Genomic DNA, 72,089 nt, shown 5'->3' with positions numbered 1-72,089 from the left:
GTATCGACGTACTCAGGAGAAATTGCACAACAACTTTTGTGGTCTAATTTCTCCTGTTACCCTTGTGAAAATAAAAATTTTGGGGCAAAAAGATCATTTTTGTAGAAAAAATGAGATTTTTTATTTTCACGGCTCTACGTTATAAACTTCTGTGAAGCACTTGGGGGTTCAAAGTGCTCACCACACATCTAGATAAGTTCCTTAAGGGGTCTAGTTTCCAAAATGGTATCACTTGTGGGGGGTTTCCACTGTTTAGGCACATCAGGGACTCTCCAAACGCGACATGGCATCCGATCTCAATTCCAGCCAATTCTGCATTGAAAAAGTCAAATGGTGCTCCTTCACTTCCAAGCTCTGCGGTGCGCCCAAACAGTGGTTTACCTCCACATATGGGGTATCGACGTACTCAGGAGAAATTGCACAACAACTTTTGTGGTCTAATTTCTCCTGTTACCCTTGTGAAAATAAGAATTTGTGGGCGAAAAAATCATTTTTGTGAAAACAAATGCGATTTTTTATTTTCACGGCTCTACGTTATAAACTTCTGTGAAGCACTTGGGGGTTCAAAGTGCTCACCACACATCTAGATAAGTTCCTTGGGGGGTCTAGTTTCCAAAATGGTGTCACTTGTGGGGGGTTTCCACTGTTTAGGCACATTAGGGGCTCTCCAAACGCGACATGGCGTCCGATCTCAATTCCAGCCAATTCTGCATTGAAACAGTCAAACGGTGCTCCTTCACTTCCAAGCTCTGCGGTGCGCCCAAACAGTGGTTTACCTCCACATATGGGGTATCGGCGTACTCAGGAAAAATTGCACAACAAAATTTGTGGTTAAATTTCTGTTTTTACACTTGTGAAAATTAAAAAAAATGGTTCTGAAGTAAAATGTTTGCAAAAAAAAGTAAAATGTTCATTTTTTTCTTCCACATTGTTTTAGTTCCTGTGAAGTACGTAAAGGGTTAATAAACTTCTTGAATGTGGTTTTGAGCAGCTTGAGGGGTGCAGTTTTTAGAATGGTGTCACACTTGGTTATTTTCTATCATATAGACCCCTCAAAATCACTTCAAAGGTGATGTGGTCCCTAAAAAAAACATGGTGTTGTAAAAATGAGAAATTGCTGGTCAACTTTTAACCCTTATAACTCCCTAACAAAAAAAAAAATTGTTTCCAAAATTGTGCTGATGTAAAGTAGACATGTGAGAAATGTTATTTATTAACTATTTTTTGTGACATATCTCTCTGATTTAAGGGCATAAAAATACAAAGTTTGAAAATTGCAAAATTTTAAAAATTTTCGCCATATTTCCATTTTTTTCAGAAATAATCGCAAGTAATATTGAAGAAATGTTACCACTAACTTGAAGTACAACATGTCACGAAAAAACAATCTCAGAATCAGCGGGATCCGATAAAGCGTTCCAGAGTTATAACCTCATAAAGTGACACTGGTCAGAATTGTAAAAATTGGCTCGGTCATTAAGTACCAAATTGGCTCTGTCACTAAGGGGTTAAAGCAGCAAAAACAGGAAAACAAACACTTAACTATTTACAGTTTCAGGTTTCCGAGGTTTATTCTCATAATTCAGGAGGCGGCCTCCACCAGGGCCTTACCGGACAAGTAGCCCTCTGCTGTTTAGGAAGACTCGCATCCAAGTCTACTCCTGGCGCCAGGTGCACTCCATGCGTCTGTTCTTTCTGCACGACCAGGTCGTGCGCGACAATAAGGGTCTGGGTGGTCCAGTGAACGATGCCAGGGACGGTAGGGGTTGTTGCGGCGGCTTCAGCGGCAAGTTCCTCCTCCAGGGTCCTGGATACCGCCAAGAGGGCTGTGCACCGCTGTATATCCCGGGCCCACCAACCGTTCCCCTTTTGGTACCGGCGGTAGGTGACAGCGTCTTCGGGTTTCAGGATGGGATCCGCACCGCCTCCGCTCAGGCAGGACTCCACTTCTTCCCGGGTGATGTGGACCCTCACCGACGACCTAATCTCCTGCATGAACCCTTTTCCTCTCTGGGGTTGGTATACGATCACGACACCCCACTTTGGCAAAGAGCCATCCAGCAACTAGCCTCGAACTTCCCGCTCCACTTCTCTCGCGTACTCAGCAATCAGGTGCCTCCGGTATTCCCCCCATGGGAAGGGCCCAAGGTCAGGCCTCCCCGGTGGTCTGGGGTCAGGTGACGGGAACGCCGGGGCCCCAGCAGTCGCGGCGACGAATGGATCAGGTGCGGAGGGAAGATGGTCCTCCTGGTAACCGTGGCACCTGGTACCCGCGCTCGAAACGGCTCCTTCAGCGCCACTCCACTCCTCTGAGGAAGGCGCCAGGGTCAGTCGCGATGCGGGCAGCGGAATCTCCGCAGGCGACTCCCAGGGGTCCAGGCCTTCCAGCGGTGGCATGTTGGAGTAGTCCTCCGGTGACGGGGGTCGGTGCGGGGCCATTCTTTTTCGGAGGTCCCCGCTGGTCTCCAGCCCCATTCCTTCTGAGTCATAGTTTTGTTTCTTCGGTCTCCGCCCGCCATAGAGAATTAGGAGGCGGACCTCGGCTGCTGACGGACACGTCCTCAGAATACAGAAATATTTAGACTGGGCGGCCATTGTTCTTCGCGCTTCTCAGTTCGTTCACGGCCACAGCTCCACGCCCTTCTTCTTCTTCTGCGCTCCTCATGGTGCTGTAATGGCGGCGGTTTTGGCGGGAATTTTGGAGGCAAATGGCAATACACAGTCTTTAAGCAAATCACAGTTCAAGCACAATTCTGGCACAGTTCTAAGGCACACATGACCTGATTCTCGGGCTTAAGTAGATCCTGTTCGTGACGCCAGGGCTTCCCTTGAAGAGTAGGTGGTAATGGTGGATGTTGTAAGGCGCGATGAATAACGAGGACACAAAGGTTGCAGTCTCTTTACCTTTTACTGAAGACTTCAGCGTCCACAGTCCAGAGCACTGCTAACAGGGCTGGCTGAGTTCGGCCGGTCCGAAGGCATATCCAGAGTTCCCTTTGCAGGTGGAAATCAGTGCCTACCTACTAGAGCCTGTGTGTTGTAGTACCTCCCTGCTGAGCACCATGGGATAGTCCTCACAACTCTCGTTTATATTTCTGATGTTCTCTCTCCGTCCCCCGGATGATATGGATAGGACGACCCGTATGACGGGGTAGGCCTGGAGCTATTTTATAGGAACCCTAGTGACGCCCCTCTCCCACAATTTGCCTCTGTTGTCTTCATTAGGTTAAAGGTTGGGCAGCCAACTTGGAATTAACTGTCCTGCCGTGTTTCGAAGTAATGCGTAGAGCCAATTACTCCCTCGGTGTTCCGGCCACTGGCTACGCGCCTCAGAAGGATGTTGCCGGTCTTAAGGCAGAACTCCTCCTGGTATTATCTCCTTGTGCTGTGATCTCGTTTCTCACTTCTCCACAATCTACTTCGCTTCGTGTCCTTCCTTAGGATGCTGCCGCAATGAAGTGCAGGCGCGGCTCCGTAACGTTCTATCTCGTGCTAGGCCGCTGTCAGGATCCCACCCCTGACAGGGACCTCTGTCTGCAGCTCAGATGTTCCTCCTTTTCTCTCCCTGTCTGCCTGACAGGTCTTCTCTGGGTCTCACCCAGTCAGCTTCTGACTAACTTCCTATCCAACCCCCAGTTTTACCCGAGTGTGAGGAGTGGCCTAATAGATAGAACCTTTTGCTCCCCCTGGTGGCCGGAGTATGAAGTGTGTGTGACTGTGATACCTGGTCAGGTGAACTCCTTTAGTACAATCAGACGTACCATCACTCCCCCTGGTGGAAGAGCGACAATACTGCAACGACCAGGACTCTGGGGCGCTGCATTCCCCCCTGTGCTATCATACAGTAGTAATGTCCCCCTCTGTACCCCATAAAGTAGTAATGTCTCATTTCATGCTGCATACAGTAGTTGGGTCCCTTTCTATGCTCCCATTTAGTAATAATTTCCCCCTCTGTGCTCCCATACAGTAGTAATGATCTTCCTTGACACCATACAGTAGTAATGTCGCCTTCTGTGCCCCCTATAGTATTGTCTCCCTCTGTGCTCCCATACAGTAGTAATGTCCCTCTCTGTGCCCCTGTAGAGGACATGGTATAATGTTCTAGTCCCTTTTTGCCTTTCTTGTATATATGTTTCTTTGACACAGGTGATACTGCTACACTCACTGGTGTATTATCACTACTTATTACTGGTACTGCTACACAGTCAAGTGTATTACCGTTTTCTGCTAAATTTATACCATGTTTTGCCATTATATGCACATGATAATGTAGGGAAAGTGAATTACCCCGGGCCGGTCATTAGGTATAGTGCTAGGGGAGTAGTACCCCAAGTTGGCCATTAGATGGGGGCACTATAAGTAGGATAGCAAATAGTTAACAATAGGAGGGGCTGCTGCTTGGTAAGCCAGGGAATTGTTCCTGGAATAGTTCAGTACGGTAGGAGCACCCAAAGGGTCCACATGGGCTATAGGCCCAGGACACAGCAGCAGCTACGCACCATTAAGAGTGGGGCCCAGCATCTAGCATCCATGGGGCCAGAGCACAGAAGAGAGTACAGCCGCAGCAGTGCTAACGGTGCAGTATTAGTGGGACTGCAGTTGCTGGAGGAAGAAGGCTAAGCAGAATGGGAGCAGGTTATCCAACATGTGGCAGATTTTTGCGTGGGCCGAAATTCTTAGGACCAGGGCGAGATGGCAGAGAATACCCCCACAAAAAGCAGAAGTTCTGGGTATTGAGGACAGAGAGAAGAGGCAAAGGAAAGAGAAAGTATTGCCTATTGCAGTAATTGAATGTGCCCTGGATGAAATCGTGCTGAGTAAAAGAGTTGATGTTAGGCCAGCGTCACACTCAGCGTAAGACAATACGGTCCGTTTTTTACGGCCGTAATACGGCCGTAATACGGAGAAATGTTCCCAAAATAGTGATCCGTATGTCATCCGTAGGCAGGGTGTGGCAGCGTATTTTGTGCATGGCATTCTCCGTATGTAATCCGTATGGCATCCGTACTGCGATATTTTCTCGCAGGCTTGCAAAACCGACATCTAATGGATTTATGTGCTCAAATGTTCGTTAAAACATATATACAGTGTATATATATATATATATATATGTCAGTGAGACACATATATTCTGTATTTATATTTAACTCAGCGCGATATATGTGAAAAGCCGGTAATTCAATTGTCGGCTTTTCATTTCTCCTGCCTAAACCCGACAGGATATGAGACATCGTTACATACAGTAAACCATCTCATATCCCCCTTTTTTTTTGCATATTCCACACTACTAATGTTAGTAGTGTGTATGTGCAAAATGTGGGCGCTGTAGCTGCTAAAATAAAGGGTTAAATGGCGGAAAAAATTGGCGTGGGCTCCCGCGCAATTTTCTCCGCCAGAGTGGTAAAGCCAGTGACTGAGGGCAGATATTAATAGCCAGGAGAGGGTCCATGGTTATTGCCCCCCCCCCCTGGCTACAAACATCTGCCCCCAGCCACCCCAGAAAAGGCACATCTGTAAGATGCGCCTATTCTGGCACTTGGCCACTCTCTTCCCACTCCCGTGTAGCGGTGGGATATGGGGTAATGAAGGGTTAATGCCACCTTGCTATTGTAAGGTGACATTAAGCCAGATTAATAATGGAGAGGCGTCATTTATGTCACCTATCCATTATTAATCCAATTGTATGAAAGGGTTAAAAAACACACACATTATTAAAAAGTATTTTAATGAAATAAACACACAGGTTGTTTTAATATTTTATTGCTCTCTCAATCCACCTGAAGACCCTCGCTTGACAAAATAATAAACCAACAATATACATACCCTCTGATGAACTGTCACGTCCCACGAAGTAAATCCATCTGAAGGGGTTAAATCATTTTACAGACAGGAGCTGCGCTAAAGCACTCGCTCGTGCCTGTAACCCCGGGTGCTGAAAGGAAAGCTGGGTGATCTGTACTTACATTGAGTCGCGGTGAGGCGCCCTCTGCTGGATGAACTCATGAACTGGAGCCTTGGAAAAGTTCCCACGCTCGAGTTCATGAGTTCATCCAGCAGAGGGCGCCTCACCGCGACTCAATGTAAGTACAGATCACCCAGCTTTCCTTTCAGCACCCGGGGTTTACAGGCACGAGCGAGTGCTTTAGCACAGCTCCTGGCTGTAAAATGATTTAACCTCTTCAGATGGATTTACTTCGTGGGATGTGACAGATCATCTGAAGGTATGTATATTGTTGGTTTATTATTTTGCCAAGCGAGGGTCTTCAGGTGGATTGAGAGAGCAATAAAATATTAAAACAACCGCTGTGTTTATTTCATTAAAATACTTTTTAATAATGTGTGTGTGTGTTTTTTAACCCTTTCATACAATTGGATTAATAATGGATAGGTGTCATAATTGACGCCTCCCCATTATTAATCTGGCTTAATGTCACCTTACAATAGCAAGGTGACATTAACCCTTCATTACCCCATATCCCACCGCTACAGGGAGTGGGAAGAGAGTGGCCAAGTGCCAGAATAGGCGCATCTTACAGATGTGCCTTTTCTGGGGTGGCTGGGGGCAGATGTTTGAGGCCAGGGGGGGGGCAATAACCATGGACCCTCTCCAGGCTATTAATATCTGCCCTCAGTCACTGGCTTTACCACTCTGGCGGAGAAAATTGCGCAGGAGCCCACGCCAATTTTTTCCGCCATTTAACCCTTTATTTTAGCAGCTACAGCACCCAAATTTTGCACATACACACTACTAACATTTATAGTGTGGAATATGCAAAAAAAAAAAGGATATGAGATGGTTTACTGTATGTAATCATGTCTCATATCCTGTCGGGTTTGTGAAGGAGAAATGAAAAGCCGGCAATTGAATTACCGGCTTTTCACTAACACCGCTGCGTATTTCTCGCAAGTCACACTGCTGGTCCGTGTGGAATCCGTATTTTTCTCGCCCCCATAGACTTTCATTGGCGATTTTTTTGCACAATACGGTGACAAACGCAGCATGCTGCGATTTTCTACGGCCGTACAAGACCGTATATTACGGATGCGTAATATACGGCAGATATGAGCTGGGCCATAGAGATTCATTGGGCCGTGTGTAATGCGAATTTTACGGACGTATTTTATGCGCTCTTACGTCCGTAAAACTCGCTAGTGTGACGGCGGCCTTAAAGTGAAGCCGGACTGTGACTCTTTCATTGCGGGACCGTCTGCAGGGAATACACCCCCGTACCGGGAGAACCCAGAGCAGCACCGAGGTACACAGAGAAGGAAATGCAGCGCCCCAGGGTCAAGTGCAGTAATATCATTCTCCTCCAGGGGGAGTGATGTTACATTTGAAGGGAATAAAGGAGATCTCTTTACCAGGTATCATAAACCACACAACACACTTCACACTCCAGCCCACCAGGGGGAGCTACGCTCCTATTTATTAGGGCACTCTTCACAATTAGGTAAAACTGGTGGCCTGGATAGGAAGTTGTCAGTTCCTGTCAGGCAGACAGAGAGGAAGGAGGAACATCGAGTAGTTTCTGACAGATTTTTTCAACAGCAGAAAAAAAAGGCAGCAACACTTACCTGCCCAGATCTTGGAACAAATGCACTGCAGGGTGCAGCCAGCCCATAAAGCAAGATGTTAGCAACACAGGTGCAAAATACCAGATCAACAGCCACTCACCACATACCTGTGTTGCTAACATTTTGCTTTATGGGCTGGCTGCACCCTGCAGTGCATTTGTTCCAAGATCTGGGCAGGTAAGTGTTGCTGCCTTTTTTTTTCTGCTGTTGAAAATTGAATTTTTGTAGACCTTGAGTCTTTAGTGGCTTTGCTATTTAGTTTAGTGATAGGACTCGTAAGCGTGGGGACCCTTGGCGCGGGTTACGAGCTTCCGTATTTTGGCCAAAATATCAACCAATACCTCACTATTTTTGTATATTTTTGCACTATATTTTTCGGGGTGCAGCCAAGCCCAAACACGTTTGGTTTCGCATGAGGGGTGTTCACACGGAGATGCATTGAGAGTGTGCTGGCCAGCCCGCCTAATCGAAAAGTAGGGGCGTGACTGATAGGCTGTGAAACAGACACTATGCAGTACCATTGCGTGAACAACGCCCTATGTGGGGCTTTATTGTGCACTTGTATACTGGGCAGTCACCCCCTCCAGGAGTGGGTATGTGGTGAGTGGCTGTTGATCTGGTATTTTGCACCTGTGTTGCTAACATCTTGCTTTATGGGCTGGCTGCACCCTGCAGTGCATTTGTTCCAAGATCTGGGCAGGTAAGTGTTGCTGCCTTTTTTTCTGCTGTTGAAAATTGAATTTTTGTAGACCTTGAGTCTTTAGTGGCTTTGCTATTTAGTTTAGTTTCTGACAGAGTTGGTCCCTGACAGGGGTGGGAGCCTGTCAGAGGCCTAGACAGAAGGCCACGGAGCTGCGCCTGCCCCACGTGCGGCAGCATCCTAAGAAAGAGACACGAACAGAGAACTGTATTGTAGAGGGTGAGAAATGAAGTCATAGCAAAAGGAGAGGAAACCAGAAGGAGTTCTGCCCTGTACAGGCTGCCTCCTTCTGAGGCGCAGGATCCGGTAGCCGGAACACCGAGGGAGCAACAGTCCTTTATGCCTTGCTCCAGAGACCGGCAGGACAGCTAATTCCAAGTTACTGATCCGCCCTATACCCAGGAGGCACGGTGGAAACTTGTGGGGGCCGGGGCGTGATAGAATCCCTGTAAAAAGCCTCAGGCCATCAGTCATACAGGTTGTTTCTATCCATCTGTGGGACAGAGAGAGACATAACATCTAGAACATCTACAACAGTTGTGAGGACCTTACGAGAAGCTCAGCAGTAAGGTACTACAACACCCAGGTGCTAGAGGAAGGCTACTGATTTCCACCTGGATAAGGGGACTCTGGATTTGCCTCCAAACCGGCCGGAGTCTGCCTGCCCTGTGATCTGGTGCTCTGGACTGTGGATGCTGAAGCCTTCAGTAAAGGTAAAGAGACTGCAACCTTGTGTCCTCGTTCTTCACTGCGCCTCTCACCATTCACCATCTACACTCTGGGAAGCCCTGGGGATACACTCACCTGTGGGAAGGTATACCATCTAGCTGCCATAACATGACCCCTAAGCAGCGTCGGTCACCCTGACCGAATACCACAGATGGCGTCATGAACATTTCCCCTTTAAAGACCTTTCCCTTTTACAACGGACCTCCCGAGGACCACGGACCGGGTCAGCCACCATGACATCCCCCTTGAGAACCATTGTTGGTGAGAGAGTTGGAATGGAAGCAGAAGAGATGGAGAATTACCGGATTCCGGTAGTACGCGATGGCCTGTTCTATGAATATGGACTTGGGTTTTACTGTGTTTTATTGTATAATGTTAAGTGTGTAAAATGTAAATAAAAATGCATAGAGTGTTATAGGTACTGATGATGCTGCGTGGGTGCTGTATTAGTAATGCTTAAGGTAACCGGGTACACTCAGCTCAGTGGTAGGGAAACTATAGAACATAGTTTAGTAGTTTAGGGCTTAGTTAGTGATTGATAGGAACATCAGGGCAGATAGGCAGTGGTGGGCCTATTAGTGTGTAAGATATAGAAATAGGTTAGGATACAGTTAAATGTTTGGGACCAGCCCAACATGGGACGAGACAAGGTCAAGCAAAAAGGGGAAACATTTCCTGGTTTAGTCAGTCTGAGTTAGTGTGTGAGGTTCATGTCAAGTTCGAGTTCATTTGGCAGTGGGCTGGAGGCACAAGGAGTACATAGCGTAGCGGCCATATGAGGTCATACCGAATTTCCAGCGGACATTTTTAAATGCCCAGGGCCTATGGCCCGAACTAGGCACTGGAAAGTGTGTCTTATTCCCTTACATAAAGAGGAAGCCGGATGGGGAACCACGAGAGGAAGATGTAACAGATCTCGGGAGTGCTAAGGGGCTGGACGGGAAATCCCTGGTGCTGTCAGGAGGATTAAGCATAGGAATAGTCCGAGCTGAATATAACAAAGAGCTTGAAATGCACTGTGCTGATTAAGTGGTCAAAAATGATGTTGAGAAGGCTGAATGTTTAAATTCCTGTTTTGCATCTGTGTTCTTCAAGAAAGCAATTGTAACATCAACTGATCTTCATGGTGCCATCAAAGGAATAAAATAATCCACACTATCCATAAGCAGAGAGATGGTGAGGAAACACTTAGCTAATTTAAGTGAATTTAAATCTCCTGGTTCAGATGAATTACATCCTGGGACACTGAAGGAGATAGTAGAGGAAATTGCAGAACCACTAGCCAGAATCTTTGAAAAATCCTGGAGAACAGGAGAATTCCCAGAAGATTGGAGAAGGGCAAATGTTGTCTCTATCATCAAAAAAAGAAAGAAGATGGAGCCATGAAATTACAGGTCAGTGAGCCTTACTTCTATACCAGGAAAGATCTTTGAACAAATTATTAAACAGCATGTATGTAAGTACTTGGATAAGAATACTGTAATTAACCAGAGCCAGCATGGGCTTGTAACAAACACGTCATGCCAGACTAATCTAATTTCCTTCTATGACAGAATCACTGACTGGGTGGATCAGGGAAGTGCGGTAGATATAGTATATCTCGACTTCAGCAAAACATTTGATAAAGGATCTCATACTATCCTTATTGAAAAAATGACCAAGTATGGGATTGACATGTCTATGGTTAGGTGGATTTATAACTGGCTCAGTGATCATACTCAATGAGTGGTAATAAATGGTCAATAAATCCAATTGTAAGAGTGTTTCAAGTGGGGTACCACAAGGCTCTGCCCTGGCTGCAGTGTTGATCAACATTTTTATAAATGATCTAGATAAGGGAGCTGAAGGTAAACTAATCAAACTTGCAAAGGATGCAAAGCTAGGAAGGATAACTAACACTAGAGAAGACAGAGAAAGGATTCAGAAGGATTTAGATAAGCTTGAACAATTAGCAGCGACTAATAGAATGGTATTTAACAGGGAGAAATGCAAGATTCTACATCTGGGCAAGAAAAAAAAATTAAATCTACAAAATGGGAAGAATAAAACTGAGAAATAGCACGTGTGAAAAAGACTTGGATATACTAATAAATCACAGACTGCACATGAGTCAACAGAGTGATGCAGCAGCAAAAAAAGGCAAATGCAGTTCATGGGTAAATTAAGAGAAGCATAGAGTCTAGATCACATGAAGTAATTATCCCCCTCTACTCCTCCTTGGTCAGGCCTCATTTGGATACTGTGTCCAGTTCTGGGCACCACATTTTTAAAAAGACATTGAAAAACTGGAGCAAGTTCAGAAAAGAGCTACCAGGATGGTGAGCGGACTGCAAAGTATGTCCTATGAGGAACGGTTAAAGGATCTGAGAATGTTTAGCTTGCAAAAAAGAAGGCATAGAGGAGACTTAATAGCTGTCTACAAATATCTGAAGGGCTGTCACAGTGTAGAGGGATCATCTTTATTCTCATTTCCACTTGGAAACACGAGAAGCAATGAGATGAAATTGAAAGGGAGAAGATACAGATTAGAGATTAGAAAACATCTTTCTGGCAGTGGGGGTGACCAATGAGTAGAACAGGCGGCCATGAGAGGTGGTGAGTTATTCTTCAATGGAAGTCTTAAAACAGAGGCTGGACAGACAGACTGAGATGGTTTAGTGAATCCTGCGCTGCATTGAGAAGAGGGTTCAACACCATGAACCTTGTAGTCCATTCCAATGCTAACATTCTATGAAAATGGAACTGAAGGGTGTCGTGCTCGATTCTGCGTGTTAAAGACTGATGTACTTGAACTATCCAGTAAAGTTGAACTTGATGTAACGAACTGTGTCCTAAGATGTGTATGCGGCTGGTCCCGGAACTGAGGACGTGGTTGCAACAAAGGCCTACTGCGTGCAAGTGAGTGCAAAGCAATGTACTGTGGGAATGCTACTCACTTGGGTGCGTGGTAAGGTAACACAGGGCAAAACAAAGTAAACAGTTCCAACAAAGTCATTTTGGAAATAGTCAAGGACACACAAGCTGTTTGCTGTGTTGTGCTCTTCCTTCAGATTAATGGTGCCATCCCCTTCCGGGTCCAAGCAAGTCTCATCCCACTTTTAATGCTGAGGGGTTACTAGTACCAAAGGATTGCTTTCTCTCTCCATGTTACCGATGATTGGGGAAAGCTGCCTTGGCTGCGCTATGCGACCATTTCCTTCAGGCCGATCCTGCGGTAACCCAGCACTATCTTCTTCCTTTAAATCTGCTACTTTGTTTAAGTTTCTCAATGTTCAGACATCCATATTGTTCTGTCTTCCAGACACAGGCACGAGTCTCATACTGTCTCCACTTTCAGATCAGACACTTCCTGCTTCTAAAGGTACCGTCACACTAGGCGATATCGCCAGCGATATGTGACGTTGCAGCGACCTGGATAGCGATATCGCTGTATTTGACACGCAGCAGCGATCTGGATCCCGCTGTGAAATTGCTGGTCGCTGCTAGAAGGTCTGCACTTTATTTGGTCGCTAGGTCGCCGTGTATCGCCGTGTTTGACAGCAAAAGCAAGGATACCAGCGATATTTTACACTGGTAACCAGGGTAAACATCGGGTTACTAAGCGCAGGGCCGCGCTTAGTAACCCGATGTTTACCCTGGTTACCAGCGTAAACGTTAAAAAAAACAAACAGTACATGCTCACCTGCGCGTCCCCCAGCCTCTGCTTCCTGACACTGACTGAGCGCCGGCCCTAAACTGAAAGTGAAAGCACAGCGGTGACGTCACCGCTGTGCTGTTAGGGCCGGAGCTCAGTCAGTGTCAGGAAGCAGAGGCTGGGGGACGCGCTGGTGAGTATGTGCTGTTTGTTTTTTTAACTTTTACGCTGGTAACCAGGGTAAACATCGGGTTACTAAGCGCGGCCCTGCGCTTAGCAACCCGATGCTTACCCTGGTTACCCAGGGACCTCGGCATTGTTGGTCGCTGGAGAGCGGTCTGTGTGACAGCTCTCCAGCGACCAAACAGCGACGCTGCAGCGATCGGCATCGCTGTCGCTATCGCTGCAGCGTCGCTTAATGTGACGGTACCTTTACTCAAACTAACACCTAGCAAGCTGCAGAGGGAAAGGACAAGTCCAAGTGCACACAAATCAGAGGGGAGCATTGTCTCTTAAAGTCACAGTGTAATTCAGTTCTTGGCAGGCGGTGACCCCCTACACAGATAAGTAAAAAAATGACTACAAAAGTTAAACTCTGGAGTACGCAGCTATTCCCAAAATTCACAGCTACGATCTGGACCACAATTTCAAAAGACACAAGGATGAAAGTTACTTCTCCAACCTTATCACACCTGACCAGGACAGACTATTGATGTAAATAATGGACTTTCCATACACGGACAGATAGTAGATTTTATAAACAGTGAGGAATTAAAACACAAATCGCCATGTTACGCAATTTCCACTGATGCCATAGACAAAATTAGTGCAGAAATTGAGAATATACACATAGAGTAGTAACCTGGCAGATGCCAAATATTGCAATCCAGATCTGTAGTCTCAATCTGGAATTTTACACATTTTAGACCACCCGTGCTTATATGTAATTTACAGTTTGAAGACTAGGTGGCGACATATGACACTTTCTCTAAACAGAATCCAAACTAACTTTACAAAAGTTATATTTCAGTTTGCTGACAGTGAATAGAAACATTTGTTCATACAAAGGCTGAAATCCCCGATCTTGCCCATTTACGCACAGGCAGGGCTCATTATGTGACAGTGCTCCTTATACTCTTTGTGCACAATTATTAGGCAGTGGGAATTTTGACCCTTTAATTTTTATGCAGATTTTCTAACTCCGAGCTGTATAAACTATGTCTTATGCTGATTGATGATTAAGATTTCCCTTTACTGGAACTAAGGAGCTGAGGCCGAGCCCTGATAACATTCCCATAGCATTATCCTCCACCATCTGTACAGGGCACAATGTAGTCAGGGTAACGTCCTCCTGGAATCACCAAACCAGACTCCTCCATCAGAGAAGTGCGATCCGTCACTGCACAGAACACGTCTCCTCCAGAGTCCAGTGGTGGCGGCTTTACACCACGCCATCCGACGTTCTTCATTGTGCTTGGTGATGTACGGCTGCATGCAGCTGCTCGGCCATGAAGATTCAGATGCTGTTCTCACACTGATGTCACCTATAGACTTTGCACAGAGTGACAACAGGGAGGTGATTTTTACAATGCAGAACTTGTCGTCTGATGAGGTTGAGTGATCTGTCGCTTTGCGGCTTTGATGTTTTGTCTCCTAGTGCAATAGCACTTACAGGCATCCGGAGCTGATCTACCAGAATGGAAAGTTCATAAAATGTTTTGTGGCATAAATGGAATCCTGGAAGTGCCACATAAAGAGCCCCTTAAAGGATAAGAAACACATAGCATTGATATTGCTGACCAAGGGTTGTGTCTGGAGTTGGAATTTAGCCCCATTGAGTCTTTATAACTGAGCTGCAATACCACACTCAACCTATGGTCAGGGGTGGCGCTGTTTCAAAGCTAGCAGCAATGTATCACTAATCCTGGACAATCGTCATTCAGTGTGACCCATACTACCACCGATGCGTTCATGCTGAATTTCCCACAATAGCTCTGAATGTGGGGTCCACACTGGGGCAGGATCATTTATATAGCAGTAAATCTCATACTCGGCTCTGACCCTTCACATCCCCCTTGTTTTGTCCTTGGGTCGCATTAGGTGACTGCCACGTGTCTGATCTCGTCCTGGAGACTTTCCTGCCATGTGTTGTCATTCATCCGATACTTTGTGACCTTTTGTATCATCTTCCAGATCTTCCCAAAATATCCATATTATTGTTTTCATTCTTATGTTATTGTCAAAAACATGTAAAAGACAAATGAAGTTCTTGAATTAATATGGCGTCTTATCAGAGAATCTTCAAACTATGGGGCCTTTCTCCACAAAAAATGACTGTACAGCCTCTAACCGATGAAAACTAAGTATGAGACAAGTAACATAGCCTGAAATCCCCTTTATTTACTTCTCCTCATTTGTCATCACATCTATGAAAATGAGAAAATAACACTATGTACTGAATGCTACAATGTATCCTGTTATATATAATACCGCAATGTAATGCTGCAGAATCTAACTGTACATTGCACAGGTCACAACTATGATTGTTACCCAGAAATATTCTCACCCTCATTACAGGTCTGACATCTAATACATCTCCAGGTACAAAACTAAGTGTATACACACATGTACCTACACACAAGAAGACATGGACTCTGCAGAGGAACATCCCAACAAAGGACAGTGCCATTCACTGCTGAAGGCTTTAATTCATAGAGAACAGCAGTAGTACTTATATTCCTGTACATAGGAGCAGTATTATAGTAGACAAAAAGAGAAATGATCCAGCTGCCGGTGGAGGTAGTTCAGACTTTGTGAGACTTTATTAGACAACTAAAGCAATAAATAGTTCTTCAAAAAGAAAAATCTTTACATAGCAAACACCTGGCACACCAGTGAGGAGGATCAACGCGTTTCAACTATGAAGTCTTACTCATGATCTCTTTTTGAAGAACTATTTATCGCTTTAGTTGTCTAATAAAGTCTCACAAAGTCTGAACTACCTCCACCTCCAGCTGGATCATTTCTCTTTTTGTCTTCATTTGCTGTGAGTGCTCACCCCGAACCGTGCTGGGTGTTGGCAGGTGCTGGGGATTTCGTCTAAGACCGGTAAGCTGACTACATTCCTTTTTTCTTTTGTTATTCAGTATTATAGTAGTTATATTCTTATACATAGGGCAGTATTATAGTAGTTATATTCTTGTACATAGGGGGCAGTATTATAGTAGTTATATTCTTGTACATAGAGCAGTATTATAGTAGTTATATTCTTGTGCATAGGAGCAGTATTATAGTAGTTATATTCTTGTACATAGGGGGCAGTATTATAGTAAATATATTCTTGTACATAGGAGCAGTATTATAGTAGTTATATTCTTGTACACAGGGGCAGTATTATAGCAGTTATATTCTTGTACATAGCAGCAGTATTATAGTAGTTATATTCTTGTACATAGGGGCAGTATTATAGTAGTTATATTCTTGTACATGGGAGCAGTATTATAGTAGTTATATTCTTGTACAGAGGGGGGCAGTATTATAGTAGTTATATTCTTGTATATAGGAGCAGTATTATAGTAGTTATATTCTTGTACATAGGGGCAGTATTATAGCAGTTATATTCTAGTATATAGGAGCAGTATTATAGTAGTTATATTCCTGTACATAGGGGCAGTATTATAGTAGTTATATTCTTGTACATAGGAGCAGTATTATAGTTGTTATATTCTTGTACATAGGGGCAGTATTATAGTAGTTATATTCTTGCATATAGGAGCAGTATTATAGTAGTTATATTCTTGTACATAGGGGGCAGTATTATAGTAGTTATATTCTTGTACATAGGAGCAGTAATATAGTAGTTATATTCTTGTACATAGGGGCAGTATTATAGTAGTTATATTCTTGTACATAGAAGCAGTATTATAGTAGTTATATTCTTGTATATAGGAGCAGTATTATAGTAGTTATATTCTTGTACATAGGACCAGTATTATAGTAGTTATATTCTTGTACATAGGGGCAGTATTATAGTAGTTATATTCTTGTACATAGGGGCAGTGTTATAGTAGTTATATTCTTGTACATAGGGGCAGTATTATAGTAGCTATATTCTTATACATAGGAGCAGTATTATAGTAGTTATATTCTTGTACATAGGAGCAGTATTATAGTAGTTATATTCTTGTATATAAGATCAGTATTGTAGTAGTTATATTCTTGTACATAGAGGCAGTATTATTGTAGTTATATTCTTGTACATAGGGGCAGTATTATAGTAGTTATATTCCTGTACATAGGAACAGTATTATAGTAGCTATATTCTTGTACATAGGGGCAGTATTACAGTACTTATATTCCTGCACATAGGAGCAGTATTATAGTTATATTCCTGTATATAGGAGCAGTATTATAGTAGTTATATTCCTGTACATAGGGGCAATATTATAGTAGTTATATTCTTGTACATAGGGGCAGTATTATAGTAGTTATATTCTTGTACATAGGAGCAGTATTATAGTAGTAATATTCTTGTACATAGAGGGCAGTATTATAGTAGTGATATTCTTGTACATAGGAGCAGTATTATAGTAGTTATATTCCTGTATATAGGAGCAGTATTATAGTAGTTATATTCCTGTACATAGGGGCAATATTATAGTAGTGATATTCTTGTACATAGGAGCAGTATTATAGTAGTTATATTCTTGTACATAGGGGCAGTATTATAGTAGTTATATTCTTGTATATAGGAGCAGTATTATAGTAGTAATATTCTTGTACATAGAGGGCAGTATTATAGTAGTGATATTCTTGTACATAGGAGCAGTATTATAGTAGTTATATTCTTGTACATAGGGGCAGTATTATAGTAGTTATATTCTTGTACATAGGAGCAGTATTATAGTAGTTATATTCTTGTACAGAGGGGCAGTATTATAGTAGTTATATTCTTGTATATAGGAGCAGTATTATAGTAGTTATATTCTCGTACATAGGGGCAGTATTATAGTAGTTATATTCTTGTATATAGGAGCAGTATTATAGTAGTTATAGTCTTGTACATAGGGCAGTATTATAGTAGTTATATTCTTGTATATAGGGGCAGTATTATAGTAGTTATATTCCTGTACATAGGGGCAGTATTATAGTAGTTATATTCTTGTACATAGGAGCAGTATTATAGTAGTTATATTCTTGTACATAGGAGCAGTATTATAGTAGTTATATTCTTGTATATAGGAGCAGTATTATAAAAGTTATATTCTTGTACATAGGGGCAGTATTATAGTAGTTATATTCTTGTACATAGGGGCAGTATTATAGTAGTTATATTCTTATACATAGGAGCAGTATTATAGTAGTTATATTCTTGTATATAGGAGCAGTATTATAAAAGTTATATTCTTGTACATAGGGGCAGTGTTATAGTAGTTATATTCTTGTACATAGGGGCAGTGTTATAGTAGTTTGTTGTGAATTCCGCTCTTGGGCTCCCTCCGGTGGTTGTAAGTAGCACTTTTGTGAATTCTGTTCTTGGGCTCCCTCCTGTGGTTTTGAGTGGTATAGCTGCTTCTTGGATTTAGCATCAGCAGCTGCTTCCACTGATCGTCTTTCTGGCTCGGCTATTTTAGTCTGGCCTTATCCCTCAATCAATGCCAGTTGTCAATTGTTCCTGCTTGGAGTCACTGCTCTTTTGGATTTCCCTGACACTCTGACCAGTTCTGCAAAGATAAGTCCTTGCTTGTCCTTTTGCAGTCCACTTGTTGTGGACTTTATTGTCAGCACATTCTATGTTTTGCTCATTTGTCCAGCTTATCAGTATGGATCTATTCAGCTAAGCTGGAAGCTCTGGGCTGCAGATTTTGCCCTCCACACCTTTAGTCAGGTGTGGAGATTTTTGCATTTCTCTGCGGTGGACTTTTTCTAGTTTTTATTACTGACCGCACAGTGTTCTTTCCTGTACTATCTATCTAGCTAGAAGTGGCCTCCTTTGCTAAATCTTGTTTCATACTACGTATGTCATTTCCTTCTCCTCTCAGTCATTATTTGTTGGGGGCTGTCTATCCTTTGGGGATTTTCTCTGAGGCAAGATAGCTTTCCTATTTCTACCTTTAGGGGTAGCTAGTTCTCCGGCTGTGATGAGGTGTCCAGGGAGTGACAGGAACATCCCACGGCTACTTCTAGTGTTGTGTTAAGATCAGGAACTGCGGTCTGTATAGTTACCACCTGCTCAGAGCTAGTCGCATGTTGCTCCTAAATTACCAGTCCATAACAGTACAACTGGACAAAAATGAGTTTAATGCATCTCAAAAGAAGGAAAAGAAAAATAATTCTGAGCCATTTTTTTTTTCTTTAGTCTGTTTTGTCTTTTTCCTTCTTCTTAATCTCTGGGTGGATTTGGGCGCGGACATGGATGTTCAGGGTTTGTTTTCTCGTGTGGATCAGCTTGCTGCAAGAGTTCAGAGTATCCAAGATTATGTTGTTCAGACTCCAGCCTTAGAGCCTAGAATTCCTACTCCAGATTTGTTTTACGGGGATAGATCTAAGTTTTTGAACTTTAAAAATAACTGCAAATTGTTTTTTGCTCTGAAACCCCGTTCTTCTGGTGACCCCACTCAGCAAGATAAAATAGTTATTTTTCTGCTGCGTGGTGACCCCCAAGACTGGGCATTCTCCCTTGAGTCAGGGGATCTGGCATTGCTTAATGTAGATGCATTTTTTCAATCGCTCGGATTATTGTATGACGAACCTAACTCTGTGGATCATGCGGAAAAAACCTTGTTGGCCCTGTGCCAGGGTCAGGAAGCGGCAGAATTATACTGCCAGAAATTTAGAAAATGGTCTGTGCTCACTAAATGGAATGAGGACGCTCTGGCAGCAATTTTCAGAAAGGGTCTTTCTGAAGCCCTTAAAGATGTTATGGTGGGGTTCCCCACGCCTGTTGGTTTGAGCGAATCTATGTCTCTAGCCATTCAGATTGATCGGCGCCTGCGCGAGTGCAAAGTGGTTCACCATATGGCAGCATCCTTTGAACAGAGTCCTGAGCCTATGCAATGTGATAGGATTCTGACTAGAGCGGAACAGAGGGGATACAGACGTCAGAATGGGCTGTGTTTTTACTGTGGTGATTCTGCTCATACTATTTCTGATTGCCCTAAGCGTATTAAGAGGGTCGCTAGATCTGTTACCATTAGTACTGTACAGCCTAAGTTTCACCTGTCTGTGACCCTGATTTGCTCATTGTCATCTTTTTCTGTCATGGCATTTGTGGATTCAGGCGCTGCCCTGAACTTAATGGACTTAGAATTCGCCAGGCGCTGTGGTTTTTCTTTGCAGCCTTTGCAGAGCCCTATTCCTTTGAGGGGTATTGATGCTACACCGTTGGCCAAGAATAAACCTCAGTATTGGACTCAGCTGACTATGTGCATGGCTCCAGCACATCAGGAAGATTGTCGTTTTCTGGTGTTGCATAATTTACATGATGTTGTTGTACTTGGTTTTCCATGGTTACAAGTACACAATCCAGTGTTGGATTGGAAATCGATGTCTGTGACTAGTTGGGGTTGTCAAGGGGTACATAGTGACGTTCCTTTAATGTCAATTTCCTCTTCCCCTTCTTCTGATGTTCCTGAATTTTTGTCAAATTTCCAGGATGTATTCGATGAGCCCAAGTCCAGTTCCCTTCCTCCACATAGGGACTGTGATTGTGCTATTGACTTGATTCCAGGCTCTAAGTTCCCTAAGGGCCGACTTTTCAACCTGTCTGTGCCAGAACATACCGCCATGCGGAGCTATGTTAAGGAGTCCTTGGAGAAGGGGCATATTCGGCCGTCTTCATCACCATTGGGAGCGGGATTCTTTTTTGTTGCCAAGAAGGATGGCTCCTTGAGACCCTGTATTGATTATCGCCTTCTTAATAAGATCACGGTCAAATTCCAATACCCTTTACCTTTGCTTTCTGATTTGTTTGCTCGGATTAAGGGGGCTAGTTGGTTTACCAAGATTGACCTTCGAGGGGCATATAATCTTGTTCGTATTAAACAGGGTGACGAATGGAAAACTGCATTTAATACGCCCGAAGGCCATTTTGAATACCTGTTGATGCCTTTCGGGCTTTCAAATGCTCGTTCTGTATTTCAGTCCTTCATGCATGACATTTTCCGCAATTATCTTGATAAATTCTTGATTGTGTATTTGGATGATATTTTGATTTTTTCCAATGATTGGGAGTCTCATGTGAAGCAGGTCAGGATGGTATTCCAGATCCTTCGTGATAATGCTCTATTTGTGAAGGGGTCTAAGTGCCTATTTGGAGTTCAGAAGGTCTCTTTTTGGGGTTTATTTTTTCTCCTTCGTCTATAGAAATGGATCCTGTTAAGCTCCAAGCCATTCATGACTGGATTCAACCCACATCTGTGAAGAGCCTTCAGAAATTCTTGGGCTTTGCTAATTTTTCTCGCCGTTTCATTGCCAACTTCTCTAGTGTGGTTAAGCCCCTGACCGATTTGATGAAGAAAGGCGCTGATGTGACAAATTGGTCCTCTGAGGCTGTTGAGGCCTTTCAGGAGCTTAAGCGCCGATTTACTTCTGCCCCTGTCTTGCGTCAGCCGGATGTGTCTCTTCCTTTTCAGGTTGAGGTTGACGCTTCTGAGATTGGGGCAGGGGCCGTTTTGTCACAGAGGAATTCTGATGGTTCCTTGATGAAACCATGTGCCTTCTTTTCCCGAAAGTTTTCGCCTGCGGAACGCAATTATGATGTCGGCAATCGGGAGTTGTTGGCTATGAAGTGGGCATTTGAGGAGTGGCGACATTGGCTTGAGGGAGCCAAGCACCGCGTTGTGGTCTTGACCGATCATAAGAATCTGATTTACCTCGAGTCGGCCAAGCGGCTGAACCCTAGACAGGCTCGATGGTCCCTGTTTTTCTCCCGTTTCGATTTTGTGGTTTCATATCTTCCGGGATCTAAGAATGTTAAAGCGGATGCCCTCTCTAGGAGTTTTTTGCCTGATTCTCCTGGAGTTCTTGAGCCGGTTGGCATTCTTAGGGAAGGGGTGATTCTTTCTGCCATCTCTCCTGATTTACGGCGGGTGCTTCAGGAATTTCAGGCTGATAAACCTGACCGCTGTCCTGTGGGGAAGCTGTTTGTTCCTGATAGATGGACAAGTAAGGTAATTTCTGAGGTCCATTGTTCGGTGTTGGCCGGTCATCCTGGGATTTTTGGTACCAGAGATTTGGTTGCTAGGTCCTTTTGGTGGCCTTCCTTGTCGCGGGATGTGCGTTCTTTTGTGCAGTCCTGTGGGACTTGTGCCCGGGCTAAGCCTTGCTGTTCCCGCGCTAGTGGGTTGCTTTTGCCTTTGCCTGTCCCTGAGAGGCCCTGGACGCATATTTCCATGGATTTTATTTCGGATCTTCCTGTGTCCCAGAGGATGTCTGTTATCTGGGTGGTTTGTGACCGGTTCTCTAAAATGGTCCATTTGGTACCTTTGCCTAAATTGCATTCCTCCTCTGATTTGGTTCCATTGTTTTTTCAGCATGTGGTTCGTTTGCATGGCATTCCGGAGAATATTGTGTCTGACAGAGGTTCCCAGTTTGTTTCCAGGTTTTGGCGGGCCTTTTGTGCTAGGATGGGTGTTGTGAAATTGGATTTTGGGCTCCCCCGGTGGCCACTGGTGGAATTGAACTGGTGTGCATCATCCTCTCTGTTCACCTGTTTCCATCAGGATGTGGGAGTCGCTATTTAGCCTTGCTCCTCTGTCACTTCCATGCCGGTCAACATTGTAATCAGAAGCCTTTCTGTGCATGTTCCTGCTGCTAGACAACTCCCAGCTAAGTTGGACTTTTGTCCTTGTTTGTTTTTGCATTTTGTTCCAGTTCACAGCTGTAGTTTCGTTTCTGTGTCTGGAAAGCTCTTGTGATCTGAAATTGCCACTCTGATGTTATGAGTTAATACTAGAGTCTTAAAGTAATTTCAGGATGGTGTTTTGATAGGGTTTTCAGCTGACCATGAAAGTGCCCTTTCTGTCTTCCTGCTATCTAGTAAGCGGACCTCAATTTTGCTAAACCTATTTTCATACTACGTTTGTCATTTCATCTAAAATCACCGCCAATATTTGTGGGGGCCTCTGTCTGCCTTTCGGGGAAATTTCTCTAGAGGTGAGCCAGGACTATATTTTCCTCTGCCAGGATTAGTTAGTCCTCCGGCCGGCGCTGGGCGTCTAGGGATAAAAACGTAGGCTACGCTACCCGGCTACTGTTAGTTGTGCGGCAGGTTTAGTTCATGGTCAGTTTAGTTTCCATCCTTCCAAGAGCTAGTTCTTATGTTTGCTGGGCTATGTTCTCTTGCCATTGAGAACCATAACAGTTTGACCGGCCCTAAAGGGTTAAATTAATTGACAGAGAAAGGAGAGAAAAGAGAAGTCTGCTGAAGATTTTTTTTTTTTTTTTCCCTCAGTTCTGAGTGTGCTTGTAATTGAATCTCTTGCAAGTCTGCCTATATTGCAGCCTTTCTCTCTCTCTCTCCTTCTAATCCTGGAATGGCTCTGTGTTCACCTGTTTAAAATGGATATTCAGAGTTCAGCTGCAGGTTTGAATAATCTCACCACGAAAGTTCAAAATTTACAAGATTTTGTTGTTCATGTTCCTATATCTGAACCTATAATTCCTTTGCCTGAATTTTTCTCGGGGAATAGATCTTGCTTTCAAAATTTCAAAAATAATTGCAAGTTGTTTTTGTCCCTGAAATCTCGCTCTGCTGGAGATCCTGCTCAGCAGGTCAGGATTGTGATTTCCTTGCTCCGGGGCGACCCTCAGGATTGGGCTTTTGCATTGGCTCCAGGGGATCCTGCGTTGCTCAATGTGGATGCGTTTTTTCTGGCCTTGGGGTTGCTTTATGAGGAACCTCAGTTAGAACTTCAGGCGGAAAAGGCCTTGATGTCCCTATCTCAGGGGCAAGACGAAGCTGAAATATACTGCCAGAAATTCCGTAAATGGGCTGTGCTTACTCAGTGGAATGAGTGCGCCCTGGCGGCGAATTTCAGAGAGGGTCTCTCTGATGCCATTAAGGATGTTATGGTGGGGTTCCCTGTGCCTGCGGGTCTGAATGAGTCCATGACAATGGCTATCCAGATCGATAGGCGTCTGCGGGAGCGCAAACCTGTGCACCATTTGGCGGTGTCTACTGAGAAGATGCCAGAGAATATGCAATGTGATAGAATTCTGTCCAGAAGTGAACGGCAGAATTTTAGACGAAAAAATGGGTTGTGCTTCTATTGCGGTGATTCAACTCATGTTATATCAGCATGCTCTAAGCGTACTAAGAAGCTTGATAAGTCTGTTTCAATTGGCACTTTACAGTCTAAGTTTATTCTATCTGTGACCCTGATTTGTTCTTTATCATCTATTACCGCGGATGCCTATGTCGACTCTGGCGCCGCTTTGAGTCTTATGGATTGGTCCTTTGCCAAACGCTGTGGGTATGATTTGGAGCCTCTTGAAACTCCTATACCCCTGAAGGGGATTGACTCCACCCCATTGGCTAGCAATAAACCACAATACTGGACACAAGTAACTATGCGGATTAATCCGGATCACCAGGAGATTATTCGCTTTCTTGTGCTGTATAACCTACATGATGTGTTGGTGCTTGGATTGCCATGGCTGCAATCTCATAACCCAGTCCTTGACTGGAAAGCTATGTCTGTGTTAAGCTGGGGATGTCAGGGGACGCATGGGGACGTACCTGTGGTTTCCATTTCATCATCTATTCCCTCTGAGATTCCTGAATTCTTGACTGAATATCGTGACGTTTTTGAAGAACCTAAGCTTGGTTCATTACCTCCGCACCGGGAGTGCGATTGTGCCATAGATTTGATTCCGGGTAGTAAATACCCTAAGGGTCGTTTATTTAATCTGTCTGTGCCTGAACATGCTGCTATGCGAGAATATATAAAGGAGTCCTTGGAAAAGGGACATATTCGTCCTTCGTCATCTCCCTTAGGAGCCGGTTTTTTCTTTGTGGCTAAGAAAGATGGCTCTTTGAGGCCGTGCATTGATTATCGGCTTTTGAATAAAATCACGGTTAAATATCAATATCCGTTGCCACTGCTGACTGATTTGTTTGCTCGCATAAAGGGGGCCAAGTGGTTCTCTAAGATAGATCTCCGTGGGGCGTATAATTTGGTGCGAATTAAGCAGGGGGATGAGTGGAAAACCGCATTTAATACGCCCGAGGGCCACTTTGAGTATTTGGTGATGCCTTTTGGTCTTTCAAATGCCCCTTCAGTCTTCCAGTCCTTTATGCATGACATTTTCCGTGATTATTTGGATAAATTTATGATTGTGTATCTGGATGATATTTTGATTTTTTCGGATGACTGGGACTCTCATGTCCAGCAGGTCAGGAGGGTTTTTCAGGTTTTGCGGTCTAATTCCTTGTGTGTGAAGGGTTCTAAGTGCGTTTTCGGGGTTCAAAAGATTTCCTTTTTGGGATATATTTTTTCCCCCTCTTCCATCGAGATGGATCCTGTCAAGGTTCAGGCTATTTGTGATTGGACGCAACCCTCTTCTCTTAAGAGTCTTCAGAAATTTTTGGGCTTTGCTAACTTTTATCGTCGATTTATTGCTGGTTTTTCTGATGTTGTTAAACCATTGACTGATTTGACTAAGAAGGGTGCTGATGTTGCTGATTGGTCCCCTGCTGCTGTGGAGGCCTTTCGGGAGCTTAAGCGCCGCTTTTCTTCCGCCCCTGTGTTGCGTCAGCCTGATGTTGCTCTTCCTTTTCAGGTTGAGGTCGACGCTTCTGAAATCGGAGCTGGGGCGGTTTTGTCGCAGAGAAGTTCCGATTGCTCCGTGATGAGACCTTGTGCTTTTTTCTCGCGTAAATTTTCGCCCGCCGAGCGGAATTATGATGTTGGGAATCGGGAGCTTTTGGCCATGAAGTGGGCTTTTGAGGAGTGGCGTCATTGGCTTGAGGGGGCTAGACATCAGGTGGTGGTATTGACTGATCACAAAAATCTAATTTATCTTGAGTCCGCCAGACGCCTGAATCCTAGACAGGCGCGCTGGTCGTTGTTTTTCTCTCGGTTTAATTTTGTGGTGTCCTACCTGCCGGGTTCTAAGAATGTTAAGGCGGATGCCCTTTCTAGGAGTTTTGAGCCTGACTCCCCTGGTAATTCTGAACCTACAGGTATCCTTAAGGATGGAGTGATATTGTCTGCCGTTTCTCCAGACCTGCGGCGGGCCTTGCAGGAGTTTCAGGCGGATAGACCTGATCGTTGCCCACCTGGTAGACTGTTTGTTCCTGATGATTGGACCAGTAAAGTCATTTCTGAGGTTCATTCTTCTGCGTTGGCAGGTCATCCTGGAATCTTGGGTACCAGGGATTTGGTGGCAAGGTCCTTCTGGTGGCCTTCCCTGTCTCGAGATGTGCGAGGCTTCGTGCAGTCTTGTGACGTTTGTGCTCGGGCCAAGCCTTGCTGTTCTCGGGCTAGTGGATTGTTGTTGCCCTTGCCTATCCCGAAGAGGCCCTGGACGCACATCTCGATGGATTTTATTTCGGATCTTCCTGTTTCTCAGAAGATGTCTGTCATCTGGGTGGTGTGTGATCGTTTCTCTAAGATGGTCCATTTGGTTCCCCTGCCTAAGTTGCCTTCTTCTTCCGAGTTGGTTCCTCTGTTTTTTCAAAATGTGGTTCGTTTGCATGGTATTCCGGAGAATATCGTTTCTGACAGAGGTACCCAATTCGTGTCTAGATTTTGGCGGGCATTCTGTGCTAGGATGGGCATAGATTTGTCTTTCTCGTCTGCTTTCCATCCTCAGACTAATGGCCAGACCGAGCGGACGAATCAGACCTTGGAGACATATTTGAGGTGTTTTGTGACTGCAGATCAGGATGATTGGGTTGCTTTTTTGCCTTTAGCGGAGTTTGCCCTCAATAATCGGGCCAGCTCTGCCACTTTGGTGTCTCCCTTTTTCTGTAATTCGGGGTTTCATCCTCGATTTTCTTCTGGTCAGGTGGAATCTTCGGATTGTCCTGGAGTGGATGCTGTGGTGGAGAGGTTGCATCAGATTTGGGGGCAGGTAGTAGACAATTTGAAGTTGTCCCAGGAGAAGACTCAGCTTTTTGCCAACCGCCGGCGTCGGGTTGGTCCTCGGCTTTGTGTTGGGGACTTGGTGTGGTTGTCTTCTCGTTTTGTCCCTATGAGGGTTTCTTCTCCCAAGTTTAAGCCTCGGTTCATCGGCCCGTACAAGATATTGGAGATTCTTAACCCTGTGTCCTTCCGTTTGGACCTCCCTGCATCTTTTTCTATTCATAATGTTTTTCATCGGTCATTATTGCGCAGGTATGAGGTACCGGTTGTGCCTTCCGTTGAGCCTCCTGCTCCGGTGTTGGTTGAGGGCGAGTTGGAGTACGTTGTGGAAAAAATCTTGGACTCCCGTGTTTCCAGACGGAAACTCCAGTATCTGGTCAAATGGAAGGGATACGGTCAGGAGGATAATTCTTGGGTGACTGCCTCTGATGTTCATGCCTCCGATTTGGTCCGTGCCTTTCATAGGGCTCATCCTGATCGCCCTGGTGGTTCTGGTGAGGGTTCGGTGCCCCCTCCTTGAGGGGGGGTACTGTTGTGAAATTGGATTTTGGGCTCCCCCGGTGGCCACTGGTGGAATTGAACTGGTGTGCATCATCCTCTCTGTTCACCTGTTTCCATCAGGATGTGGGAGTCGCTATTTAGCCTTGCTCCTCTGTCACTTCCATGCCGGTCAACATTGTAATCAGAAGCCTTTCTGTGCATGTTCCTGCTGCTAGACAACTCCCAGCTAAGTTGGACTTTTGTCCTTGTTTGTTTTTGCATTTTGTTCCAGTTCACAGCTGTAGTTTCGTTTCTGTGTCTGGAAAGCTCTTGTGATCTGAAATTGCCACTCTGATGTTATGAGTTAATACTAGAGTCTTAAAGTAATTTCAGGATGGTGTTTTGATAGGGTTTTCAGCTGACCATGAAAGTGCCCTTTCTGTCTTCCTGCTATCTAGTAAGCGGACCTCAATTTTGCTAAACCTATTTTCATACTACGTTTGTCATTTCATCTAAAATCACCGCCAATATTTGTGGGGGCCTCTGTCTGCCTTTCGGGGAAATTTCTCTAGAGGTGAGCCAGGACTATATTTTCCTCTGCCAGGATTAGTTAGTCCTCCGGCCGGCGCTGGGCGTCTAGGGATAAAACGCAGGCTACGCTACCCGGCTACTGTTAGTTGTGCGGCAGGTTTAGTTCATGGTCAGTTTAGTTTCCATCCTTCCAAAAGCTAGTTCTTATGTTTGCTGGGCTATGTTCTCTTGCCATTGAGAACCATAACAGATGGGCATTAATTTGTCTTTTTCTTCGGCGTTCCATCCTCAGACAAATGGCCAAACTGAGCGAACTAATCAAACCTTGGAAACCTATTTGAGATGCTTTGTGTCTGCTGGTCAGGGTGATTGGGTGGCTTTCTTGCCGTTGGCCGAGTTTGCCCTTAATAATCGGGCTAGTTCGGCTACTTTGGTTTCGCCTTTTTTTTGTAATTTTGGTTTCCATCCTCGTTTTTCTTCAGGGCAGGTTGAGCCTTCTGATTGTCCTGGTGTAGATTCTGTGATGGACAGGTTACAGCAGATTTGGACTCATGTGGTAGACAATTTGACGTTGTCTCAGGAAAAGGCTCAGCGTTTTGCTAACCGCCGTCGGTGTGTTGGTCCTCGGCTTCGTGTGGGGGATTTAGTCTGGTTATCTTCTCGTCATGTTCCTATGAAGGTTTCTTCCCCTAAGTTCAAGCCTCGATTTATTGGTCCTTATAAGATTTCTGAGATTATCAATCCAGTGTCTTTTCGTTTGGCCCTTCCAGCCTCTTTTGCCATCCACAATGTTTTCCATAGATCTTTGTTGCGGAGATATGTGGTACCCGTTGTTCCCTCTGTTGATCCTCCTGCCCCGGTGTTGGTTGAGGGGGAGTTGGAATATGTGGTTGAGAAAATTTTGGATTCTCGTTTTTCGAGGCGGAGGCTTCAGTATCTTGTCAAGTGGAAGGGTTATGGCCAGGAAGATAATTCTTGGGTGGTTGCCTCCGATGTCCATGCTGCCGATTTGGTTCGTGCTTTTCACTTGGCTCGTCCTGATCGGCCTGGGGTGTTGTGGATTCTGTTTGTGGGCTCCCTCTGGTGGTTACTGCTGGTACTGGGTGACTTTGGTGGGTTGCGGCCTTTGGTTTCCACCTGTCCATCAGAGGCTGGGTGTTTCCTATTTTACCTGGCCTTTCTGTCATTCCCTTGCCGGCTATCAATGTATTCAGATGTGCTCTGTTTGGTTCCTGCCTACCTGCTCCCAGATCTTTCAGGATAAGCTAAGTGCTGATTTTCAGTTGTTGTTTTTTTTGTCCAGCTTGCTTATTATGTCTCTATGCTAGCTGGTAGCTCTAGTGGACTGAGGTTCTCCCCATGTGCCATGAGTTGGCACATGGGTTCTTGTAATCTCAGGATGGTTTTTTGATTAGGGTTTTTTGCTGACCGCTCAGACCCCTTTTGTATCGTTCTGCTTTCTAGTTTACAGCGGGCCTCAATTTGCTGAACCTATATATATCATCTCTATGTGTGTGCCTTCCTCTCATTTCACCGTCAATACATGTGGGGGGCAACTATACCTTTTGGGGTTCATTCCTCTGGAGGCAAGTGAGGTCTTTATTTTCTCTGCAGTACTAGTTAGCTCTTAGGCTCGTGCGTGGCGTCTAGAACCAACGTAGGCACGCTCCCTGGCTATCTCTAGTTGCGTTTGTCAGGCGTAGGGCAGCGGTCAGCCCAGGTTCCATCACCCTAGAGCTCGTCCGATATTTTGTATTACTTTGCTTGTCCCTTGCTATCCCTAGCCATTGGGATTCATGACAGTATAGCCGGCCCACAAAGTGTTAATTGTTTGGGCTGAAGCAGGAGAAAAAGAAGTGTTTAAGGGAAATTTATTTATTTATTTATTTATTTTTTCCTTCAGAGTTTTGCTGCCTAGCCCTTAATTGCTGTCTAGCTGCTTCTTACCTCCTCTTAACCCTTGAATGGCTCTGATATTAGCTGTTTAACATGGATGTCCAGAGTTTGGCTTCCAGCCTGAGTAATCTCGCGGCAAAAGTTCAAAACATACAGGATTTTGTTGTTCACACTCCCATGTCTGAACCTAGAATTCCTATTCCAGAGTTCTTTTCTGGAGATAGATCTACCTTCCTGAATTTCAGGAACAATTGTAAATTGTTTCTTTCTTTAAAATCTCGCTCCTCTGGAGACCCTGCTCAACAGGTCAAGATTGTAATATCTTTCCTGCGAGGCGACCCTCAGAATTGGGCATTTGCATTGGCACCAGGGGATCCTGCATTGCTCAATGTGGATGCGTTTTTTCTGGCATTGGGATTGCTCTATGAGGAACCCAACCTGGAGATTCAGGCTGAAAAGGCTTTATTAGCCCTCTCTCAGGGGTATGATGAAGCGGAAATATATTGTCAAAAATTTCGGAAATGGTCGGTGCTTATAAGCTCAGTGGAATGAGTGCGCCCTGGCTGCAAACTTCAGAAATGGTCTTTCCGAGGCCATTAAGGATATTATGGTGGGGTTCCCTACGCCTACAGGTCTGAATGAGTCGATGGCTATGGCCATTCAGATTGATCAGCGTTTACGGGAGCGCAAACCCGTGCACCAGTTGGCGGTGTCTTTTGAACAGGCACCTGAGACTATGCAATGTGATAGAATTCAGTCCAGAAGTGAACGGCAAAATTATAGGCGGAAAAATGGATTGTGTTTTTATTGTGGTGATTCAGCTCATGTTATATCAGCATGCTCTAAACGCACAAAAAGGGTTGATAAATCTTTTGCCATTGGTACTCTGCAGCCTAAGTTCATTTTGTCTGTGACTCTGATTTTTTCACTGTCTTCCATTTCCGTCGATGCCTATGTGGATTCGGGCGCTGCCCTGAGTCTTATGGATTGGTCATTTGCTAAACGCTGCGGTTTTAGTCTGGAACCTCTGGAAGTTCCTATTCCTCTGAAGGGAATTGACTCTACACCATTGGCTATGAATAAACCGCAGTATTGGACACAAGTGACCATGCGCATGACTCCCGTTCATCAGGAGGTGATTCGCTTCCTTGTACTGTATAATTTACATGATGTACTAGTGCTTGGTCTGCTATGGTTACAAACTCATAATCCTGTCCTGGACTGGAAAACAATGTCTGTGTTAAGCTGGGGATGTCAGGGGGTTCATGATTATGCACCTCCGATTTCAATCGCTTCATCTACTCCTTCTGAGATCCCTGTGTTTTTGTCTGACTATAGGGATGTTTTTGAGGAGCCTAAGCTCAATTCGCTCCCTCCGCATAGAGATTGTGACTGTGCTATAGAATTGATTCCTGGCAGTAAGTTCCCTAAGGGTCGTTTATTTAATCTGTCACTGCCAGAGCATACTGCTATGCGGAATTATATTAAGGAGTCCTTGGAAAAGGGACATATTCGTCCATCTTCGTCCCCTCTGGGAGCAGGTTTTTTTTTCGTGGCAAAAAAAGATGGTTCCCTGAGGCCTTGTATAGATTATCGCCTTCTGAATAAGATTACAGTCAAGTATCAGTATCCATTGCCATTATTGACTGATTTGTTTGCTCGCATTAAGGGGGCTAGGTGGTTCACTAAGATAGATCTTCGCGGTGCGTATAATCTGGTGCGGATAAAACAGGGTGATGAGTGGAAAACCGCATTTAATACGCCTGAGGGCCATTTTGAGTATTTGGTAATGCCTTTTGGACTCTCCAATGCTCCGTCAGTCTTTCAGTCCTTTATGCACAATATTTTCCGTGAATATCTGGATAAGTTTATGATTGTGTATTTGGATGATATTTTGGTGTTTTCTGATGACTGGGAGTCTCATGTTCTACAGGTCAGGAAGGTGTTTCAGGTTCTGCGGGCCAATTCTCTGTTTGTGAAGGGCTCAAAGTGTCTCTTCGGAGTCCAGAAGATTTCTTTTTTGGGGTACATTTTTTCTCCTTCTACTATTGAGATGGATCCCGTCAAGGTTCAGGCGATTTGTGACTGGACACAACCTATATCTGTTAAGAGCCTTCAGAAGTTCTTGGGGTTTGCTAATTTTTATCGTCGGTTCATTGCTAATTTTTCCGGTGTTGTTAAACCTTTGACTGATTTGACTAAAAAGGGTGCTGATGTTGCTGATTGGTCTCCTGCGGCCGTGGAGGCCTTTCAGGAACTTAAGCGCCGGTTTTCTTCTGCTCCTGTGTTGTGTCAGCCAGATGTTTCACTTCCTTTTCAGGTTGAGGTTGATGCTTCCGAGATTGGAGCGGGGGCGGTTTTGTCACAGAGAAGTTCTAATGGCTCGGTGATGAAGCCATGTGCATTCTTCTCTAGAAAATTCTCGCCCGCCGAGCGCAATTATGATGTGGGTAATCGGGAGCTTTTGGCCATGAAGTGGGCATTTGAGGAGTGGCGTCATTGGCTTGAGGGTGCTAAACATCGTGTGGTGGTCTTGACTGATCACAAGAATCTCATTTACCTTGAGTCTGCCAGGCGTTTGAATCCTAGACAGGCTCGTTGGTCGTTGTTTTTTTCTCGTTTCAATTTCGTGGTTTCATACCTGCCAGGTTCAAAGAATGTGAAGGCAGATGCTCTTTCCAGGAGTTTTGTGCCTGACTCTCCTGGAGACTCTGGGCCTACTGGTATCCTTAGGGATGGGGTAATATTGTCCGCCGTATCCCCAGACTTGCGACGTGCATTGCAGGAGTTTCAGGTGGATAAACCGGATCGTTGTCCACCAGAAAGACTGTTTGTTCCGGATGATTGGACCAGTAGAGTCATCTCCGAGGTCCATTCTTCTGTGTTGGCTGGTCATCCTGGAATATTTGGTACTAGAGACTTGGTGGCCAGGTCTTTTTGGTGGCCTTCCTTGTCTAGGGATGTGCGTACCTTTGTGCAGTCTTGTGAAGTGTGTGCTCGAGCTAAGCCTTGCTGTTCTCGGGCCAGTGGGTTGTTGTTATCCTTGCCCATCCCGAAGAGGCCTTGGACGCACATTTCCATGGATTTTATTTCTGATCTCCCGGTTTCACAGAAAATGTCCGTTATCTGGGTTGTGTGTGACCGCTTTTCTAAGATGGTTCATTTGGTGCCCTTGCCTAAGTTGCCTTCCTCCTCTGAGTTGGTCCCTTTATTTTTTCAGAACGTGGTTCGTTTGCATGGGATTCCGGAGAATATCGTTTCTGACAGGGGATCCCAGTTTGTGTCTAGATTTTGGCGGACGTTTTGTGCCAAGATGGGCATTGATTTGTCTTTCTCGTCTGCATTCCATCCTAAGACGAATGGCCAGACGGAGCGAACTAATCAGACCTTGGAAACTTATTTGAGGTGTTTTGTTTCTGCTGATCAAGATGACTGGGTTGCTTTTTTGCCACTGGCCGAATTTGCTCTTAATAATCGGGCTAGTTCTGCCACGTTGGTCTCTCCTTTTTTTTGTAATTCGGGGTTTCATCCTCGTTTTTCCTCTGGTCAGGTGGAGTCTTCGGATTGTCCTGGAGTGGACGTGGTGGTGGACAGGCTGCATCAGATTTGGAACCAGGTGGTGGACAATTTGAAGTTATCTCAGGAGAAGACTCAGCAGTTTGCTAATCGCCGTCGCCGCATGGGTCCCCGACTTCTTGTTGGGGATTTGGTGTGGTTGTCTTCTCGTTTTGTCCCTATGAAGGTCTCTTCTCCTAAGTTCAAGCCTCGGTTCATCGGTCCTTATAGGATCTCGGAGATTCTTAACCCTGTATCTTTTCGTTTGGATCTCCCAGCATCGTTTGCTATTCATAATGTGTTCCATCGGTCGTTGTTGCGGAGGTATGAGGTGCCCGTTGTTCCTTCGGTTGAGCCTCCTGCTCCGGTGCTGGTGGAGGGAGAATTGGAGTATGTTGTTGAGAAGATCTTGGATTCTCGTGTTTCCAGACGCAAACTCCAGTATTTGGTTAAGTGGAAGGGTTATGGTCAGGAGGATAATTCCTGGTTGGTCGCCTCCGATGTTCATGCGACTGATTTGGTCCGCGCCTTCCATAGAGCTCACCCTGATCGCCCTGGGGGTTCTCGTGAGGGTTCGGTGACCCCTCCTCAAGGGGGGGGTACTGTTGTGGATTCTGTTTGTGGGCTCCCTCTGGTGGTTACTGCTGGTACTGGGTGACTTTGGTGGGTTGCGGCCTTTGGTTTCCACCTGTCCATCAGAGGCTGGGTGTTTCCTATTTTACCTGGCCTTTCTGTCATTCCCTTGCCGGCTATCAATGTATTCAGATGTGCTCTGTTTGGTTCCTGCTTACCTGCTCCCAGATCTTTCAGGATAAGCTAAGTGCTGATTTTCAGTTGTTGGTTTTTTTGTCCAGCTTGCTTATTATGTCTCTATGCTAGCTGGTAGCTCTAATGGACTGAGGTTCTCCCCATGTGCCATGAGTTGGCACATGGGTTCTTGTAATCTCAGGATGGTTTTTTGATTAGGGTTTTTTGCTGACCGCTCAGACCCCTTTTGTATCGTTCTGCTTTCTAGTTTACAGCGGGCCTCAATTTGCTGAACCTATATATATCATCTCTATGTGTGTGCCTTCCTCTCATTTCACCGTCAATACATGTGGGGGGCAACTATACCTTTTGGGGTTCATTCCTCTGGAGGCAAGTGAGGTCTTTATTTTCTCTGCAGTACTAGTTAGCTCTTAGGCTGGTGCGTGGCGTCTAGAACCAACGTAGGCACGCTCCCTGGCTATCTCTAGTTGCGTTTGTCAGGCGTAGGGCAGCGGTCAGCCCAGGTTCCATCACCCTAGAGCTCGTCCGATATTTTGTATTACTTTGCTTGTCCCTTGCTATCCCTAGCCATTGGGATTCATGACACTGGGGGCTCTGGTGAGGGTTCGGTGACCCCTCCTCAAGGGGGGGTACTGTTGTGAATTCCGCTCTTGGGCTCCCTCCGGTGGTTGTAAGTAGCACTTTTGTGAATTCTGCTCTTGGGCTCCCTCCTGTGGTTTTGAGTGGTATAGCTGCTTCTTGGATTTAGCATCAGCAGCTGCTTCCACTGATCGTCTTTCTGGCTCGGCTATTTTAGTCTGGCCTTATCCCTCAATCAATGCCAGTTGTCAATTGTTCCTGCTTGGAGTCACTGCTCTTTTGGATTTCCCTGACACTCTGACCAGTTCTGCAAAGATAAGTCCTTTCTTGTCCTTTTGCAGTCCACTTGTTGTGGACTTTATTGTCAGCACATTCTATGTTTTGCTCATTTGTCCAGCTTATCAGTATGGATCTATTCAGCTAAGCTGGAAGCTCTGGGCTGCAGATTTTGCCCTCCACACCTTTAGTCAGGTGTGGAGATTTTTGCATATCTCTGCGGTGGACTTTTTCTAGTTATTACTGACCGCACAGTGTTCTTTCCTGTACTATCTATCTAGCTAGAAGTGGCCTCCTTTGCTAAATCTTGTTTCATACTACGTATGTCATTTCCTTCTCCTCTCACAGTCATTATTTGTGGGGGGCTGTCTATCCTTTGGGGATTTTCTCTGAGGCAAGATAGCTTTCCTATTTCTACCTTTAGGGGTAGCTAGTTCTCCGGCTGTGACGAGGTGTCCAGGGAGTGACAGGAACATCCCACGGCTACTGCTAGTGTTGTGTTAAGATCAGGAACTGCGGTCTGTATAGTTACCACCTGCTCAGAGCTAGTCGCATGTTGCTCCTAAATTACCAGTCCATAACAGTAGTTATATTCTTGTACATGGGAGCAGTATTATAGTAGTTATATTCTTGTACATAGGGGCAGTATTATAGTAGTTATATTCTTGTACATAGGAGCAGTATTATAGTAGTTATATTCTTGTACATAGGGGCAGTATTATAGTAGTTATATTCTTATACATAGGGCAGTATTACAGTAGTTATATTCTTGTACATAGAGCAGTATTATAGTAGTTATATTCTTGTACATAGGAGCAGTATTATAGTAGTTATATTCTTGTACACAGGGGCAGTATTATAGTAGTTATATTCTTGTACACAGGGGCAGTATTATAGTAGTTATATTCTTGTACATAGGAGCAGTATTATAGTAGTTATATTCTTGTACATAGGGGCAGTATTATAGTAGTTATATTCTTGCACATAGGAGCAGTATTATAGTAGTTATATTCTTGTACAGAGGGGCAGTATTATAGTAGTTATATTCTTGTACATAGGAGCAGTATTATAGTAGTTATATTCTTGTACATAGGAGCAGTATTATAGTAGTTATATTCTTGTACATAGGGGGCAGTATTATAGTAGTTATATTCTTGTACATAGGGGGCAGTATTATAGTAGTTATATTCTTGTACATAGGGGGCAGTATTATAGTAGTTATATTCTTGTATATAGGAGCAGTATTATAGTAGTTATATTCTCGTACATAGGGGCAGTATTATAGTAGTTATATTCTTGTATATAGGAGCAGTATTATAGTAGTTATAGTCTTGTACATAGGGCAGTATTATAGTAGTTATATTCTTGTATATAGGGGCAGTATTATAGTAGTTATATTCTTGTACATAGTAGCAGTATTATAGTAGTTATATTCTTGTACATAGGAGCAGTATTATAGTAGTTATATTCTTGTACATAGGGGGCAGTATTATAGTAGTTATATTCTTGTACATAGGGGGCAGTATTATAGTAGTTATATTCTTGTACATAGGGGGCAGTATTATAGTAGTTATATTCTTGTATATAGGAGCAGTATTATAGTAGTTATATTCTCGTACATAGGGGCAGTATTATAGTAGTTATATTCTTGTATATAGGAGCAGTATTATAGTAGTTATAGTCTTGTACATAGGGCAGTATTATAGTAGTTATATTCTTGTATATAGGGGCAGTATTATAGTAGTTATATTCTTGTACATAGGAGCAGTATTATAGTAGTTATATTCTTGTACATAGGGGCAGTATTATAGTAGTTATATGCTTGTATATAGGAGCAGTATTATAGTAGTTATATTCTTGTACATAGGGGGCAGTATTACAGTAGTTATATTCTTGTACATAGGAGCAGTATTATAGTAGTTATATTCTTGTATATAGGAGCAGTATTATAGTAGTTACATTCTTGTATATAGGAGCAGTATTATAAAAGTTATATTCTTGTACATAGGGGGCAGTATTATAGTAGTTATATTCTTGTACATAGTGACAGTATTATAGTAGTTATATTCTTGTACATAGGGGGCAGTATTATAGTAGTTATATTCTTGTACATAGGGGCAGTATTATAGTAGTTATATACTTGTACATAGGAGCAGTATTATAGTAGTTATATTCTTGTATATAGGAGCAGTATTATAGTAGTTATATTCTTGTACATAGGACCAGTATTATAGTAGTTATATTCTTGTACATAGGGGGCAGTATTATAGTAGTTATATTCTTGTACATAGGAGCAGTATTATAGTAGTTATATTCTTGTACATAGGGAGAAGTATTATAGTAGTTATATTCTTGTATATAAGATCAGTATTGTAGTACGGTAGTTATATTCTTGTACATAGGGAGCAGTATTATAGTAGTTATATTCTTGTACATAGGAGCAGTATTATAGTAGTTATATTCTTGTACATAGGGGGCAGTATTAGAGTAGTTATACTCTTGGACATAGGAAGCAGTATTATAGTAGTTATATTCTTGTACATAGGAGCAGTATTATAGTAGTTATATTCTTGTACATAGGAGCAGTATTATAGTAGTTATATTCTTGTACATAGGGGCAGTATTATAGTAGTTATATTCTTGTACATAGGGGGCAGTATTAGAGTAGTTATACTCTTGGACATAGGAAGCAGTATTATAGTAGTTATATTCTTGTACATAGGGGGCCGGATTATGCACAATTACCAGGGAAGACCCAGCACAATAGGAGTAGGGAGACTTTCCAAGATATAACAAGATAGGAGCTCCCTGTGAAGAGCCCCTATGTGCATGTTCACACTATGCTCTACGGCGTAAAATTTCCCTGATCGAGAGGCACAGAATCAATTGCAAATATGGAGAGGGGCATCGCCAGAGTACAACAGGAAAGACCAAGGTCCAGTGCGAACCATGCATCCACCATATTGGCTCCCGCCACACAATCCAAGAAGATGGATATTTTCTCAGTTTCCATACCAAGAACCACTTCTGCGGGTTCGAAAAACTGAGATACCCATGCGGAGGAGATATATACACACGGGTTGTTGTCCTCCACACAACTTGGGGTAAGAAGTTTTCTGATGGCTTTTTGTGCTTTAGGTAAAGGACAGACCCCAATAAAATGCTCCTTTTGACCACAGAAAAAACACAACCCCGTTTTGCGGCGAACCACAAGAGACACATACTGAGGAGAGGCACCTCCCAACTGCATCGGTTCTTTAGGGCACACAGGGAGAACCTCGGTTTTAGGGGGTACCATGGAGGGCGTAGTCAAAACAGGTCTATCTATGCGTATGGCCAGATCCATGGCGGTCTCCAACGACTCAGGAGTCTCGTAAAGAGCTATTGCATCTTCATACAGGCCCTGACAGAACTGACTCCTAAGAGCAGGTTTGTTACACTGGATGTCAAAGGCCCAACTACGGGACTCTGAGCAGAATTCCTCTGCCGGCAGGTCTTCATGCTGGAGCTTACATAGCTTAGAGTCAGCAAGGGACACATGGTCCAGATCATCAGACATCAAAATACTCATCAACCGACCAAAGAAACAGTGTGTCTACCAAGGATTTATGATCTCCTTGAAGGAGAGAATTAACAATCCCAACCCGTTGCTCCTCACTCCCAGATGAACAAGGACGAAACCTGAAAGAAAGCTTGTAGGCTTCATGGAACACAACAAATTGATCCCGTTTCCCAGAAAACCTCTCTGGGAGGGCCACCTTAGGTTCCAGTTCAGCCTGACTGCCCACCAGACCAACAGTTTGCTGCTGTGAGACCTTAGATTGCAGGTCTGACAATTCAAGCGACAGACCTTGCAATTGTTTGGCAAGGACTACAATGGGATCCATACAAAGATACACACTCTTTGGGCCGGTGAAAATGTCACGCTAAGAAGGTCTTCAGTAAGGAAGAGGGGCCTTAAAAAACTGTCTGTGGAGCTGGGATCCTAACTATCCCTGTCCCGGGGGTACTCTTTAAAGTTAGAGTTAGCCCAAGTGTCCGACATTACTATGCTCCTGTAAAAACCCTAATCTGTCAGCTTCCCCATCCCATGAGGCGTGGGACAGCAATGAAAGATCAGCCAGACACAAAGACAAAACAGGGATAACAGAAAACCTGTATCATATAAAAGCACCAACCAACAATAGGGAGGAGGATAGGGACAGGGAGGAATAAACTAAATGGGAACAGGGACCAGGAAATAAACACATACTACAGGAAACCACAGAACACCACAACTCCAAACTTCAACCTCTTAGCTTTAGCACACAGCACAGCGTCTCCTAAGAACAAGGAAGCAGAGCTGTCACCGGCAGGACAGAGAGGGTCTGGCCAGACCAGATCAGAAGCAGCTGAAATGGAGTTGCATGTTTCTGACTAGCATAAAAAGGGTCGTTAACCTCTTCAGCACCAAAGGAAACCAAATTAATTTAATATGGGATCCAAATACAAAAGGTAATTGGAAGATCTGTGATTCACAATACGCAGTGATCTTCTACCCCCAGATCTCCCAAGATGGCGTGACATACTCATGACATCTCCAGACTGATATATTTGACCTGCACTGATACATTGTCACATACTACACTGTGTTCCAAATTATTATGCAAATTGTATTTTTGTGTTATAAAGATTTAATTGTTTTGTTTTTTAACCCCTTCATGACCCAGCCTATTTTGGCCTTAATGACCTTGCCGTTTTTTGCAATTCTGACCAGTGTCCCTTTATGAGGTAATAACTCAGGAACGCTTCAATGGATCCTAGCAATTCTGAGATTGTTTTTTCGTGACATATTGGGCTTCATGTTAGTGGTAAATTTAGGTCGATAATTTCTGAGTTTATTTGTGAAAAAAAACGGAAATTTGGCAAAAATTTTGAAAATTTCGCAATTTTCACATTTTAAATTTTTATTCTGTTAAACCAGAGAGTTATGTGACACAAAATAGTTAATAAATAACGTTTCCCACATGTCTACTTTACATCAGCACAATTTTGGAAACAATTTTTTTTTTTGCTAGGAAGTTATAAGGGTTAAAATTTGACCAGTGATTTCTCATTTTTACAACAAAATTTACAAAACCATTTTTTTTAGGGACCACCTCACATTTGAAGTCATTTTGAGGGTTCTATATGGCTGAAAATACCCAAAAGTGACACCATTCTAAAAACTGCACCCCTCAAGGTGCTCAAAACCACATTCAAGAAGTTTATTAACCCTTCAGGTGTTTCACAGCAGCAGAAGCAACATTGAAGTAAAAAATGAACATTTAACTTTTTAGTCACAAAAATGATCTTTTAGCAACAATTTTTTTATTTTCCCAAGGGTAAAAGGAGAAACTGGACCACGGACGTTGTTGTCCAATTTGTCCTGAGTACGCTGATACCTCATATGTGGGGGTAAACCACTGTTTGGACGCACAGCAGGGCTCGGAAGGGAAGGAGCGCCATTTTACTTTTTGAATGAAAAATTGGCTCCAATCTTTAGCGGACACCATGTCGCGTTTGGAGAGCCCCCGTGTGCCTAAACATTGGAGCTCCCCCACAAGTGACCCCATTTTGGAAACTAGACCCCCCAAGGAACTTATCTAGAAGCATAGTGAGCACTTTAAACCCCCAGGTACTTCACAAATTGATCCGTAAAAATGAAAAAGTACTTTTTTTTCACAAAAAAATTATTTTAGCCTCAATTTTTTCATTTTCACGTGGGCAACAGGATGACATGGATCCTAAATTTTGTTGGGCAATTTCTCCTGAGTACACCAATACCTCACATGTGGGGGGCAAACCACTGTTTGGGCACATGGTAAGGCTCGGAAGGGAAGGAGCGCCATTTGACTTTTTGAATGAAAAATTATCTCCATCGTTAGCGGACACCATGTCGCGTTTGGAAAGCCCCTGTGTGCCTAAACATTGGAGCTCCTCCACAAGTGACCCCATTTTGGAAACTAGACCCCCCAAGGAACTCATCTAGAGGCATAGTGAGCACTTTAAACCCCCAGGTGCTTCACAAATTGATCCGCAAAAATTAAAAAGTACTTTTTTTTTCACACAAAATTTCTTTTAGCCTCAATTCTTTCATTTTCACATGGGCAACAGGATAAAATGGATCCTAAAATTTGTTGGGCAATTTCTCCTGAGTACGCCGATACCTCATATGTGGGGGTAAACCACTGTTTGGGTGCACGGCAAGGCTCGGAAGGGGAGGCGTGCCATTTGACTTTTTGAATGGAAAATTAGCTCCAATCGTTAGCGGACACCATGTCGCGTTTGGAGAGCCCCTGTGTGCCTAAACATTGGAGCTTCCCTACAAGTGACCCCATTTTGGAAACTAGACCCCCCAAGGAACTTATCTAGATGCATAGTGAGCACTTATAACCCCCAGGTGCTTCACAGAAGTTTATAGCGCAGAGCCGTGAAAATAAAAAATAATTTTTCTTTCCTCAAAAATGATTTTTAGCCCAGAATTTTTTATTTTCCCAAGGGTAATAGGAGAAATTGGACCCCAAATGTTGTTGTCCAGTTTGTCCTGAGTACGATGACACCCCATATGTGGGGGTAAACCACTGTTTGGGCGCACGGCAGGGCTCGGAAGGGAAGGCACGCCATTTGGCTTTTTGAATGGAAAATTAGCTCCAATCATTAGCGGACACCATGTCGCGTTTGGAGAGCCCCTGTGTGCCTAAACATTGGAGCTCCCACACAAGTGACCCCATTTTGGAAACTAGACCTCCCAAGGAACTAATCTAGATGTGTGGTGAGCACTTTGAACTCCCAAGTGCTTCATAGAAGTTTATAACGCAGAGCCATGAAAATAAAAAATAATTTTTCTTTTCTAAAAAATGATTTTTTAGCCCACAATTTTTTATTTTCCCAAGGGTAACAGGAGAAATTGGACCCCAAAAGTTGTTGTCCAGTTTCTCCTGAGTACGCTGATACCCCATATGTGGGGTAAACCACTGTTTTGGCACACGTTGGGGTTCGGAAGGGAAGTAGTGACGTTTTGAAATGCAGACTTTGATGGAATGCTCTGCGGGCGTCAGGTTGCGTTTGCAGAGCCCCTGATGTGCCTAAACAGTAGAAACTCCCCACAAGTGACTCCATTTTGGAAACTAGACCCCCAAGGGAACTTATCTAGATGTGTGGTGAGCACTTTGAACCCCCAAGTGCTTCACATAAGTTTATAACGCAGAGCCGTGAAAATAATAAATGTGTTTAATTTCCTCAAAAATATTTTTTTAGCCCAGAATTTTTTATTTTTGCAAGAGTAACAGGAGAAATTGGACCCCAACAGTTGTTGTCCGGTTTCTCCTGAGTACGCTGATACCCCATATGTGGGGGTAAACCACTGTTTTGGCACACGTCGGGGTTCGGAAGGGAAGTAGTGACATTTTGAAATGCAGACTTTGATGGAATGGTCTGCGGGCATCATGTTACGTTTGCAGAGCCCCTGATATGCCTAAACAGTAGAAACCCCCCACAAGTGACCCCATTTTGGAAACTAGACCCCCCAAGGAACTTATCTAGATGTGTGGTGAGCACGTTCAACCCCCAAGTGCTTCATAGAAGTTTACAACGCAGAGCCGTGAAAATAAAAAATCATTTTTCTTTCCTCAAAAAAGATGTTTTAGCAAGCAATTTTTTATTTTCACAAGGGTAACAGGAGAAATTGGACCCCAATATTTGTTGCCCAGTTTGTTGTGAGTACGCTGATACCCCATATGTGGGGGTAAACCACTGTTTGGGCACACGTCAGGGCTCGGAAGGGAAGTAGTGACATTTGAAATGCAGACTTTGATGGAATGGTCTGCGGGCGTCACATTGCATTTGCAGAGCCCCTGATGTGCCTAAACAGTAGAAACACCCCACAAGTGACCCCATTTTGGAAACTAGACCCCCGAAGGAACTTATCTAGATGTGTGGTGAGCACTTTCAACCCCAAAGTGCTTCACAGAAGTTTATAACGCAGAGCCGTGAAAATAAAAAATAATTGTTCTTTCCTCAAAAATTATGTTTTAGCAAGTAATTTTTTATTTTTGCAAGGGTAACAGGAGAAATTGGACCCCAACAGTTGTTGCCCAGTTTGTCCTGAGTACGCTGGTACCCCAAATGTGGGGGTAAACCACTGTTTGGGCGCACGTCGGGGCTTGGAAGGGAGGGAGCACCATTTGACTTTTTGAACGCAAGATTGGCTGGAATCAATGGTGGCGCCATGTTGCGTTTGGAGACCCCTGATGTGCCTAAACAGTGGAAACCCCTCAATTCTAACTTCAACACTAACCCCAACACACCCCTAATCCTAATCCCAACTGTAGCCATAACCCTAATCACAACCCTAACCCCAACACACCCCTAACCACAACCCTAACCGCAACACACCCGTAACCTTAATTCCAACCCTAACCTTAATCCTAACCCTAATCCCAACCGTAACCCTAATCCCAACCCTAACCACAACTGTAACCCCAACACACCCCTAACCCTATCCGTAACCCTAACCACAAGCCTAATCTTAACCCTATTTCAAACCCTAACTCTAATTCCAACCCTAACCCTAAGGCTATGTGCCCACGTTGCGGATTCATGTGAGATTTTTCCGCACGATTTTTGAAAAATCTGCAGGTAAAAGGCACTGCGTTTTACCTGCGGATTTACAGCAGATTTCCAGTGTTTTTTTGTGCGGATTTCACCTGCGGATTCCTATTGAGGAACAGGTGTAAAACGCTGCGGAATCCGCACAAAGAATTGACATGCTGCGGAAAATACAACGCAGCGTTTCTGCACGGAATTTTCCGCACCATGGGCACAGCGGATTTGGTTTTCCATAGGTGTACATGGTACTGTAAACCTGATGGAAAACTGCTTCGAATTCGCAGCGGCCAATCCGCTGCGGATCCGCGGCCAATCCGCTGCGGATCCGCAGCCAATCCGCTGCGGATCCGCGGCCTATCCGCTGCGGATCCGCAGCCAAATCCGCACTGTGTGCACATGCCATAACCCTACCCCTAACCCTAACCCTACCCGTAACCCTAACTGTTGTGAAATTGGATTCTGGGCTCCCCCGGTGGCCACTTGTGGAATTGTACTTGTGTGCATCATCCCCTCTGTTCACCTGCTCCTATCAGGATGTGGGAGTCGCTATATAACCTTGCTCCTCTGTCAGTTTCATGCCGGTCAACAATGTAATCAGAAGCCTTTCTGTGCATGTTCCTGCTACTAGACAACTCCCAGCTAAGTTGGACTTTTGTCCTTGTGTGTTTTTGCATTTTGTTCCTGTTCACAGCTGCTGTTTCGTTACTGTGTCTGGAAAGCTCTTGTGAGCGGAAATTGCCACTCTGGTGTTATGAGTTAATGCTAGAGTCTTAAAGTAATTTCTGGATGGTGTTTTGATAGGGTTTTCTGCTGACCATGAAAGTGCCCTTTCTGTCTTCTTTCTATCTAGTAAGCGGACCTCGATTTTTGCTAAACCTATTTTCATACTACGTTTGTCATTTCATCTAAAATCACCGCCAATATATGTGGGGGCCTCTGTCTGCCTTTTGGGAAAATTTCTCTAGAGGTGAGCCAGGACTGTCTTTTCCTCTGCTAGGATTAGGTAGTTCTCCGGCTGGCGCTGGGCATCTAGGGATAAAATAACGTAGGCATGCTACCCGGCCACTTCTAGTTGTGCGGCAGGTTTAGTTCATGGTCAGTATAGTTTCCATCTTCCAAGAGCTAGTTCTCATATATGCTGGGCTATGTTCTCTCGCCATTGAGAATCATGACAGTTTGACCGGCCCAAAAAAAAGGGTTAAATTACTGGCTGAGAAAGGAGAGAAAAAAGAAGTCTGCTACAATTTTTTTTTTTTTTTTTTTTTCCCTCTAGTTCTGAGTGTGCTCTTAATTGAATCACTTGCTAGTCTGCCTATACTGCAGCCTTCCTCTCTTTCTCTCCTTCTTATCCTTGAATGGCTCTGTGTTCACCTGTTTCAAATGGATCTTCAGAGTGTAGCTACAGGTTTGAATAATCTCGCCACAAAGGTACAAAATTTGCAAGATTTCGTTGTTCATGCACCTATGTCTGAGCCTAGAATTCCTTTGCCTGAATTCTTCTCGGGGAATAGATCTCACTTTCAAAATTTTAAAAATAATTGCAAATTGTTTTTGTCCCTGAAGTCTCGCTCTGCCGGAGACCCTGCACAGCAGGTCAGGATTGTAATTTCCTTGCTCCGGGGCGACCCTCAAGACTGGGCTTTTGCATTGGCACCAGGGGATCCTGCGTTGCTCAATGTGGATGCGTTTTTTCTGGCCTTGGGGTTGCTTTATGAGGAACCTCATTTAGAGCTTCAGGCGGAAAAGGCCTTGATGTCCTTGTCTCAGGGGCAAGATGAAGCTGAAATATACTGCCAAAAATTCCGCAAATGGTCTGTGCTTACTCAGTGGAATGAGTGCGCCCTGGCGGCGATTTTCAGAGAAGGTCTCTCTGATGCCATTAAGGATGTTATGGTGGGGTTCCCTGTGCCTGCGAGTCTGAATGAGTCCATGACGATGGCTATTCAGATCGATAGGCGTCTGCGGGAGCGCAAACCTGTGCACCATTTGGCGGTGTCTACTGAGAAAACGCCAGAAAATATGCAATGTGATAGAATTCTGTCCAGAAGCGAGCGGCAGAATTTTAGACGAAAAAATGGGTTGTGCTTCTATTGTGGTGATTCAACTCATGTTATATCAGCATGCTTTAAGCGTACTAAGAAGCCTGACAAGTCTGTTTCAATTAGCACTTTACAGTCTAAGTTTATTCTATCTGTGACCCTGATTTGTTCTTTGTCATCTATTACCGCGGACGCCTATGTCGACTCTGGCGCTGCTTTGAGTCTTATGGATTGGTCCTTTGCCAAACGCTGTGGGTATGATTTGGAGCCATTGGAGGCTCCGATACCTCTGAAAGGGATTGACTCCACCCCATTGGCTAGTAATAAACCACAATACTGGACACAAGTGACTATGCGTGTTAATCCGGATCACCAGGAGGTTATTCGCTTTCTGGTGCTGTATAATCTACATGATGTTTTGGTGCTGTGATTGCCATGGCTGCAATCTCATAACCCAGTCCTCGACTGGAGAGCTATGTCTGTGTTAAGCTGGGGATGTAAAGGAACTCATGGGGACGTACCTTTGGTTTCCATTTCATCATCTATTCCCTCTGAGATTCCTGAATTCTTGTCTGACTTTCGTGACGTTTTTGAAGAACCCAAGGTTGGTTCACTACCTCCGCACCGGGAGTGCGATTGTGCCATAGACTTGATCCCGGGTAGTAAATACCCTAAGGGTCGTTTATTTAATCTGTCTGTGCCTGAACACGCGGCTATGCGAGAATATATAAAGGAGTCCTTGGAAAAGGGACATATTCGTCCTTCGTCATCTCCCTTAGGAGCCGGTTTTTTCTTTGTGTCTAAGAAAGACGGCTCTTTGAGGCCGTGTATTGATTATCGACTTTTGAATAAAATCACGGTTAAATATCAATATCCGTTACCACTGCTTACTGATTTGTTTGCTCGTATAAAGGGGGCCAAGTGGTTCTCTAAGATTGATCTCCGTGGGGCGTATAATTTGGTGCGAATCAAGCAGGGGGATGAGTGGAAAACCGCATTTAATACGCCCGAGGGCCATTTTGAGTATTTGGTGATGCCTTTTGGTCTTTCAAATGCCCCTTCAGTCTTCCAGTCCTTTATGCATGACATTTTCCGCGATTATTTGGACAAATTTATGATTGTGTATCTGGATGATATTCTGATTTTTTCGGATGACTGGGACTCTCATGTCCAGCAGGTCAGGAGGGTTTTTCAGGTTTTGCGGTCTAATTCCTTGTGTGTGAAGGGTTCTAAGTGTGTTTTTGGGGTTCAAAAGATTTCCTTCTTGGGATACATTTTTTCCCCCTCTTCCATCGAGATGGATCCTGTCAAGGTTCAGGCTATTGGTGATTGGACGCAACCCTCTTCTCTTAAGAGTCTTCAGAAATTTTTGGGCTTTGCTAACTTTTATCGTCGATTTATTGCTGGTTTTTCTGATGTTGTAAAACCATTGACTGATTTGACTAAGAAGGGTGCTGATGTTGCTGATTGGTCCCCTGATGCTGTGGAGGCCTTTCGGGAGCTCAAGCGCCGCTTTTCTTCCGCCCCAGTGTTGCGTCAGCCTGATGTTGCTCTTCCTTTTCAGGTTGAGGTCGACGCTTCTGAAATCGGAGCTGGGGCGGTTTTGTCGCAGAGAAGTTCCGACTGCTCCGTGATGAGACCTTGTGCTTTTTTTTCCCGTAAATTTTCGCCCGCCGAGCGGAATTATGATATTGGGAATCGGGAGCTTTTGGCCATGAAGTGGGCTTTTGAGGAGTGGCGTCACTGGCTTGAGGGGGCCAGACATCAGGTGGTGGTATTGACTGACCACAAAAATTTAATTTACCTTGAGTCTGCCAGGCGCCTGAATCCTAGACAGGCGCGCTGGTCATTGTTTTTCTCTCGGTTTAATTTTGTGGTGTCTTACCTACCGGGTTCTAAGAATGTTAAGGCGGATGCCCTTTCTAGGAGTTTTGAGCCTGACTCCCCTGGTAATTCTGAGCCCACAGGTATCCTTAAAGATGGAGTGATATTGTCTGCCGTTTCTCCAGACCTGCGGCGGGCCTTGCAGGAGTTTCAGGCGGATAGACCTGATCGTTGCCCACCTGGTAGACTGTTTGTTCCTGATGATTGGACCAGTAGAGTCATCTCTGAGGTTCATTCTTCTGCGTTGGCAGGTCATCCTGGAATCTTTGGTACCAGGGATTTGGTGGCAAGGTCCTTCTGGTGGCCTTCCCTGTCACGAGATGTGCGAGGCTTTGTGCAGTCTTGTGACGTTTGTGCTCGGGCCAAGCCTTGTTGTTCTCGGGCTAGTGGATTGTTGTTACCCTTGTCTATCCCGAAGAGGCCTTGGACGCACATCTCGATGGATTTTATTTCGGATCTGCCTGTTTCTCATAAGATGTCTGTCATCTGGGTGGTGTGTGACCGTTTCTCTAAGATGGTCCATCTGGTTCCCTTGCCTAAGTTGCCTTCTTCTTCCGAGTTGGTTCCTCTGTTTTTTCAAAATGTTGTTCGTTTGCATGGTATTCCGGAGAATATCGTTTCTGACAGAGGGACCCAATTCGTGTCTAGATTTTGGCGGGCATTCTGTGCTAGGATGGGCATAGATTTGTCTATTTCGTCTGCTTTCCATCCTCAGACTAATGGCCAGACCGAGCGGACTAATCAGACCTTGGAGACATATTTGAGGTGTTTTGTGTCTGCGGATCAGGATGATTGGGTTGCTTTTTTGCCTTTGGCGGAGTTCGCCCTCAATAATCGGGCCAGCTCTGCCACCTTGGTGTCCCCGTTTTTCTGTAATTCGGGGTTTCATCCTCGATTTTCCTCCGGTCAAGTGGAATCTTCGGATTGTCCTGGAGTGGATGCTGTGGTGGAGAGGTTGCATCAGATTTGGGGGCAGGTGGTGGACAATTTGAAGTTGTCCCAGGAGAAGACTCAGCTTTTTGCCAACCGCCGTCGTCGTGTTGGTCCTCGGCTTTGTGTTGGGGACTTGGTGTGGTTGTCTTCTCGTTTTGTCCCTATGAGGGTTTCTTCTCCTAAGTTTAAGCCTCGGTTCATCGGCCCGTACAAGATATTGGAGATTCTTAACCCTGTGTCCTTCCGTTTGGACCTCCCTGCATCCTTTTCGATTCATAATGTTTTTCATCGGTCATTGTTGCGCAGGTATGAGGTACCGGCTGTGCCTTCCGTTGAGCCTCCTGCTCCGGTGTTGGTTGAGGGTGAGTTGGAGTACGTTGTGGAAAAGATCTTGGACTCTCGTGTTTCCAGACGGAAACTCCAGTATCTGGTCAAATGGAAGGGATACGGTCAGGAGGATAATTCTTGGGTCACTGCCTCTGATGTTCATGCCTCCGATCTTGTCCGTGCCTTTCATAGGGCTCATCCTGATCGCCCTGGTGGTTCTGGTGAGGGTTCGGTGCCCCCTCCTTGAGGGGGGGGTACTGTTGTGAAATTGGATTCTGGGCTCCCCCGGTGGCCACTTGTGGAATTGTACTTGTGTGCATCATCCCCTCTGTTCACCTGCTCCTATCAGGATGTGGGAGTCGCTATATAACCTTGCTCCTCTGTCAGTTTCATGCCGGTCAACAATGTAATCAGAAGCCTTTCTGTGCATGTTCCTGCTACTAGACAACTCCCAGCTAAGTTGGACTTTTGTCCTTGTGTGTTTTTGCATTTTGTTCCTGTTCACAGCTGCTGTTTCGTTACTGTGTCTGGAAAGCTCTTGTGAGCGGAAATTGCCACTCTGGTGTTATGAGTTAATGCTAGAGTCTTAAAGTAATTTCTGGATGGTGTTTTGATAGGGTTTTCTGCTGACCATGAAAGTGCCCTTTCTGTCTTCTTTCTATCTAGTAAGCGGACCTCGATGATTTTTGCTAAACCTGTTTTCATACTACGTTTGTCATTTCATCTAAAATCACCGCCAATATATGTGGGGGCCTCTGTCTGCCTTTTGGGAAAATTTCTCTAGAGGTGAGCCAGGACTGTCTTTTCCTCTGCTAGGATTAGGTAGTTCTCCGGCTGGCGCTGGGCATCTAGGGATAAAATAACGTAGGCATGCTACCCGGCCACTTCTAGTTGTGCGGCAGGTTTAGTTCATGGTCAGTATAGTTTCCATCTTCCAAGAGCTAGTTCTCATATATGCTGGGCTATGTTCTCTCGCCATTGAGAATCATGACACCTAACCCTACCCCTAACCCTAATCCTACCCCTAGTTCTAACCCTAGTTCTAACCCTAACCCTAGTGGAAAAAGAAAAAAAAATATTTTCTTTATTTTATTATTGTCCCTACCTATGGGGGTGATAAAGGGGGGGGTTTATTTATTATTTTTTTTATTTTGATCGCTGCGATAGAACCTACCACAGCGATCAAAATGTACTTGTAATGAATCTGCCGGCTGGCAGATTCGGCGGGCGCACTGCGCATACGCCCGCCATTTTCCAAGATGGCGGCGCCCATGGAGAAGACGGCCGGACACCGGGAGGGACATCGAAGCTAGGTAAGTATGGGGGGGTGGGATCGGAACACGGGGGGGGGGGGATCGGGGGAGCGGACAAGAGGACCGGGGGAGCGGACAGGAGGGAGGAGGGGAGCGGACAGGAGATCGGGGCAGAAAGGACGACTGGGGGGGCGATCAGTGGCGGTGGGGGGGGGCAGATCGGGGTCTCCAGCCATGGCAGATGCTATTGCAGCATCGGCCATGGCTGGATTGTAATATTTCACCATTTTCATAGGTGAAATATTACAAATCGCTCTGATTGGCTGTTTCACTTTCAACAGCCAATCAGAGCGATTGTAGCCACGGGGGGGTGAAGCCACCCCCCCTGGGCTGAAGTACCACTCCCCCTGTCTCTGCAGATCGGGTGAAAATGGAGTTAACCCTTTCACCCGATCTGCAGGGACGCGATCTTTCCATGACGCCACATAGGCGTCACAGGTCGGATTGGCACCGACTTTCATGACGCCTACGTGGCGTCAAAGGTCGGGAAGGGGTTAAATAAACTCGTGGATGGTATTGTGCCTCAGGGCTCAATGGATCACTGAAATCAATCTTTAACACATGTGATAATTAGTTTTCCAGGTGATTCTAATTAAAGGAAGCTACTTAAAAATTATGTTCCACATTATTAAGCAGGCCACAGTTTTCAAGTAACATGGGAAAGAAAAAGGATCATGGGACAGGGGAAAGAAAAAGGATCTCTCTGCTGCCGAAAAGCATCATATAGTGCAATGCCTTGGTCAAGGGATGAAAACATTAGATTTTTCCTGAAAACTTTTGCATGATCATTGTACTGTTAAGAGATTTGAGACTGAATCTGAGCACAGACGTGTTCGTGCTGATAAAGGCATAACGAGGAAGGTTTCTGCAAGGCAAGTTCATCGGATTAAGAGAGCAGCTGCTTAAAAAGCCATTACAAACCAGCAGATATTTGAAGCTACTGGTGCCTCTGGAGTCCCTCGAACCTCAAGGTGTAGGATCCTTCAAAGGCTTGCTGTGGTGCATAAACCTACTATTCGGTCACCCCTAAACAAGCAGAAACGGTTGCAGTGGGCCCAGACATACATGAAGACTAATTTTCAAACAGTGTTGTTTACTGATGAGTGTCAAGCAACCCTGGATGGTCCAGATGGATGGAGTAGTGGATGGTTGGTGGATGTCCACCATTTCCCAACAAGGCTGCGACGTCAGCAAGGAGGTGGAGGAGTCATGTTTTGGGCCGGAATCATGGGGAAACAGCTGGTAGGGCCCTTTATGGTTCCTGAAGGTGTGAAAATGACTTCTGCAAAGTATATAGACAACTTTCTTCCATGGTCTAAAAAGCAGAAACGTGCCTTCAGGAGCAAAATCATCTTCATGCTGACAATGCACCATCTCATGCTGCAAAGAATACCTCTGAGTCATTGGCTGCTATGGGCATAAAATGAGATAAACTCATGGTGTGGCCACCATCTTCCCCTGATCTCAACCCTATAGAGAACCTTTGGAGGATCATCAAGCAAAAGATCTATAAGGGAGGGAGTTAGTTCACATCAAAACAGCAGCTCTGGGAGGCTATTCTGACTTCATGCAAAGAAATACAAGCAGAAACTCTCCAAAAACTCACAAATTCAGTGGATGCAAGAATTGTGAAGGTGACATCAAAAAAGGGTTCTATGTTAACATGTAACTTGGCCTGTTAGGATGTTTTGGAGTTAAATAGCTTTTTTGTTCAGTGAATGTGACTTCCTAATGCTGCAAATTCCACAAATGAACATTTTCAGTTCTTAAAAACAGATCAAATGTTTAGAAATTCTACTGTGCCTAATAATTTGGAACAGTACATTTTGAGTTTTTATTCATTTTGGAGATTATACTGTTATTATTGGGAGGTTTCTTCAATAAAATTCGATGTATAATCTAACGGATGATGACTTTTATTAGACCGACTGTCATTTGCACCAACCATTTACGAAAATCCGAGAAAAATGTCATTTGCATAAGAATTTGGAACATGGTGTATAGGGATATATTGAAGATTTCTGCTCCTAATGATGTGTTTACCTAGGAAAAAATACATTGTCTATACTGAACAATGAACATAATTACCACAAACCAGGTAAGAACTTAATAGAGGTCTGTGTAAGTTTTCACTTTCAGGAGCTTCCCCTTTTCTGACAGCAAAGAGTGATCTTGAAAATTCCAAACAATTGAAGCACAAATATATATATGATTATGTTTCCACAAATTTCTATAAATGCTTTATCCATAAAATCCCTGTGCATGACCGGACGTCCGGACCGACATGTCATGTGACCAGTCTCATAGATCAACACTCAATGGAAAATCTATTGTTCTATGAGTGGAGTGTTGACTCGGCGCCAACAGATCTCCGCAGACATTTCCAAGCTAAGCAATTTAACCCGTAAGTTAAATAAATGACAAACATATTAACAATGACCTGCAAGCAATAAGCCTGGGTAAAGGAAACAACAGTACCTCCACCTAAAGGAGACCAGTCATGTGCCAAGAATATGTCATTTAATAACCCAGTATAAACTCCGTGATCTCCTGAATCTGCCGATGTTTTTCTTTGGTTCCTGCTCCTCTCTGTTCCTAATATATATGTTTTTTTTCCCTGCATTTAAATCGAATCATTTGGCCAAGTAGGTGTGGTCATTGACTATTCTCTATGGGAGTCTTCTGCTAGACCCTGCCCCCTGGACATACAATAGTAGATTTATATACAGGGAACAGGAGGGGATATCTCAGGAATGAAGGAACGTAGGAGCAAATGAAAAACATCGCCGAATTCAGGAGAACAGCGGCATTTATACCAGGTAACAAGATATATATTTACGGCAAGTTTAGATCATCCATAAAAAAAGTTTGCTTTTCTAACTATTGATGTTTTTGTGGACTGTCTTGTGGATGCTCTGACTTAAGCTGTCATGATCCAGGCCGGGGTTTGTTTTTTGTTTTTCTCTCCCGGGTCTGCTCATGCCGGGGTTAACCTTCTTTGCCTCATTTTGGGATCTGTTTGGCTATTTCAGCCTGCTGCTGTCTGCAGGCAGTGTCAGTTATATTTCCTGCCCAGGCTCGAGTGGCTGACCCCGTTACTCCCTGATTTGTCCTCTGCCCATTTGCTCAGTTCCCGTGTCTTCCCATTCCTGTTACTCCGCTTGTTTAGTGTTTGTCCCCCATGCTGTGACCTCTTGGTATCTGACACGGCTTGACCTCTGTCTTGTTTGACTGTCTCACGTTTCTGGCTTCTTTGCTCCCGACTGGCTCCGACTTCTCTGGCTTGTACCTGACCACGTGTGTTGCTGTTTCCTCTGGTACTGAGTTTCATGACCGTTTCTGACCCAGCTCGTCTGACCACTCTCTTGCCTGCGCTGCCGCACTGCGGTGCTACGCTGTGAGTGCAACCTTTCTTACTCCACCAGCACTCCCTGGTGAAGGTTGCATGATGGCAGCATTACAGAAGTGTAGCAATTGAAGTTGAGCAGAATGATTCTCAGCACCCTGGTCAGTAGTCTGTGGCCCCTGGACCAGAGCCCTGTGAGCCTCCTCCTACCTGCGAGCCGCCATGTTTAATAGGTCCGGTGTAACATCATGGTTGTGATGTGATGAATGCATAAGATGGCGCTAGACCCACTAACCAGAAAAGGAGCCTGGGATCTGGGCAGGTAGGCGACGGTTCGCAGACAGACAGCAAGCCGAGATGTTGACAATGGTGAAGAATTGACGCACAAAGTATATCAGACAGTTACAGAAGTTTTCATTTTAGAACAAACTATTAAATCTGCAGGTGAAGGAGCCATTGATGCAGCCTCATTAGTAGAGGTCGGTGAGATGATTGAGGCCTCGTGTCTCATAGATAATAATCAGGGTCATGTCTTCTGATCGCGCACGTCGCAGGATTTGGATGACTACTGTGTTGGTTGTTTTTACTATGTCTGGACAAGAAATGTAGAAGTGTTCACTGTTGGGTCCTGGCTGACATCCCAGCAAGAGGAGTAAACGGCACTTGTTTGGACAAGAACTATAAAATGTCACTTACTCGACCTTGTGGGTGTGAGGGAAAGTTTTCCTGAATTCCAAATGACTGGCTTTTACTCTGGGGGGGTCTCCCCAAATAGGAGCAGACAAAGTATTTATTCTCTCGGTGCCCACTGCCCAGTTATAGTGCCTACCTTTGTGCCCCATATGGTACTAATACCCCCTTTTCTTTTCCCCATCCTCAGGTCTGTATTCTGGTTGCAGTGGTAATGTCAGGTTGACAGTGAGCATAACCGCTGCAGCCAATCACTGAGCTTGGTGGCCCATGCCATCTACATCAGCAGATCCGCTCAGTGGAAATGTGAGAGTTGGCGTATTGTCGCTGCTGAGACTGGAATAGCAGCTGCAAGCCAGAGCTGGACCTGCGGAGGACGAGTACCTGCTCTGTTTGATATGTTTCATACAGTATATAAAAGCACTTGGGGTCCTTTTAAACACCTATCCTAGATATTCCAGGCTCTGCTTCCTTCTCCTGGGTCCATTGCCCTCTGCTGTGCTCCACGTTGAGTTTTGCAGGTGTATGACATCATAAGCACTTGGGGTCCTGATATACACCTATTCTGGATATTCCAGGCTCCGCTTCCTTCTCCTGGGTCCGCTGCCCTCTGTTGTGCTCCACATCGAGTTCTGCAGGTCTGTGACATCATAAGCACTTAAGGTCCTGTTAAACCCCTATCCTGGATATTCCAGGCTCCGCTTCCTTCTCCTGGGTCCGCTGCCTTCTGTTGTGCTCCACATTGAGTTTTGCAGGTCTATGACATCATAAGCACCTGGGGTCCTGTTATACACCTGTCTCGGATAGTCCAGGCTCTGCTTCCTTCTCCTGGGTCCGCTGCCCTCTGTTGTGCTCCGCGTTGAGTTTTGCAGGTCTATGACATCATAAGCACTTGGGGTCATGTTAAACACCTATCCTGGATATTCCAGGCTCCGCTTCCTTCTCCTGGGTCCGCTGCCTTCTGTTGTGCTCCACGTTGAGTTTTGCAGGTCTGTGACATCATAAGAACTTGGGGTCCTGTTAAACACCTATCCTGGATATTCCAGGCTCCGCTTCCTTCTCCTGGGTCTGCTGCCCTCTGTTGTGCTCCCTGTCGAGTTCTGCAGGTCTATGACATCATCTCCCCAGACGTACTTAAGGTCTACTGGCACACACAACTGTGTCTTGGGATTGAGACTCTGGTGTTACTTGTTTGGTATGCTCCATTATCTGTACTACTGTGTTTCCACTCGCACCCCATTCATGCTGGGTTCCCCTCCATCTGTTCCTGAGTTCCTTGTTAGTCCTAGTCCCCTCAATTCCATGTGTCTTCTGTAAGCTGCATCAACGTCTGGGGTCCGTGTGCCCACCCGAACCAGAGGCTTATTGAATTCACCTCACCTGTTGAACACTTACAGGTTAGCTTTTATTAAAGTGGAAAACCCCTTTAATTAACTTCTCTGTCTCTGAAGTAATTATCTAACTTTCAAAACTCACAAAGAAATTGTTCCACCTTTTATGCTCCCCAAAGTAACTCCAACCATCCTACAAGAGTGGGGCAGGTAATTAGCGGCTCATATATTCAGAACCATCGGGGGCATGAGCCCCAGAGGGCAATGTTAAAAACACCCTGGTCACCACTATGGGGAGGTAGCTGTGTTTAATGAGTGTGTTAGTGAGCTCCCCCTTGTGGTGACTGCAGAAACACAGAAATGTATCATTTTAAGGGGTTTCCAAGATATGTGTTTTATGCGTAAATCATGTTATTCACCTATCGTTGCTCAAGTGCTGCCTTGCCGCCGTTGCTCCGGTCCTTGCTGACAGGCTGCAGCGGTGAAGTCACAACTACAGTGCATATGACCCCTGCCCCTAATCATTTGGCTCAGCAATACACTGAGCCCAGTGATTGGTTGCAGTGGTTAAGGGCGCCATTGCAGCTTGTTAATAAAGATGGGAACAGCGGTGGGAAGGCAGCAGTGTCTCACCTCACCACCATTTTTTAGAGTGATGCTTGCTGGCAGTGAATAGAACCGCTCTGGTTTACATTTACACGACCTAGCGCTGTTCACCACTGATAATGATAAACATAGATCTCTCACTTCCCTGGCCTTCAGGCTCATAGCTCTGACATACGCTGATACATTGTAACAAACCCCAGCTGTGTGAGCAAAACCAGTCTTGCATGACAGCAAGCAGAGATCTTGAAAATAATAGAGAACTTTTCATTTTTAAAGCTTGAAATGATACCGTATATCGTGGCAGGGACGTAAACTAAAAGGAGACAATTCTAACAATTTATGGAAGTAAACAGATGTGTGGGATGATGTAAGAAGTCGCCAACCGTCCGATATTCCTCGTCTTATGCAACTCGGCTCGTACACCAGCTCCAAAGCAAGAAGAAACAATCTGCCTGACAATAATAATCCTGCCATTCCCTAATACCCTCCAACTTTTCATGACTTTTCTTCTATTTAGCATCAGAATTTATTTAACCCCTTCAGACCCGGTGCGTGCTAAGGTCACGCCTTCATTAACGGATCAAGAACTCGGAGAAAAGAAATATGAAAGAGGAGAAAGGCAAGGCTACAAAGAGCAAAAATCAGGGTGTATAAGTAAGGACGGCGGGGAGAGGAATGGTTAGAAAAAGCACATACTAAATGAGAACGGTGAAATTCTGAGGAATACGGTGCACAGGCCGACGGATTATAAAGAAGAGCCAAATCCTTACAAGAAGCAGCATCAAAGCCATAAGCATAGAGGAAGGTCTGATAACTGGGATGGACAGTCTACAGACTGGGCTCCGATCCAGAATTATAGGGGAGGCAGACACTACAGCATAGCTCAGATTATCCCAATACTACAGGTCTCATGAATTGTATCCTTTATTTCTAGTTACTTTTATTTTCTATTCTATTTTATTTCTATTCCAATACTATAATACTATGTACAAGAATATAACTACTATAATACTGCTCCTGTGTACAAGAATATAACTACTATAATACTGCTCCTGTGTACAAGAATATAACTACTATAATACTGCTCCTATGTACAAGAATATAACTACTATAATACTGCCCCTATGTACAAGAATATAACTACTATAATACTGTCCCTATGTACAAGAATATAACTACTATAATACTGTTCCTATGTACAAGAATATAACTACTATAATACTGCTCCTATGTACAAGAATATAACTACTATAATACCGCTCCTATGTACAAGAATATAACTACTATAATACTGCTCCTATGTACAATAATATAACTACTATAATGCTTCCCCATGCACATGAATATAACTACTATAATACTGCTCCTATGTATAGGAATATAACTACTATAATACTGCTCCTATGTACAAGAATATAACTACTATAATACTGCTCCTATGTACAATAATATAACTACTATAATGCTTCCCCATGTACATGAATATAACTACTATAATACTGCTCCTATGTACAGGAATATAACTACTATAATACTGCCCCATGTGCATGAATATAACTACTATAATACTGCCCCTATGTACAAGACTATAACTTCTATAATACTGCCCCTATGTACAGGAATATAACTACTATAATACTGCCCCTATGTACAAGAATATAACTACTATAATACTGCTCCTATGTACAATAATATAACTACTATAATACTGCCCCTATGTACAAGAATATAACTACTATAATACTGCTCCTATGTACAGGAATATAACTACTATAATACTGCCCCTCTGTATAAGAATATAACTACTATAATACTGCTCCTATGTACAAGAATATAAGTACTATAATACTGCCCCTATGTACAAGAATATAACTACTATATTACTGCCCCATGTGCATGAATATAACTACTATAATACTGCCCCTATGTACAAGACTATAACTACTATAATACTGCCCCTATGTACAAGAATATAACTACTATATTACTGCCCCATGTGCATGAATATAACTACTATAATACTGCCCCTATGTACAAGACTATAACTACTATAATACTGCCCCTATGTACAAGAATATAACTACTATAATACTGCCCCTATGTACAAAAATATAACTACTATAATACTGCTCCTATGTACAAGAATATAACTACTATAATACTGCTCCTATGTACAAGAATATAACTACTATAATACTGCCCCATGTACAGGAATATAACTACTATAATACTGCCCCTATGTATAAGACTATAACTACTATAATACTGCTCCTATGTACAAGAATATAAGTACTATAATACTGCCCCTATGTACAAGAATATAACTACTATATTACTGCCCCATGTGCATGAATATAACTACTATAATACTGCCCCTATGTACAAGACTATAACTACTATAATACTGCCCCTATGTACAAGAATATAACTACTATATTACTGCCCCATGTGCATGAATATAACTACTATAATACTGCCCCTATGTACAAGACTATAACTACTATAATACTGCCCCTATGTACAAGAATATAACTACTATAATACTGCCCCTATGTACAAAAATATAACTACTATAATACTGCTCCTATGTACAAGAATATAACTACTATAATACTGCTCCTATGTACAAGAATATAACTACTATAATACTGCCCCATGTACATGAATATAACAACTATAATACTGCCCCTATGTACAAGAATATAGCTACTATAATACTGCCCCATGTACATGAATATAACTACTATAATACTGCCCATATGTACAAGAATATAACTGCTATAATACTGCCCCTATGTACAAGAATATAACTACTATAATACTGCTCCTATATACAAGACTATAACTACTATATTACTGCCCCATGTACAAGAATATAACTACTATAATACTGCCCCATGTACATGAATATAACTACTATAATACTGCCCCTATGTACAAGAATATAGCTACTATAATACTGCTCCTATGTACAAGAATATAACTACTATAATACCGCTCCTATGTACAAGAATATAACTACTATAATACTGCTCCTATGTACAATAATATAACTACTATAATGCTTCCCCATGCACATGAATATAACTACTATAATACTGCTCCTATGTATAGGAATATAACTACTATAATACTGCTCCTATGTACAAGAATATAACTACTATAATACTGCTCCTATGTACAATAATATAACTACTATAATGCTTCCCCATGTACATGAATATAACTACTATAATACTGCTCCTATGTACAGGAATATAACTACTATAATACTGCCCCATGTGCATGAATATAACTACTATAATACTGCCCCTATGTACAAGACTATAACTTCTATAATACTGCCCCTATGTACAGGAATATAACTACTATAATACTGCCCCTATGTACAAGAATATAACTACTATAATACTGCTCCTATGTACAATAATATAACTACTATAATACTGCCCCTATGTACAAGAATATAACTACTATAATACTGCTCCTATGTACAGGAATATAACTACTATAATACTGCCCCTATGTATAAGAATATAACTACTATAATACTGCTCCTATGTACAAGAATATAAGTACTATAATACTGCCCCTATGTACAAGAATATAACTACTATATTACTGCCCCATGTGCATGAATATAACTACTATAATACTGCCCCTATGTACAAGACTATAACTACTATAATACTGCCCCTATGTACAAGAATATAACTACTATAATACTGCCCCTATGTACAAAAATATAACTACTATAATACTGCTCCTATGTACAAGAATATAACTACTATAATACTGCTCCTATGTACAAGAATATAACTACTATAATACTGCCCCATGTACAGGAATATAACTACTATAATACTGCCCCTATGTATAAGACTATAACTACTATAATACTGCTCCTATGTACAAGAATATAAGTACTATAATACTGCCCCTATGTACAAGAATATAACTACTATATTACTGCCCCATGTGCATGAATATAACTACTATAATACTGCCCCTATGTACAAGACTATAACTACTATAATACTGCCCCTATGTACAAGAATATAACTACTATATTACTGCCCCATGTGCATGAATATAACTACTATAATACTGCCCCTATGTACAAGACTATAACTACTATAATACTGCCCCTATGTACAAGAATATAACTACTATAATACTGCCCCTATGTACAAAAATATAACTACTATAATACTGCTCCTATGTACAAGAATATAACTACTATAATACTGCTCCTATGTACAAGAATATAACTACTATAATACTGCCCCATGTACATGAATATAACAACTATAATACTGCCCCTATGTACAAGAATATAGCTACTATAATACTGCCCCATGTACATGAATATAACTACTATAATACTGCCCATATGTACAAGAATATAACTGCTATAATACTGCCCCTATGTACAAGAATATAACTACTATAATACTGCTCCTATATACAAGACTATAACTACTATATTACTGCCCCATGTACAAGAATATAACTACTATAATACTGCCCCATGTACATGAATATAACTACTATAATACTGCCCCTATGTACAAGAATATAGCTACTATAATACTGCCCCATGTACAAGAATATAACTACTATAATACTGCCCCTATGTACAAGAATATAACTGCTATAATACTGCTCCTATGTACAAGAATATAACTGCTATAATACTGCCCCTATGTACAAGAATATAACTACTATAATACTGCTCCTATATACAAGACTATAACTACTATATTACTGCCCCATGTGCATGAATATAACTACTATAATACTGCCCCTATGTACAAGAATATAACTACTATAATACTGCCCCTATGTACAAGAATATAACTACTATAATACTGCTCCTATGTACAAGAATATAACTACTATAATACTGCCCCATGTACAAGAATATAATTACTATAATACTGCCCCTATGTACAAGAATATAACTACTATAATACTGCCCCATGTACATGAATATAACTACTATAATACTGCCTCTATGTACAAGAATATAACTACTATAATACTGCTCATATGTACAAGAATATAACTACTATAATACTGCCCCTATGTACAAGAATATAACTACTACTATAACAGAAGAAAAAAAAAAAATGAGACAAAACCAGCTCACCTACTAGGCATTTGTTGTGGGGAAGCCCGGATGACGTGCAGTCTTCACGTGAGGCAATAGAACAAATAGAGGAGAAAATCCAGCTTCCAAAAATATCAAAATTTATTAAAGATAAAATCCAAAGTCCAAAAACATGGTTCACAGGAGAAGAAATAGCAGCAAGCTATGCTGCTTGCTGCTATTTCTTCTCCTGTGAACCATGTTTTTGGACTTTGGATTTTATCTTTAATAAATTTTGATATTTTTGGAAGCTGGATTTTCTCCTCTATTTGTTCTATAACTACTACTACATTGTGGCCCGATTCTAACGCATCGGGTATTCTAGAATATGCATGTCCCCGTAGTATATGGACAATATGATTCCAGAATTCGCGGCAGACTGTGCCCATCGCTGATTGGTCAAGGCAACCTTTATGACATCATCATCGCCATGGCAACTATTATGACATCTACGTCGATACTGTGCCCGTCGCTGATTGGTCGAGGCGAATTCGCGGCAGACTGTGCCCGTCCACAATAGGTGATGTCACAGCTCACCTCCTCCTCCTGTACAATGACTAATAAGACTTCTATATACAGTCCATAACCCCAGATCCACCATTTACAATACTTGATGTCACAGCTCACCTACTCCTCCTGTACAATGACTGATAACACCTCTATATACAGCAGATAACACAGGATCCACCATTCACAGTACGTCATATCACAGCTCACCTCCTCCTCGTCTCTTCACATGGGATGGGAGCATGTCCAGAATATACTTTAATACAATTCCCGTAGTATATGGACAATGATGATTCCAGAATTCACGGCAGACTGTGCCCGTCGCCGGCACAAGAATATAACTGCTATAATACTGCCTTTATGTACAAGAATATAACTGCTATAATTCTGCCTTTATGTACAAGAATATAACTACTATAATACTGCCTCCTATGTACAAGAATATAACTACTATAATACTGCTCCTATGTGCAAGAATATAACTACTATAATACTGCTCCTATGTACAAGAATATAACTGCTATAATACTGCCTTTATGTACAAGAATATAACTACTATAATACTGCCCTATGTACAAGAATATTACTATAATACTGCTCCTATGTACAAGAATATAACTACTATAATACTGCCCCTATGTACAAGAATATAACTACTATAATACTGCCCCCTATGTGCAAGAATATAACTACTATAATACTGCTCCTATGTACAAGAATATAACTACTACAATACTGCTCCTATGTACAAGAATATAACTACTATAATACTGCCCCTATGTACAAGAATATAACTACTATAGTACTGCCCCTATGTACAAGAATATAACTACTACAATACTGCTCCTATGTACAAGAATATAACTACTATAATACTGCTCCTATGTACAAGAATATAACTACTATAATACTGCCCCTATGTACAAGAATATAACTACTATAATACTGCTCGTATGTACAAGAATATAACTACTATAATACTGCCCCTATGTACAAGAATATAACTACTATAATACTGCTCCTATGTACAAGAATATAACTGCTATAATACTGCCCCTATGTACAAGAATATAACTACTATAATACTGCTCCTATGTACAAGAATATAACTACTATAATACTGCTCCTATGTACAAGAATATAACTACTATAATACTGCCCCTATGTACAAGAATATAACTACTATAATACTGCTCTATGTACAAGAATATAACTACTATAATACTGCCCCTATGTACAAGAATATAACTACTATAATACTGCTATTATGTACAAGAATATAACTGCTGTAATACTGTTCCCATGTACAAGAATATAACTACTATAATACTGCTATTATGTACAAGAATATAACTGCTGTAATACTGCTCCTATGTACAAGAATATAACTACTATAATACTGCCCCTATGTACAAGAATATAACTACTATAATACTGCCCCTATGTACAAGAATATAACTACTATAATACTGCCCCTATGTACAAGAATATAACTACTATAATACTGCCCCTATGTACAAGAATATAACTGCTGTAATACTGCTCCTATGTACAAGAATATAACTGCTATAATACTGCCCCTATGTACAAGAATATAACTACTATAATACTGCTCCTATGTACAGGAATATAACTACTATAATACTGCTCCTATGTACAAGAATATAACTACTATAATACTGCCCCCTATGTACAAGAATATAACTACTATAATACTGCCCCCTATGTACAAGAATATAGCTACTATAATACTGCTCCTATGTACAAGAATATAACTACTATAATACTGCCCCTATGTACAAGAATATAACTACTATAATACTGCCCCCTATGTACAAGAATATAACTACTATAATACTGCCCCCTATGTACAAGAATATAGTTACTATAATACTGCTCCTATGTACAAGAATATAACTACTATAATACTGCTCCTATGTACAAGAATATAACTACTATAATACACCTCCTATGTACAAGAATATAACTACTATAATACTGCCCCTATATACAAGAATATAACTACTATAATACTGCCCCCTATGTACAAGAATATAACTACTATAATACTGCCCCCTATGTACAAGAATATAGTTACTATAATACTGCTCCTATGTACAAGAATATAACTACTATAATACTGCCCCTATGTACAAGAATATAACTACTATAATACTGCCCCCTATGTACAAGAATATAACTACTATAATACTGCTCCTATGTACAAGAATATAACTACTATAATACTGCCCCTATGTACAAGAATATAACTACTATAATACTGCCCCCTATGTACAAGAATATAACTACTATAATACTGCTCCTATGTACAAGAATATAACTACTATAATACTGCCCCTATGTACAAGAATATAACTACTATAATACTATCCCCTATGTACAAGAATATAACTACTATAATACTGCTATTATGTACAAGAATATAACTACTATATAATCAGAAAAGTGTGGAATAACAGAAGTCCATTGATCTGGAAGAAGTACTTCATCTTTTACCCACAGCCGCGGCCCCAGTGGGAAGATTATGGTTAACCAAGTAATGAATCTCGCCTGCATGTTAGCTGGCAGGAAGTAGTGTTTATGCAACTTTGCACAATTTATTTGCAGTATAATAGGAGAATGATAAACTTATTTGCGGTCACAAAAAAATCATTGCCATTAGTTCTAGTGGATTACTAAAAGCCACATTACACATTACACATTAGGGCTCATACTCATTTGCGAGAAAAACGGACGAGTGCAATCGGATAAAAAATCGGATTGCACTCGGACCAATGTTATTCCATGAGTTACATCTCATTTGCAATTTTTTTCTTGGCTAAAATTGGACTGAGAAAAAAATCGCAGCATGCTGAGATTTGCTGCGTATCTCGGATGAGACTCACTAATGCAAGTCAATGGATGCGAGAAAAAAATGCACGGTGTGAGTGCTGCCCCTTTATTTACGCACCGGTGTCCTTTGAAAAGCCGGCAATTCATGTGCGTGTACAGTAAAATCACACTGACAGGTTAGAACAGAATAGATAGAATAGACATATACAGATAGAATATATATATGTACATGTCAGTAACACAACGACATACATATATACATATATATATATATATATATATATATATATATATATATACAGTATATATATATATATGTGTATGTATTTATATTGCACAGAAAGATAGATAGAAGAAAAGCTGGTAATTCATCTGCCGGTAAATCACTGCAGGATCTGACAGGATAGAAGAGATGGATTACATACAGTAAATACATACAGAATAGGTAGAAATATAGATGTCAGTGACAAATACAATTAGTACAGTGTGTGCGCAAATTACTGGACATGTATTTAATTAATAAAAGATTATTTTAAGGAAAAAAATGGCATGGGCTCCCGTGCAATTTTCGCAACCAGCAGAGGGAAAGCCAGCGACTGGGGGCAGTTGTTTATAGCCTTGGAAGGGCGTAATACCCATGGAGCTTCCCAGGCTATTAATATCAGCTCACAGCTGTATACTTGGCCTTTACTGGCTATTAAAATGGGGAAACCCCCCCAAAATATGACGTGGGTCCCCCCATAATTAAGAACCAGCAAAGGCTAAGCAGACCGCTGCGGGCTGATATTAATAGCCTAGGAAGGGGCCATGGATATTGGCCCCCACCTGGCTAAAAACATCAGCACTCAGCCGCCCCAGAAAAGGCACATCTCTAAGTTGCGCCCATTCCGGGCACTTAGCCTCGCTCTTCCCACTTGCCCTGTAGCGGTGGCAAGTGGGGTAATAGTTGGGTGGGTTGATGTCACCTTTGTATTGTAAGGTGACAACAAGCCCACGGCTTAGTAAGATACCTATCCATTACTAATCCTATAATTGTTACATGCTAAATAAAGACACAGCCAGAATAAAGTCTTTTAATTAAATAAAACACAACACAGTTTTACCAATTTATTGTTACTCCTAATCCATGCAACGCCCTCGATCTCCGGTAATAAAAATAAAAATAACAAACCAACAATATACCCATACCTGTCCGTCGTTGTGTCCCACGCCATAATCCATATCTGGGGTATATACAGTTTTCAACAACTAGAATTGTGTTTTAATAACAAGTTAGGTGTGTAGTAATTAATAGGGATATAGTTAGCCGCCGCACCTATCCCATAATTATATGAAAACTAATATTGGGGAATGACACTATGTAAAAATGAATGAAGTAGAAACTGCCCGCTGAACTATTGGTTTCCCCAATAAGTGGTGATGACTACACAGCTACTTGGTGTTTTTAATTGTCCATATTAGTTCATTAAAAGTTATGTTTTAATATCTCTCCTGTGACTGGAGAGACTGCGGTCGGTGGAATGATGGGCCTAACTGTCATGTCCCACGACTTGGGAAATCATTCAATGTTTGCATTGTTTGTGTTTTATCCTTCTTTCTAGGCAGAAGTTTGCTTTTCCCTGTATTTTGTCCCAACTCTCTCACTGTAGTCCTGTGATGTATGTTTGTTCACGCCCTTATTCTCCATTTTGTCATCATCACCATATCTGTATGCATCCTACTGCATGTACTCTGTTGAATATTCCTTTTTACCTGCTACTTTCATCATAATACAAGAATTTCGGTTAAAGCAATCCTCTTTTCCTGGAGTCTTCTTACATGAGATCGTGGCTGAGTTAAGCTATCTGATAAATCGGTATGAACGTGAGTACAGGTCAATACGGAAGCGCCCAAAAGAATAGGTCTATCCAGGCACCACTGCGTTCTACATACCCATGAGTCAGAATAGTAAAAAGGAATAGCCTGCCTTCAGAGACAGTAACTCAAGGTCTGTGCTGAACCTCAGTGGAAAAGGACATTTCCCAGATACACAGTAACCCAGTTCCCAGCCAGACCCCAGCGTGCATAGAAGCACACACTGCAGATAAACAGTGAGAAGTATAACCCTCATCATCCACTCATCCTGCCTGCAAACAAATCATGTCTGAAGCGAGGTATACAATGTCCCTACCAGACTTACAGACACAGGAAAGAGACCTAGATCCCCATCCACCAGCTAGTGAAAGAGGAAAACGTACAGTTAAACCTACATGGAAAGTCATGGAGAATTTAGAGACTGAAAAATGTGTTGTATATCGTGATGTGTCTTCACTATGGGAGAAAGTGCTGAGTCACATAGACACTGTATCAAGGCCTGCTTCTCATGAGTTACCACTAGAGGGAGTCCTAGAACAATTATGCACAGCATACCAAAGGTATATGGAGAAGACTGACCAATACATTATTCTCCTGAAGAAACTGAATCTGCCAGAGACTTTAAAAGAATTGCAAAGTTTCCAGCAGCTTAATTCTGAAAGGGACTGCACCGTACGTGACATTAAAACCAAGATAGAGGCTAAAATTGCACGGACACCAGATGCATCATCTCGCTCATCCAAATCGTCTAAGCACTCAAAACGCTCATCTAGGTCAAGTTCATCAAAATATTCCACTCTCAGCCAGCAGCTTATAAGGGCACGTGCTAAGGCAGAAACGTCTAAGATACAAGCAACCTTTGCGCAAAGGAGAGCAGAAATGGATGCAGCCACAGCACAAAAGAGAGCAGAAATGGATGCAGCCACAGCACAAAAGAGAGCAGAAATGGATGCAGCCACAGCACAAAAGAGAGCAGAAATGGAGGCAGCCACAGCACAAAAGAGAGCAGAAATGGAGGCAGCCACAGCACAAAAGAGAGCAGAAATGGATGCGGATGCAGCACGCAAGGAAGCTCTGGAGAAGGAATGTGAGCACGCAACAGCCATGGCGGAGTTAAGGATCCTGGAGCGAGCTATCAGTGGGAGTCAAAGAGACAGCATCAGTTTGTGTGAAGTGGAGGCGGAGGACCCTATTGAACGCACAAGAGACTACGTGCTAAGCCAAAATGGCGAACAGCAGATCATCACTAACACTTCTGATGGCGTTCATGCTTCTCCAGGACACCAGGATGCCGATCAACTTACAGAACCCTACACTCAAGGTCAGTACAATGCTCCCAAACTTGAACTTCCTTCGTATTCCAGTATGCGCCAAGACCCTGCATCTCATCAAACTCCACAGGCTATTATCTACACGCAACCCAATATACCGGCAGGTCATTATACTCTCGACAACCGCACAGTGCCAGCTCCGCATGTAGCAGAGACTATACCCACCAAACCGGTTGCTGGACTAAATGCATATGCCACTCCATACTTACCCACGTTTCAAGTCCAAGACGTCTCCACTCCTATGTACAACACCGCTCAGCCCACATTCGTGCATCCTAAGTCAGAAAGAACAGACATGTCCGACTTCGCAAGGTACATGATTCGCCGCGAACTTACTAAAACCGGTCTCACAAGGTTTGACGACCAACCTGAAAATTACAGAGGTTGGAAAAATGCCTTTAGAACCGTAACTAGTGACCTCGGCATCACTGCTGCCGAAGAGCTGGACCTGCTAATCAGATGGCTAGGACCACAATCCACCGAGCGTGTCAAGAGACTCAGGTCTGTACATATCAGTAATCCAACGGCTGGTCTCATGGCTGCATGGGAAAGACTAGAGAAAAACTTTGGCAGTCCAGAAGCCATAGAGGACGCACTGTTCAAGCGATTACAGAGTTTTCCAAAGATATCAAGCAAGGACAGTTCAAAGTTCCTAGAGCTCAGTGACTTGCTGTTAGAGCTCCAGCTGGCCAAGGCAGACACCCACCTACCTGGCCTCAGCTACCTGGACACTGCTCGTGGAGTAAATCCCATTATCTCCAAGCTACCGTACAACGTGCAAGAAAGGTGGACTACACTAGGGTCAAAATACAAGAAAGACCATCAAGTGTCATTTCCTCCATTCTCCTACTTCTGTGAGTTTATAAAAGACGTGGCAGAGCGCAAGAACGACCCAAGCTTTTCTTACCAAGAATCCAGTGGCCCAGCTTCACCTCCTTCTAAATACGTCAGCGCACGCTCGAACGACAGAAACCGCAGAGGTCCAGTGTCAGTGAAGAAGACGGATATTCTTCCCTTACCAACACCAGCCCCAGACAAGAGTAACAAAGGTGAAAAGATAGAGAACCCAAATCGTGAATGTCCCATCCACAAGAAGCCACATCCCTTAAAAAAGTGCATCGGCTTCAGGAAGAAACCGCTCCAGGAACGCAAGGAGCTTCTAAAGAGGTTCGGGGTATGCTACAGATGTTGTGCTTCTACTGAACACCTTGCTAAAGACTGTAAAACTACAATTAAGTGCATGGAGTGTGACAGTGAGGACCACGTACAAGCACTCCACCCATTCCGTCCTGACTCTACACTTACTCCTTCCCCCACCACGAGCCATGGCGGGGAGGACGCAGCTCAAACTGCAAGCCATACCACAATATCTTCTTCATGCACAGAAGTCTGCGGAGAAGACCTCTGGGACAAGTCCTGTGCGAAGATTTGCCTGGTGAACGTATATCCCAACGGTCACCCAGAGAAAGCCGTGAAGGTGTACGTCCTTCTGGATGATCAGAGCAACCGATCACTTGCAAGGTCAGAACTCTTTGATATGTTTAACTTAAAGGGAAATGCCTACCCTTACACCTTAGGTACCTGCAGTGGTGTTACAGAGGTTTATGGGAGAAGGGCCAGTGGTCTTACAGCGACATCTCTCGAGAACACCGTCGAGATACCGTTACCTACACTGGTCGAGTGCAACCAGATTCCATCCAATCGAGAAGAGATCCCAACGCCAGAGGCTGCTCTTCATCACCAACATCTCAAGGGGATAGCAAACAAGATACCAGCCCTCAACAACAGTGCAGATATCCTGATTCTGCTTGGCAGAGACATTCTCCGGCTGCACAAGGTGCGTCAGCAAATTAATGGACCACACGATGCACCATTTGCCCAACGCTTAGATCTAGGCTGGGTAATCATAGGCAATGTTTGCATACACAAGATGAAGAGACCTAACAACATCTCCTCTTACAAGACACACATCTTGTCAAATGGTCGCAGCACCCATTTCCAACCATGCCCACATCACTACTGGGTGAAAGAGAAAGTGAGCAACACCAAGTGGCAACAGGAATCCTTCAACAACATGAACACACTCCAGTCCTGGGAAGAAAACCTCGGGTCATCAGTGTTCGATTCCACAAGTAATGACAACAAGTTGGCACCCACAAGGGAAGATAAAGAATTTATAAAGGTTATGGATAAAGAATTTGTTCAAGACGACTCCAACAGTTGGGTAGCTCCTTTACCCTTTCGTTTCCCAAGAGTGAGGTTGCCGAACAACCTGCAGCAAGCAACTGCAAGGTTCTCATCCTTAAAGCGTACCCTAAAGAGGAAACCAGAGATGGAGAAGCATTTCATTGACTTTATGCAGAACATCTTTGACAGAAATCATGCTGAACCTGCGCCACCACTGAGGGAGGGAGAAGAATGTTGGTATCTTCCATCCTTTGGTGTCTATCACCCTCGCAAGCCTAATCAGATCAGAGTGGTGTTTGACTCCAGTGCTCAGTTTGAAGGCCTCTCTCTCAATAACCTGCTCCTAACTGGGCCCAACCTGAACAACAGCCTCCTTGGAGTATTGATCCGCTTCAGACAAGAACCTGTTGCCATAATGGCCGACATTCAGCAGATGTTTCATTGCTTCATTGTGAAAGAAGACAACAGAAACTATCTTAGGTTCCTATGGCACAAGGACAACAACGTCAACAATCAGGTCATAGACTACCGGATGAAGGTCCATGTCTTCGGCAACAGTCCCTCACCTGCTGTGGCGATCTATGGACTGAGACGGACAGCCCAGGAAGGTGAGAGAGAGTACGGTTCCGATGCTCGGCAATTTGTAGAGAAGAACTTCTACGTGGACGATGGGCTCAAGTCCTTGCCCACAAGCGAAGATGCAATTGACCTACTCTCCAGAACACAGGAAATGCTATCCACATCAAACCTCAGACTCCACAAGATTATCTCTAACAGTCAAGAGGTAATGAACGCGTTTCCATCTGAGGACCATGCCTCAAACCTAAAGGACCTCATCTTGGGTTCCGATGTTCCTCCAACACAGCGCAGCCTTGGTCTACTGTGGGATATCAAACGGGACACCTTCACTTTCCAAGTGTCACCCTATGACAAACCCTTTACCAAACGAGGAGTCCTATCTGTCATAAATAGCATCTATGATCCTCTCGGGTTTGTAGCACCCATCACTATTCAAGGCAAGATACTGTTAAGACAGCTTACGGCCGAGAACACGGATTGGGAAACCCCGCTCCCAACTCAGAAACAGCAAAGGTGGGAGGCGTGGAAGAAGTCTCTGAAGTTCTTAGCGCAACTCCAAGTCCCACGTTGTTATTCTCCAAGATCACCTTTGACTGCAATCAGAAGAGAAGTCCATATTTTCTCTGACGCATCTACAGAAGCCATAGCCGCAGTAGCTTATCTGATGACCTTAGGAGCTAACAAGGTACACTGTGGTTTCATCCTGGGTAAAGCCAAATTAACTCCAAAGCCTGCACACTCTGTACCCAGACTCGAGCTTTGCGCTGCGGTATTGGCAGTAGAAATTGCTGAAGTTGTACAAGACGTAATGAACGCGTTTCCATCTGAGGACCACGCCACAAACCTAAAGGACCTCAACTTGGGTTCTGATATTTCTCCAGCCACACTTCTCACACAGAAGATTGGAGCTGCTACAGTTCCACCTGGGAACTTCGATAACAAGGACATTTACAGACGTCAGTGGAGGCAAGTACAACACCTGGCTAACGTGTTTTGGCATCGATGGAAGACCAAATATTTACACTTGCTTCAAAACCGTCACAAATGGCAGACGCCCAGACCCAATCTCCAAGAAGGAGACCTTGTTCTCTTAAAGGATACAGAGGCTCATCGTAATGACTGGCCAATGGGACTTATCACCAAGGTCCTACCCAGTGAGGACGGAAAGACTCGTAAGATAGAAGTTAAGGTGACAAAAGGGGGCTCTACCCGAACCTTCTTCCGCCCGGTCACTGAACTCGTGTTGCTTCTACGAAAGGAGGACATCACATGAACTGAACATGCTCCTGGACGTTGTTCACGGCGGGGAGCATTCCTCCTCATTCCCCAGTTTATTGAATGTTGACATTTTCCATTGGATTGAACCCTTAACATTCCCATTGGATTCTGGGTTGGTGGAAGAGTTTGCATGTTTGCGGCTTCCCCAATCTGAAGATGGGTTTTATATACTTGAACTTATCTTTCGGTGTGATCTACGGGTCAACAACAACGAGTTGGACTTAAAAATCTTTTATGTTTTATTATTGCATGCACGTTTTTCTTCCTCTTGTTTTTTCAGGTTCGAACGACTTCGAAGAATTACGGACATCGTGAAATCCAAGGATTTCAGACGGGGAGTGTCATGTCCCACGACTTGGGAAATCATTCAATGTTTGCATTGTTTGTGTTTTATCCTTCTTTCTAGGCAGAAGTTTGCTTTTCCCTGTATTTTGTCCC

Source organism: Ranitomeya variabilis, chromosome 2, assembly GCF_051348905.1.
Source record: "Ranitomeya variabilis isolate aRanVar5 chromosome 2, aRanVar5.hap1, whole genome shotgun sequence".
NCBI classification, from domain to species: domain Eukaryota; kingdom Metazoa; phylum Chordata; class Amphibia; order Anura; family Dendrobatidae; genus Ranitomeya; species Ranitomeya variabilis.
Note: the sequence above shows the minus strand (reverse complement) of the source record.